Raw genomic sequence first — 72089 nt, 5'->3', positions numbered from 1 at the left:
TTATTCAATTTTTGTTAGTCACATGTCTGTGGAACTTGTTCAGTTTATGTCTGATTTTGAATCTTATGTTAATACAAATATTTTCACATGTTAATGTTTACTGAAAATAAACGCATTTGACAGTGAGAGGACATTTCTTTTTTGTTGTTTATATATAATAAAAACAAATATTTTTGAGTGTATATTTCTGTCCATCGATGTCCTTTAATCAGTATAAATGAGGAAATGTTGCTTACTTGTTGAGCAAAATCAGGGCTGTAATGCATCCTGATGTCTTTGCTTACTGGTTCAGTAGGGGCCCCCAGAGACAACTGCAGTTCTTGACAGGTTGTCTTGCAGTCAGCAACCATCTTCTGGTAGACAGACTGCTCACTCTGAACAAGCAGGAGATGCTGCTCTTGCTTCTTCATCTTGGCTGACTTAACAACTCCTAGTAAATTGGCAGATCTGAAGACCTGATAGTTGTTCCTCTGGCACTGCCAGCACAGATCTGTACTGGGCTTAGTGCTTGAGATGTGGGGCAGCAAATTTCTCCACAGATTCCTGAAGGAAGATAGCCCGACTACACATAACTCTGGAAAATATAGAAAAAATGTGAGATCAATAAAAGTAGTGCCAATCATGTTGGAGGTCAATTAAATAATCAAAATGTGTTTATGCTTTACATAACAAGGGTTGTCATCGATTCCGTGTAGACACTGCGGCTTTTGTCACAAGGGATGGCAGCAGCTTCCACCGAAGTGTTTGTGTCCTGGGTGGTGTCCTGGTAATACCATGGCATTATCCTATGCATAGTTGTTGAAGTTCACCATTCGCTGCAAGTCCTCATGCTTCAGGTGTAACTTGTGCTTGCTTGGACCAGCTCTCTTTTTGATGGGAGGCATTAGACCATTCTCCTTGTATGACTGGTGGAGGAGAGTCGGGCGAGTCAGGAGAGTCAGTTCTACTGATGCTCAAAGACAAATTCCAGATACTAATGTTACACACACTTCATACATGTAAGTTAATGTTAGCTAGCAAGCCAGCCATCTAACTAACCTCCGCTAACGTTAGCAAGCTAACAGCAAGCTTTAACTAGCAATACAAACCGATTTGTCATAGCTAGCTAAAGTTAACCAAACAGGTTCAATGATAGCTAGCAAGCCAACCACTAACCTCCGCTAACGTTAGCTAGCTAACAGAAAGCTTTAACTTGGAGTCTTTTGTTTAAACATGTAACGTTAACGTTAGCTAGATAAAAAATGAACTAAAATCCCAATCCATAGAGTAACGTTAGTAAGCCAGGCCTCCAGCTGGCTAGCTAACGGCAAGCTTTAACTAGCAATACCAACCGATTGTCATAACTAGCTAAAGTTAACCAAACAGGTTCAATGTTCGCTAGCAAGCCAGCCATCTAACATCCGCTAGCTAACAACAAGCTTTAACTTGGGGTCTTTTGTTAAGACATTATCTAGCTAGCTAAAGAGGAACTACAATCCCAATCCATAGAGTAAAATTAGCAAGCCAGTCCTCGAATTCCAGCTGGCTAGCTAACAGCAAGCTTTAACTAGCAATACCGATTGTCATAACTAGCTAAAGTTAACCAAACAGGTTCAATGTTAGATTCTTACCCGTATACATGGATGAGAGCTTCACGGTAGACTGATTCATTTTCAGAGTCAGAGAGATTCAGCATGGCACAGCATCACACCAAACTCATCTGTCGGCATGTCCAGCCCATTCATTATCTCATTATCATCGCATGCGGGAAGGTTGCTCTTTTTCTGTGGCTAAACCAACTAGGCTCGTAATTTAAAAATGTTATTCGTATTTACAGATTGCGTAAAAGTTTGATATTAAGGCACATGCAAGTTCACATGTTCGAGAAGGCATTTCTGCAAAAAAACACATTTTGATCAAAAAAAAGCTTTTACATTCGAACGGCGCTCCTGTGAAGTTGTGACTTGCGACATATGCCTAGTTTCCTGAATCGGGTCACAAATGATAGTCCCACTCAGTGCAAACCAGATGGGATGTCATATCTTGCGGGCTGAATTCTATGGCCCGTTATTTAAGTGTCAGCCATTGTTGCCATTAATGCTAGTTAGTGCTAGTTTGACCACCAGAGGACATCTATGAGAAGCATTTGACAGTCTTTAATATTGGCTGTACTAGAGAATTTAAAACCTTTTTTGGAATAGATTTTAAGAAATGTACCTTAATTAATTTGATTAATATTATGGTGTTTCAATTAGGATAATTGTTAGGATAATATGGCGCTGTACAACGTGACTGGTTGGGAGTAGGCTAAAGTACTAAGAGCAAAATAATCAAAACATTTCCACACCCTAATTGTAGTCTAACCAATACCCAAATGGAGATACAGTGACAATAAAAATCTCATTGATTTAGCAAGGTTTCTTCGAAGAACTTATAGGGGTTCCCCCACAGTTTCAATTTGAAGAACCCTTAAAGGACACTCCAATAACCTTTTTTTTTTTTTAGATTGTATCGTCCTGGGCTTATAGATCGAGTCAATCCTTCATCAGATGAACCGCAACATGTCGGCTAAAGCGATTTAATTCATGAATGCATTTAAAAGTTCTTAATATTGTGATAGTGAAGAGCAAAATTCCTCTCAAGAGAATTAGCATTACAGTTACACCAACTGGTAGGCTAATCACACAATTGTAGAAAATGGTAAGAGAACTGGTGAAGAAAGTTACCCTTCTACATACACATTTCTTTACCAGAATCTCCAAATGAAAATACTGGCAGATCAATAAAATGTCCTTGTACAGTAGTAGAGCTAATTCAATTTAGAGGATTCGGAAAATAATATCTAATGGGCCTTTTTACAATTATAATGCAGCCCGACGTCAGCCCGACGCCGGTACACCTATGACAACATCCAGCTCAAGTGCAGGGCGCGAAAATTCAAAATCTATTTTTTTTAAATATTTAACTTTCACACATTAACAAGTCCAATACAGCATTTGAAAGATAAACATCTTGTCAATCCAGCCAACATGTCCGATTTTTTAAATGTTTTACAGAGAAAACACCACATATATTTATGTTAGCTCACCACCAAATAAAAAAGGAGGACAGACATTTTTCACAGCACAAGTAGGATCCAAGTAGCATGCACAAGCCAACCTAACTAACCTAGAACCAACCTAAATAACCTAGAAAAAACTACCTCAGATGACAGTCCTATAACATGTTACACAATAAATCTATGTTTTGTTCAAAAAATGTGCATATTTTAGCTATAAATCAGTTTTACATTACTGCTACCATCATAGCTACAGTCAGAAATCGCACGGGAGTAGCCAGAGAAAATACAGACACCAACGTCAACTACTAATTACACATCATAAAACATTTCAGAGAAATATATGGTGGATAGCTAATGAAAGAGAAAGAACTTGTGAATAGAGCCAATATTTCTGATTTTTGAAGTGTTTTACAGCGAAAACACAATATATCGTCATATTAGCTTACTACAATAGCTAACATCACAACAGCATTGACTCAAGGCAAACGGTAGCATAGCACAGTTCGACAGATATATGAAAAAGCATCCCAAATTGGGTCCTTATCTTTGTTGATCTTCCATCAGAATGTTCTCCAAGGGGTCCTTTGTTCAGAAATGTCTTTATTTCGATCCAGAACGAACAATTTCCCTCTTGAATTAGCAAGCACACTGGCAGTGCGACGCTAACCTCTCCATCTTGAAAAAATTCTTGCGTCGCATCACGTCTAAAGTCCAGAATACATTTCAATAATATAATTAAACTATATTGAAATAACATACTTTAGGATGATATTGTGACATGTATCAAATAAAATCGAAGCCAGAGATCATATTCACCTTTACAGAGTGTTTTGCAGGAGCCGAGTCCAGGTCCTACTTCGCGCCCAGAAAGAAAAATAAACTGCGCAACACTCACTCCAAGAGGTTGTGTTCAATCCCAGGACGAGATAATCAAGTGATTTCTTCTCTCACTTCCGCCTGACACCCAGAGGAAGGCGTATGACGTGTTTCTACAGTCCTAAGTGACATGCCCTTTTATAGACAAGGGCTTGAAGAGCGACATCGATTTTGGAAATCTCACTTCCGGATAGGAAATGGGCTGTAAAAATAGTTCTGTTCCACTTAGAGAAATAATTAAAACGGTTTTAGAAACTAGAGACTGTTTTCTATCCAATAGTAATAATAATATGCATATTGTAAGAGCAAAAATCGATTAAGAGGCCGTTTGAAAATTTGCACATATTTTCCAGTTTTTCAATACGCCCCCTGCAGCCATAACAAGTTAATAAAAAAAATGTTTTAAAATGTATATGTTTATTAAGTAGTCTTGCTTGTCTCAGAGCAGCGTGAAACGGTGCTGAAATAGTTGACCACACGCGGATAGGCTATTGCTTGTTGGGGGGGATTTTCACACAATAGCCAGGCTATTAAACTAATCATTGAATAACAGATCGGCTCTCGGAACTCATAAACACAAGTTATTGTGTGTGTGTTTCGATATTTTCTCTCTCACACACTTGCCGTCTTGACCTCTGAATGCCTGGCTATGAAAAGCCAACTGACTTTTACTCCTACACTCTAAAAAGAAAAGGTTCCTGGAGTATCCTTAAGTATCCTTTAGGTTTTCTTCAAATTGAAACTGTGGGGGAACCCCCAAAAGTTATTTGAAGAAACCTTGAAAAGGGTAATTCGAAGATCCCCTTATAATGGTTCCAAGAAGAACCTTTTGGGGTACATTCTTTTAACTCCCTGTCCACCCTCCCTCCATTATAAATATATTTTTTTATAATAACAATATTGACAATATCGATTGTAATAAATCATTGTTTTTTTAGATGAATGAATATTTACAAACCAATTTACCAAACAAAACACATTACAAAATTGCAACATTTCTGCAGACATGTCAGACCATAAGAAATAATACATTGACTTTGTATATTGCTTTTCATTACAATTTCCAGCGGGACTATTCAAGCCATCGACTCACTGATGGTTGAAGATGATGGGCGATCGGCAAATGCAGTCTTTAATCTGCTGGCATCACAGCACAACATAAACATCGCTCTAATCACAATCAGAAGACAGTTGAAGAAACTTGAGTGGACTTATGGAAAGGCTCTAAGACATATATATATATAACTTTTTTTTATATATACAGTGGGGAGAACAAGTATTTGATACACTGCCGATTTTGCAGGTTTTCCTACTTACAAAGCATGTAGAGGTCTGTAATTTTTATCATAGGTACACTTCAACTGTGAGAGACGGAATCTAAAACAAAAATCCAGAAAATCACATTGTATGATTTTTAAGTAATTAATTCGCATTTTATTGCATGACATAAGTATTTGATACATCAGAAAAGCAGAACTTAATATTTGGTACAGAAACCTTTGTTTGCAATTACAGAGATCATACGTTTCCTGTAGTTCTTGACCAGGTTTGCACACACTGCAGCAGGGATTTTGGCCCACTCCTCCATACAGACCTTCTCCAGATCCTTCAGGTTTCGGGGCTGTCGCTGGGCAATACGGACTTTCAGCTCCCTCCAAAGATTTTCTATTGGGTTCAGGTCTGGAGACTGGCTAGGCCACTCCAGGACCTTGAGATGCTTCTTACGGAGCCACTCCTTAGTTGCCCTGGCTGTGTGTTTCGGGTCGTTGTCATGCTGGAAGACCCAGCCACGACCTATCTTCAATACTCTTACTGAGGGAAGGAGGTTGTTGGCCAAGATCTCGCGATGCATGGCCCCATCCATCCTCCCCTCAATACGGTGCAGTCATCCTGTCCCCTTTGCAGAAAAGCATCCCCAAAGAATGATGTTTCCACCTCCAAGCTTCACGGTTAGGATGGTGTTCTTGGGGTTGTACTAATCCTTCTTCTTCCTCCAAACACGGCGAGTGGAGTTTAGACCAAAAAGCTCTATTTTTGTCTCATCAGACCACATGACCTTCTCCAATTCCTCCTCTGGATCATCCAGATGGTCATTGGCAAACTTCAGACAGGCCTGGACATGCGCTGGCTTGAGCAGGGGGACCTTGCGTGCGCTGCAGGATTTTAATCCATGACGGCGTAGTGTGTTACTAATGGTTTTCTTTGAGACTGTGGTCCCAGCTCTCTTCAGGTCATTAACCAGGTCCTGCCGTGTAGTTCTGGGCTGATCCCTCACCTTCCTCATGATCATTGATGCCCCACGAGGTGAGATCTTGCATGGAGCCCCAGACCGAGGGTGATTGACCGTCATCTTGAACTTCTTCCATTTTCTAATAATTGCGCCAACAGTTGTTGCCTTCTCACCAAGCTGCTTACCTATTGTCCTGTAGCCCATCCCAGCCTTGTGCAGGTCTACAATTTTATCCCTGATGTCCTTACACAGCTCTCTGGTCTTGGCCATTGTGGAGAGGTTGGAGTCTGTTTGATTGAGTGGGTGGACAGGTGTCTTTTATACAGGTAACGAGTTCAAACAGGTGCAGTTAATACAGGTAATGAGTGGAGAACAGGAGGGCTTCTTAAAGAAAAACTAACAGGTCTGTGAGAGCCGGAATTCTTACTGGTTGGTAGGTGATCAAATACTTATGTCATGCAATAAAATGCGAATTAATTACTTAAAAATCATACAATGTGATTTTCTGGATTTTTGTTTTAAATTCCGTCTCTCACAGTTGAAGTGTACCTATGATAAAAAATTACAGACCTCTACATGCTTTGTAAGTAGGAAAACCTGCAAAATCGGCAGTGTATCAAATACTTGTTCTCCCCACTGTATATATTTTAGGCAAGTCAGTTAAGAACAAATTCTTATTTACAATGACGGCAAAGTAGACCTTTAAGTAGTAAAATAAAGGTTAAATAAACATAAATAAAATACCTACAACACCTACGGTAGGCCTACAGTATATCTACAAATATTTTTTTCATCTCTACATGTAGGTCTCCTGATTTAAACCCATTCGAACTTGTTTGGCATCAACTGAAAACATTCATCCGTAACGATACAATTCTCCCCCTATCCTCTTTCTTGGCAAGAGTCTATTGTCCTGCTAATAGCCCATAATGGGTGAATGATAAATGACTGTAATTAATCCATTCCAGGACTGGAAACGTTTTTTGCAGTGTTCACGATCCCATTGTCAAGTCCTTTGTTTAGAAAATAACGATATTTTAGAGATGATTTAGTTTTCAAATAACCAAAAGTGAGCAGTTGTAATCTGAATAAAGGGGGCCATTTTTGAACATGGGGTGAGACAATAGGCCCTTTTAGTTTTGTCTGGCTTGCCATTCCAAATAAAATTGTATATTTTTTTGCTCATATAATTTAAACAGGTCGATCTACGCCTGACTCTCTGCCAATGCCGCCTGGCAATCAATCAAAAACACTGCATCTACCGTGGTATTCCATTTCCAGCGAGACTATTCAAGCCATTGACTCACTGACAGCTGAATATGAGCGATCGGCAAAGGCAATCTGGAATCTACGTGCTGCAAAACCAGTTCAGATATAAGTATAACTTTTGTATGACTGACACCTTTAGTGAGAGATCTAAATTAAAATGATTTAATAGTTTCTGCCCTCCGAATTCATATTCATTATATAAATAGGCCCATGTGCACCTTCATCAGATGAAGCGGAACATGTCAACTAAAGCGATTTAATGAATGAATGCATAAAATCAACCAATGTCAGCCTTTAAATGCTTTATTATCCCAATGTTTAAAGTGCGTGTGGGCAACGGAGAGAATGCATTTGACTGTTAGAGCTTTCAGGAGGAACGGAAAAGTGCGTGTCAATTCATAAAGCATGTGCCATCTCAAATCTCTTTGCAATCTATATTTACAATCTATATTATATTTGGAGGATTGGAGGATACTAAATGATAATTTTGTGTTAGGGCAAATCTGGAAAATGACATGCACAAGAGACAGTGGTAATATTTTTCCTAATATACATGGCATCCAGGTCAGAATAACCAAAACATTTATTTATTAAAGACTATCATAAAGAATGTTGGTATTTATTTATTTTGATCCAAAGCCATGAATGAGTGAGTAACTCAGATGTATGTAGGTGCCGAGGCTATATGACTGCGCCATCAACTTGATTATTTAGCAGACATCACTTGCTTATATTCAGTCAACACATATATCTTAAGAATATCATTGGAATATAATTGAACATTTTAATTTCTCTTAGAATAAAAACCTTAGTGTAACGACAGTTTTAGTAAGTAATATGCAACTTCTTTTCAGGTGTGCGTGCAGGACAAATGAATATCAACTCTTACACTATTGTTCTAAATTCAATCACATTATTCATACTCATCATTCAATTTTGGTTTATATCGCCCATTCATTGTCAGGTAGAGACACATTAGGCCTTGGGACCCAAAAGCATAGTCAGTAATCTACCTCCCCCTTGTGGTGGTCTGGAGCAATGAAGCAGTGACGCAGGGTAACGTACTAAACCACAAATTACCTCTAAATCCCACGACATAATCTCAAAACGTTTATATGAGGAACCACTGTATGTTGTGAACAAAGTGCCCCATGGTGGCATTGGGGTTATGGTACGGGCTACGGACAATGAACACAATTGCTTTTTAATGAAGGCAATTTGAATGCACAGAGATACCGTGACGAGATCCTTACGCCCACTGTCGTGCCATTTATCCGCCTCCATCACCTCATAATAATGCATGGCCCCATGTCGCAAGGATTTGTTCAAAATTCCTGGAAGCTGAAAATGTCAGAGTTCTTCCATGGCCTGCATACTCACCAGCCATGTCACCCATTGAGCATGTTTGGTATGCTCTGGATTGATGTGTACGACAGCATGTTCCAGTTCCCACCAATATCCAGATATTTCAATTGCCTGATTTCCTTATGAACTGTAACTCAGTAAAACCTTTGAGATTTTTGTATGTTGTATTTATATTTTTGTTTGGTGTATTTTGAAAATGTAAAACCATTTAAGACACAACTTTTCATGTTGAAATGTTAACAAGGTAGCCAAACGTAGTTCAAGATAATGCTCTTATTAGCTAAGCAAACTTATTTTAAGCAGTAGTACAATAGCGCCGGAAAGCATGGCTGACGTTTTACGTGCTCCTAACCAACTGTTATTTATTTTGCATTGTTTAACTTATTATTTTTTACTTATTTTGTACATAATGTTTCTGCTACCATCTCTTATGAACGAAAATAACTTCTGGACATCAAAACAGCAATTACTCACCACGAACTGGTAGAACATTTTCCTTTAACGAGTCCGATGTGAAGGACATACTGCTTTCCAGGCCCCAATCCCCGTCATTTTTCATGAAGAGAGGAGGTCGGGCTGCCTTCTGAGAATTCGTAGGCGAGTGAGTAAACCCCAACTTCCATCTGTTATATTGTCAAACATGCAATCATTGGAAAATAAAATCAATGACCTACGAGCAAGATAAAACTACCAACGGGACATTCAAAATTGTAATATCTTGTGCTTCACCGAGCCGTTGCTGAACGACGACATGAACAACATACAACTGGCGAGTTTCACACTGTATCGGCAGGATTGAACAGCAGCCTCTGGTAAGACAAGGGGTGGCTGTCTAAGTATATTTTAAACATTGTGCACCAGCTGTTATCTAAGTCTTGAGGTTTTGCTCGCCTGAGGTAGAGTATCTCATGATAAACTGTAGACCACACTATCTACTGAGAGACTTTTCATCTGTATTTTGTGTGGCTGTCTACATACCATCACAGACCGATGCTGGCACTAAGACCACACTCAATAAGCTGTATAGCTCCATAAGTAAACAGGAAAGGCTCATCCATAGGTGGCACTCCTAGTGGCCGGGGACTTTAATGCAGGGAAACTTAAATCCATTTTACCAAATTTCCACCAGCATGTTAAATGTGCAACCAGAGGGAAAAAAACTCTGGACCACCTTTAGAGCTGCCGCTTTCAAGGAGGGGGACTCTAACCCAGAAGCTTATAAGAAATCCCGCTATGCCCTCCGATGAACCATCAAACAGGCAAAGCATCAATACAGGACGAAGATTGAATCGTACTACACCGGCTCCGATGCTCGTCGGATGTGGCAGGGCTTGAAAACTATTACAGACTGCAAAAGGAAGCACAGCCGAGAGCTGCCCAGTGACACAAGCCTACCAGACAAGCTAAATTACTTCTATGATCGCTTCGAGGCAAGTAACACTGAAACATGCATGAGAGCATCAGCTGTTCCGGAAGACTGTGTGATCACGCAGCCGATGTGAGTAAGACCTTTAAACAGGTCAACATTCAAGGCTGCAGGGCCTTGACGTGTATTACCAGGACGTGTATTCCGAGCATCCGCTGACCAACTGGCAAGTGTCTTCACTGACATTTTCAACCTATCCCTGACCGAGTCTGTAATACCAACATGTTTCAAGCATACCACCATATTTCCCGTGCACTAAGGTAACCTGCCTAAATGACTACCGACCGATAGCACTTACGTCTGTAGCCATGAAGTGCTTTGAAAGGCTGGTCATGGCTCACATCAATATCACTATCCCAGACACTCTATACCCACTCCAATTTGCATACCGCCCCAACAGATCCACAGATGATGCAATCTCTATTGTACTCCACACTGCCCTATCCCACCTGGACAAAAGGAACAACTACGTGAGAATATTTTTCATTGACAACAGCTCAGCGTTCAACAACATAGTAACCTCAAAGCTCATCAATAAGCTAAGGACCCTGGGACTAAACACCTGTGTGTTCAGTTCCCTCCTGTCCTCCTGTTCTCCATGTTCACTCATGACTGCTTGGCCAGGCACGACTCCAAAACCATCATTAAGTTTGCCGATGACACAACAGTGGTAGGCCTGATCACCGACCACAACGAGTCAGCCTATAGGGAGGAGGTCAGAGACCTGGCCGTGTGGTGCCAGGACAACCTCTCCCTCAACGTGATCAAGACAAAGGAGATAATTGTGGACTACAGGAAAAGGAGGACCACGCATGCCCCCATTCTCATCGACGGGGCTGCAGTGGAGCAAGTTGGGAGCTTCAAGTTCCTCGGTGTCCACATCACCAACAAATGAACATGGTCAAAGCACACCAAGACAATCGTGAAGAGGGCACAACAAAACCTATTCCCTCTCAGGAGACAAAAGATTTGCCATGGGTCCTCAGATCCTCAAACAGTTCTACAGCTGCACCATCGAGAGCATCCTGACTGGTTGCATCACTGCCTGTTATGACAACTGCTCGGCCTCCTACTACAAACCACTACAGAGGGTAGTGTGTACGGCCTAGTACATCACAGGGGCCAAGCTTCCTGCCATCCAGGACCTCTATACCAGGCGGTGTCAGAGGAAGGCCCTAACAATTGTCAAAGACTCCAGCCACCCTAGTCATAGACTGTTCTCTCTGCTATCATATGGCAAGCGGTACCGGAGCGCCAAGTCTAGGTCCAAGAGGCTTCTAAACAGCTTCTACCCCCAAGCCATAAGACTCCTGAACATCTAATCAAATGGCTACCCAGACTATTTGCATTGCCCACCCTCTTTTACACTGCTTCTACTCTCTGTTATTATATATGCATAGTCACTTTAATAACTCCACCTACATGTACATATTACCTCCACTAACCAGTGCCCCCGCACATTGACTCTGTACCTTGTCTCCAGGAGATGAACATACTTTGGTGTAAAAAGTGCAAATCATCCCCAGAACAACATCAAAGGACCTTGTGAAGATCGTTGAGGAAACAGGTACAAAAGTATCCATATCCACAGTAAAACGAGTCCTATATCGACATAACCTGAAAGGCCGCTCAGCAAGGAAGAAGCCACTGCTCCAAAACTGCCATAAAAAAGGCAGACTACGGTTTGCAACTGCACATGGGGACAAAGATCATACTTTTGGAGAAATGTCCTCTGGTCTGATGAAACAAATATAGAACTGTTTGGCCATAATGACCATCGTATGTTTGGAGGAAAAAGGGGGAGGCTTGCAAGCCGAAGAACACCATCCCAACCGTGAAGCACGGGTGTGGCAGCATCATGTTGTGGGGGTGCTTTGCTGCAGGAGGGACTAGTGCACTTCACAAAATAGATTGCGTCATGAGGGAGGAAAATTATGTGGATATATTGAAGCAACATCTCAAGACATCAGTCAGGAAGTTAAAGCTTGGTTGCAAATGGGTCTTCCAAATGGACAATGACCCCAAGCATACTTCCAAAGTTGTGGCAAAATGGCTTAAGGAAAACAAGCCAAGGTATTGGAGTGGCCATCACAAAGCCCTGACCTCAATCCTATAGAAAATTTGTGGGCAGAACTGAAAAAGCGTGTGCGAACAAGGAGGCCTACAAACCCGACTCAGTTACACCAGCTCTGTCAGGAGGAATGGGCCACAATTCACCCAATTTATTGTGGGAAGCTTGTGGATAGCTACTCGAAAAGTTTGACCCAAATTAAACAATTTAAAGGCAATGCTACCAAATACTAATTCAGTGTATGTAAACTTCTGACCCACTGGGAATGTGATGAAAGAAATAAAAGCTGAAATAAATCATTCTCACTGACATTTCACATTCTTAAAATAAAGTGGTGATCCTAACTGACCCAAGACAGGGAATTTGTACTCTGATTAAATTTCAGGAATTGTGAAAAACTGAGTTTAATTTTATTTGGCTAAGGTGTATATAAACTTCCGACTTCAACTGTATAGTTCATCGCAATAGCCCTCTGTGACTTTAAACAATATTTATCTAAAAACTTTGCTTCCTAAAAGATGTCTGAACATTTGGTTTACTCTGTTAGATTTCTCTAAAATCCTAAATTAATCAGGAATGAGCAGGGTCAGCTATACCACAAGGACCCTTTATTCATGTCCTCATTACATGTAGTGCAACAAGACTGAGGAGTGGCTTCCGTCTGGCCACTGTACCATAAAGGCCTGATTGATGGAGTGCTACAGAGATGGTTGTCCTTCTGGAAGCTTCTCCCATCTCCATAAAGGAACTCTGGAGCTATGTTAGAGTAACCATTGGGATCTTGGTCATCTCCCTGACCAAGGCCCTTCTCCACCGATTGCTCAGTTTGGCCGGATGGCCAGCTCTAGTAAGAGTCTTGGTGGATCAAAACTTCTTCCGTTTAAGAATGATGGAGGCAACTGTGTTCTTGGGGATCTTCAATGCTGCTGAACGTTTTTGGTACCCTTCCCGTAGTCTGTGCCTCAACACAATCCTGTCTCGGAGCTCTATGGACAATTCCTTCCACCTCATGGCTTGAATTTTTCTCTGACATGCACCGTCAACTGTGGGACCTTATATAGACAGGTGTGTGCCTTTCCAAATCATGTTCAATCAATTGAATTTACCACAGTTCAACTCCAATCAAGTTGTAGAACATCTCAAGGATGACCGAAGGAAACAGGATGCAGCTGAGCTCAATTTCGAGTCTCATAGCAAAGAGTCTGAATATTTATGTAAATAAGAAATATTATTTTTAATACACTTGCAAAAATGTCTAAACTTTTTTTGTCATTATGGGTTATTGTGTGTAGATTGATGAGGCAAAAAAACGATTTAATCCATTTTAGAATAAGGATGTAATGTAACAAAATGTGGAAAAAGTACTTTCCAAATGCACTGTTTAACAATAAATTCATCTACTTTTTAATTTTCATACATTTTTACAGTATGGACAATTTTGACTTTGCTGCTGCCCTAGCTAATGGGAAATTGCTCAGTTCTGCCTCCAGGACAAGACTCAACAATATAAATGTCAACCTGCCCCAGCTTTAACCAACTCCACATCCGGAGTGTATTTTGAAGCAGGGCTATTGAGAGGGACGTGAATTTCTAACAGTATGCCTACAAACCTGAAGATATTACGTGATAATGACTGTTTTAATATTCTGTGCTATTTAAGTAAATAAATAAGTGTTCACTCAATCCCAGTCTTTGCGCTGTCAGTATCTTACTGTTGGTGGAAGGCATTCATATCATTAATTATTTTCTGTATTCACTGTGAATAATATAAACCAAAACAAGGCACAAGTAGCACAATTCAGATATGCACCATCACCTGCATTATTTCGCAGGGCCCACGCAAAGTCCAAGCAAACATGAACCCTTAAGTCTATTAAGTCTATCACAGCAAATACTTAAATTGTTTAAGCATATGTTGCAGAACAGTAACCTAATTACAATACTTTTTCTGAATATTGACAGAAACATCTCGATTTTAAGAGGGTTAGCCATCAGTGACGGAGTTGACAAGCCACTGCCGGAGTTGACAACAGATACTCAAAACAGACATATTTTTGTTCCCCAATGGAAACATAACCATTCTATCAGCTCTTTCAGCACTCTGATGGAGTTGACGTTAGACAAAAATCTGACAGAGTTGATGTTTTACGTATTTTCTTCCTCCTTAAAATGATATACACTGTAGCAATGTAGATTTTACAGTCGCTTCATGACTCTAAAATCTAATCAAAGTAACATATTTAATCCAAAATTCATATTATTTTTCAATATATCAGGCAGATGGCGTTGACCGTTTATGGTCGTGACCATGGTGATTCTAATAGTATTTGTTTAAATCTATCAAAAGTAGAGAACATTACAGACTATTTAGGGGCTCCCGAGTGGTGCAGTGGTCTAAGGCACTACATCTCAGTGCTAGAGGTGTCACTACAGACCCTGGTTTGATTCCAGGCTGTATTTCAACCGGCTGTGATTGGGAGTCTCATAGGGTGGCGCACAATTGGCCCAGTGTCGTCTAGGTTAGGGTTTGGCCGGGGTAGGCCGTCATTGTAAATAAGAATTTGTTCTTAACTGACTTGCCTAGTTAAATAAAAATAAATAAATAATACATGTCCTCAAGTGGCCCAGCCAGAGCCCAGACATGAACTTGATTGAACATATCTGTAGAGACCTGAAAATAGCTGTGCAGCGACGCTCCCAATCCAACCTGACAGAGCTTGACAGGATACAGGTGTGCCTAGTCTATATTTTAATATGAACAAGTACAAGGTTGCTGCAGTTTGACATGGTTTTCACCCTCCCCCAAGTGCAGGAGTTTTTTTTTTAAACCACGTGACCAGATAAGAAAAACTCTGGTCCCATCATAGCCCATATTCAACCTTTTTACAACAGATTAATCACGTCATACTGTATAAAGTCAGAGTTTTATCTGGTTAGGTTATCAGATCAGGAAAAACTACAAGATTCCTGACGAAAAACGGTAACCTGCAACCCTGGGTAGAAATGTGTCAATGCTGATTAAAAAATTCCCTGCCTTAGGATCTGTGCAGGATAGTGAGAGTCAGTAGTATCAAGGTGAACAGTTATATGACTCAGAGTTGGTTTGTGTTAGGAATGGCGCTTACAGTGGTAGTTTGGATACTAGGGGTCACAATCATTGTGTTCTAGTCATTGCAACCCCTTTATCAGTGAGACCATAACAATTAAAATTCAAGTAACTGCATAAATAACATAGTGTCTTAATAGGGCGTTGGGCCAGCACGAGCCACCAGAACAGTGTCAATGCTCCTTGGCATAAATTATAAAAGTATCTGGAACTCTATATGAGGGATGCGACACCATTCTTCCATGAGAAATTCCATAATTTGGTGTTTTGTTGATGGTGGTGGAAAACGCTGTCTCAGGCCCCACTCCCGAATCTTCCTTAAGTGTTCATTTGAGTTGAGATCTGGTGACTGACACACACACACACACACACACACACACACACACACACACACACACACACACACACACACACACACACACACACACACACACACACACACACACACACACACACACACACACACACACACACACACACACACACACACACACTTTAAACCTCCTATGCTCCTTTGAGACTCCTCTTTCAAAGTCACCAAGCTCTCTTCTTCTAGCCATGGTAGCCAAAATAACAGGCAACAGGGCATTTTTATACATGACTCGAAGTATGATGGGATGTTCATTGCTTAATTAACTCAAGAACCACATCTGCGTGGAAGCAAATGCTTTCAATTTACTTTGTATCCCTCATTCACTTAAGTGTTTCCTTTATTTTGTCAGTTACCTGTAAGTCAGTCATGATTTAACCTTTCCGTCACCTGTTAGATATTAGCCTAAGCTTTGTAGGTGACATTATCAGTGACTTATCAGTGACATTATCAGCCCAAACCCAGGTCTCAGGTCTGTAAAGTTCAATGCCACCTCAAACTTGTTCAGCACATATACAATTACATTAATTTTAGGAGGCATTTCACAACAGAACACTAGGGCAACATTATCTTATTAATCAAAAATTAACATTTTAAATGGCATTTCTTTCAAAATAAGTGTTGGAATTTTTGTCTCCAGGTCCTGATTTGAATACCTGTATAATAAATGTGTTGTTTACATTAGCTCTAAATATATTATTGCCACCATTTCATGGACATCATTAAATGAGGTTTTTAAATAAATCCTGCTCTTTTGTGAGCAATTTTTTCACCTTTCATTGCTGTGTGACAGACTTAAAATGTCACCTTAAGGGACTTGAGAGGACGTTAACGGACCACAATGTTCTTAAGGAGGGTCTTGAACATAAGAAAGCAGTGCAAAGACAGGCTTTCAAACACATTCACATCTGAATCAAACATATATACACGCAAAGAGACATGCTCCAAGGCACGTACAGTTGAAGTCGGAAGTTTACATACACCTTAGCCAAATACATTTAAACTCAGTTTTTCACAATTCCTGACATTTAATCCGAGTATTTTAAGAATGTGAAATGTCAGAATAATATAGTTGAGAGAATGATTTATTTGTCACGTTCGTCGTAGTGAGGAGACCAAAGCGCAGCGTGATGTGAATACATACTTTTAATGTAAGACGATTGAACACGAAGTACACTAAACAAACTAACAAAATAACAAAATGAACGTGAATGCTATAAACAACAAGTGCAGACATGCAACATCACATAGACAATAACCCACAAACCAAACTGGAAAATGGCAACCTAAATAGGATCCCCAATCAGAGACAAGCGGGCCCCGGACTGAAGACCATCGTAGAGGGCGCCACTGGACGGAAGGGTGCCTCTAGACTGAGGAACGACTCTGGCAGCTCCGGACAGGAGGGCGACTCTGGCAGCTCCGGACAGGAGGGCGGCTCTGGCAGTTCCTGACTGACGGGCGGCTCTGGCAGCTCCTGACTGACGGGCGGTTCTGACAGCTCCTGACTGTCGAGGCGCACTGTAGGCCTGGTGCGTGGTGCCGGAACTGGTGGTACCGGGCTGAGGACACGCACTTCAGGGCGAGTGCGAGGAGCAGGAACAGAGCATACTGGACCCTGGAGGCGCACTGTAGGCCTGGTGCGTGGTGCCGGAACTGGTGGTACCGGGCTGAGGACACGCACTTCAGGGCGAGTGCGAGGAGCAGGAACAGATCATACTGGACCCTGGAGGCGCACTGTAGGCCTGGTGCGTGGTGCCGGAACTAGTGGTACCGGCCTGGGGACACGCACCTCGGGGCGAGTGCGGGGAGGAGGAACAGGGCATACTGGACCCTGGAGGCGCACTGGAGGCCTGGTGCGTGGTGCCGGAACTGGTGGTACAGGGCTGAGAACACGCACCTCAGGGCGAGTGCGGAGAGGAGGAACAGGATACACGGGACCGTGGAGACGCATTGGAGATCCAGAACATCGAGCTGGCTCAATCTGTCCTGGCTGGATGCCCATTCTAGCCCGGCAAACGCGATGAGCTGGAATAGAGCACGCCGGGCTAAGAATGCGAACTGAAGACACCGTGCGTATTTCTGCATAACACGGTGCCTGACCAGTTACACGCGCCCCACGGTAAGCACGAGGAGTTGGCTCAGGTCTCCTACCTGACGCAGCCAATCTCCTCGTGTGCCTCACCCCCCCAAAAAAATATTGGGGCTGCCTCTCGGGCTTCCGTGCTAGCCGTGTACCTACATATCTTCGCTGTTCCTCTATTCTCCGGTATTTTTCCTCGTAGTATCGCCGTTCCACTTTCGCTGCTACTAACTCCTCCTTAGGACGGCGATACTCCCCCGGCTGTGTCCAGGGTCCTGCTCCATCCAATATTTTCTCCCATGTCCATGATCCTTTTCCGTCCAGTATTTCGTCCCAGGTCCATTTTTCCACAACGCGCTGTTCCTTCCTATCACGCTGCCTGGTCCTTGGTTGGTGGGTTATTCTGTCACGTTCGTCGTAGTGAGGAGACCAAAGCGCAGCGTGATGTGAATACATACTTATAATGTAAGACGAATGAACACGAAGTACACGAAGTACACTAAACAAACTAACAAAATAACAAAATGAACGTGAAAGCTATAAACAACGAGTGCAGACATACAACATCACATAGACAATAACCCACAAACCAAACTGGAAAATGGCAACCTAAATAGGATCCCCAATCAGAGACAACGATAAACAGCTGCCTCTGATTGGGAACCAATCTAGGCCACCATAGACCTACATATGTCTAGACTAGACACACACACCTAGACATACAAAAAACCCTAGATAAGACAAAAACACACATACCACCCTTGTCACACCCTGACCTAACCAAAATAATAAAGAAAACAAAGAATACTAAGGTCAGGACGTGACATTATTTCAGCTTTTATTTATTTCATCACATTCCCAGTGGGTCAGAAGTTAATATACACTCAATTCAGTATTTGGTAGCATTGCCTTTAAAATGTTTAACCTGGGTCAAATGTTTCGGGTAGCCTTCCACAAGCTTCCCACAATAGGTTGGGTGAATTTTGGCCCATTCCTCCTGACAGAGCTGGTGTAACGGAGTCAGGTTTGTAGGACTACTTGCTCGCACGCGCTTTTTCAGTTCTGCCCACACATTTTCTATAGGATTGAGGTCAGGGCTTTGTGATGGCCACTCCAATACCTTGACTTTGTTGTCCTTAAACCATTTTGCCACAACTTTGGAAGTATGCTTAGGGTCATTGTCCATTAGGAAGACCCATTTGCGACCAAGTTTCAACTTCCTGACTGATGTCTTGAGATGTTGCTTCAATATATCCACATAATTTTCCTCCCTTATGATGCCATCTATTTTGTGAAGTGCACTAGTCCCTCCATCAGCAAAGCACCCCCACAACATAATGCTGCCACCCCCGTGCTTCACGATTCGGATGGTGTTCTTCGGCTTGCAAGCTTCACCCTTTTCCTCCAAGCATAACGATGTTCATTATGGCCAAACAGTTCTATTTTTGTTTCATCAGACCAGAGGACATTTCTCCAAAAAGTATGTTCTTTGTCCCCATGTGCAGTTGCAAACCGTAGTCTGCCTTTTTTATTGCGGTTTTGGAGCAGTGGCTTCTTTCTTGCTGAGCGGCCTTTCAGGTTATGTCGATATAGGACTCGTTTTACTGTGGATATAGATACTTTTGTACCGGTTTCCTCCAGCATCTCCACAAGGTCCTTTGCTGTTGTTCTGGGATTGATTTGCACTTTTCGCACCAAAGTACATTCATCTCTAGGAGACAGAATGTGTCTCCTTCCTGAGCGGTATGACAGCTGCGTGGTCCCATGGTGTTTATACTTGCATACTATTGTTTGTAAAGATGAACGTGGTACCTTCAGGCGTTTGGAAATTGCTCCCAAGGATGAACCAGACTTTTTTTTTCTGAGGTCTTGGCTGATTTCTTTGGATTTTCCCATGATGTCAAGCAAAGAGGCATTGAGTTTGAAGGTAGGCCTTGAAATACATCCACAGGTACACCTTCAATTGACTCAAATTATGTCAATTAGCCTATCAGAAGCTTCTGAAGCCATGACATAATTTTCTGGAATTTTCCAAGCGTTTTAAAGGCACAGTCAATTTAAACTTCTGACCCATTGGAATTATGATACAGGGAATTATAAGTTAAATAATCTGTCTGTAAACAATTGTTGGAAAAATGACTTGTGTCATGGACAAAGTAGATGTCCTAACCGACTTGCCAAAACTACAGTTTGTTAACAAGAAATTTGTGAAGTCGTTTAAAAATTAGTTTTAATGACTGCAACTTAAGTGTATGTAAACTTCCGACTTCAACTGTACATACCCAACCATACATATACAAATGTACAAACAGTAAGTCACCATACTAAGTACTCAGACAGCCCTTTTGTGAGTAAAGTCAAGTCCATGAAAAGACTGAACAATACACACAAAGGCATTGACATCATCGGGTGTGAAAAGGCAAAAGCTGAAGTTCCAGCCCTTGAATACAAAATGCATATTATCACAACGACAAAGAGACATCATAGTAATGTTGGGCACATAGTTCCATCCATTTCTTATACCAACTATCCTAAGAGTGCCAGCTTTGTTCTTTGACATGATCAATCCACATGTTAGTAAAATGGCCAATATATGTATCTTAGAGGAGAAATGTTCGGTTTGGTTTGCAAATTGTGTGCGCTATGCCTCTAGCCCAGTCTAACTGCCAGTCTATTATATCTGACAGCCCGTATAGGCATCTCAATCATTGAACGAACATAGCTTTGGAGAAAATGGGCAGAGAAAATGGTATATAAAACACAGACAATGAGTAGGGGAGACAGCATTTGGAGGTGTTGACTGCAGCTCATTGGAATTTCATGAGATAACCAAGGAATAAAAAAAGAATACTGGTCTTCATTAAGCATTAACATTTGACTTGGGAGTCAAATTGCTTTGAAACTCACATTGTACTTTTAAGAAATAAAGCTGGTGAGAAATTATTAAACTATTATAATTATTTATTTGATTATCCACTTAAGGGCAACGTGGGTATACTTTCCATTCTTTCCTGCATACCTCTATTGAGATGGTTAGTGTCATGCTTGGTGTTGGTCAGTCAGTACAGTATGTAGTCAAACAGTCATTCAGACTATTCAGTAGGTAGCCAGGCCATGACATGTGATCTCACAGTAGAGAGTGGAAAATTAAGAGGAAAATCAACACAATAAAAAAGTCTCAATTCCGACCTTCATTTTACCCTCTCTGTGAAGTGCAAAGATGTTATTTGGAGTGTTACAGGGACTGCTTGTGATGTGACAGAAAGAAACTACCAGGATGTTTCTGTCTTCCTGGAAGGTCAATCACAAGACAATCTATGTTGCCAGTTTAAAATGTCATTTGGCAGGCCACAATAAAAGAACAGAAAAAAACAGCAGGTCATTGTTTTTACAAAATGAACAGTCTGATTGCTTTAATCTCTTGTCTTTTTTAGCTTTCCAGTGTAAATCAGATTAGTCTTTCTCCCTTATCCTCCTTCATCCCTCTGTCCTGACAGCTCCTACTCCTCTTTCTCGCACATTTGCGCCTGCACACGTTTCCGCACGTAGAAGGCAGTGAGCGCGCTGCAGCATGCCGTGAAGATGAAGAGCGCCACTGCATCATGGGCCAGGTTGCCGTGGAGACGCTCGTAGAGGGGCCTCCGCTCAATGTAGTCTATGCGTGTCGCCTCGATCTGCACCAGGGTGCACAGCACCAGGAAGACGTGGAAGATCTGGTGGCCCTGGCCAATGAAGTCACATCGCCCGGGCAGCCAGCGCTCTGGGTGGGGGCAGGCAAAGAAGTAGGCGCTCACCAGGAAAAAGAGTACCTGGTAGCGGTGGTAAGCCACAGCCTGGTTCGAGCAGCCCCCCTCCTGCTGGTGGCAGCTGTAGATGCGGTGCAGCACGGGGCTAATGTCCAGGCAGTAGGCCAGGCCCGAGGGCACCACCTGGAATAGCTTGTGGGCAAACTTGGGCAGCCTCGGGCTGGCATACTTGCCATAGCAGCAGCCGAAGCACGAGAACCAGGCTAGGAACGCTGCGGTGGGCAGGAAGATCCCTCGCACCCGGGCGTGCCAGCCTTCCTCGATTGCATAGTAAAAGTGGGCCAGGGCGCTGCCATACTGGTAGATGGCCACGCCCACATAGTCCAGGAAGTAGAAGGTGTAGTGGGAGAGCTCGGACTTGGCGTTGAGCAGGTGGGCCAGGGCACTGCACGACAGGTAGGTGAAGGCTGAGAGGAGGACGATAAACAGGGGCTGGGCGTGGGGGTCACGGAGGAAATCCACTGTCTCGGACAGCTCCTGGCACTTGACCAGGATGATGAAGGCGGCGAGCAGGTGGGTCCAAACGTTGAGTGCCTCGTTGTGCCTCTGGAAGAGGGTGAGGAAGTAGTAGCGCCAGCTGTGTTCCGGCTGCCTGTAGCCTCCAATGATGTGAGGCTCACGGAACACCCAGGGCACATCGTGGGCCTTCACGGTGCAGGGCAGAGTAGGGAAGGCCGACTCGAGCAGCTGAGGAATCTGACGCAACTGTTGAGCATTGATGAACAGGCGACCAATCTGCTCCATCACCACGGTCGCCATGGCAAACTAAAGACGGGAGATGAGGGCAGAGAATGAGTTCACAGTCAGTCCATAATATCTATCTGGCCATGAGCTGTCATTTCTGATTGCAAGCGAGAGGATTTAGACCCTAATCGTATGTTGCATGATATTACAATGCTTTGATTTTTTGGCTTTGGCTTAGTAATGGGGGTGGGTGGAGGGGGTAGTTTAGCTTGTTAGATCATTTCATTTAACAGATATCTTTATAATGTCTACATTTGAAATAAAGCATTGTATTTTTTAAATGATATGCAAAAGTTTTATATCATGAAATTTCAATCTGAAATATTTTGGACATCAAAGCAATGTTGAGGATATCCTATTTGAGTCAGAAAAGGATACTCATATGATAGGTAAGATATAGCCTACAAAACCTTGCAGAGAGCCAATTCAAATAACACTCTTTGAAAAAATATATAAAATACTGGAACCAAGACCTAAAAAGAACTGTTGGAACATAAATAACAAAATTACAGCTAACAAAAATGTAAGCTTAATCAAGTATAAACTAATGTATAGAATATATTATACAAGAGACAAAATACACAAATTCTACAGCACAGTGGTAGAGTCATGTCTTAAGTGTAAAACAAACAATGACTTAATAATTCATGCTTTCTGGGAGTGTTATAAAGTCCAAAACTTATGGGCGGAGTAAGAAAGTTGGCTATCATAGGTTTTACAATGTAAGTTTGGAGCGGGAGAAGACGAGGATGTCTTCAAGGTAGACAAAGACGAACTGATTCAACATGTCGCGGAGAACATCATTAACCAGAGCCTGGAACACAGTAGGGGCGTTGGTATGGCCGAACGGCATGACCAGATACTCGTAGTGACCGCTGGCCGTGTTGAAGGCAGTCTTCCACTCGTCCCCTTCCCGTATCTGCACCAGGTGCTAGGCGTTCCGTAGGTCCAGCATGGAGAACACGGTGGCCCCCTGGAGTGGGTCGAAGGCCGAGGAGATGAGTGGTAGCGGTTCTTCACCATGATGTCGTTGAGATCCCGGTAGTCGATGCACGGGCGCATGGTTTTGTCCTTCTTCTCCACAAAGAAGAACCCTGCGCCGGCGGGGGACACAGAAGGACGGATGAACCCTGCAGCTAGGGAGTCCTCAATGTAGGTCTCCATAGCCTTGGACTCCGGACCCGACAGAGAGTACAGTCGTCTCCGGGGCAGAGTGGTGCATGGGAGAATCCCGCAGTCATATGGTCAGTGCGGCGGAAGCGAAGTGGCCCGGGCCTTACTGAACACCTCCCGGAGGTCCTGGAATGGGGAATGGCGGAGAGATCCGGGGCAACTTCCGAGTCCCCACGAAGAAGTCCTGGGGCAGGCTGCACTGACTTCAGGAACTGGGGGTAGCAGAACGGGCTAGGAGAATCCCAATTCCACGGGAATCTAAGGAGACTTAATGAGCAGGAACTGTATCGTCTCGCTGTGTTTCCCTGACACAAGTAGGTTGATGGGGGTGGTATTGTGGGTGACCGGGCCTATAGAGCTCCCATCCAGTGCTCCAATGTCCATGGGAATGGAGAGGGGCTGTGGGGATATCCAGCTCGGATGCCAGGGTAGCATCCATAAAGCTCTCATCTGCCCCATAGTCGATTAATACCCGGAGAGATTTCGACTGGTTCCCCCACAGCAACATGGCATGAAAAGGGATGCGAGTAAGGGGAGAGGAAACGTTCTCCATATGGCCCACCAGAGTACTCGCTCCTACCGGTGAGCCTGGTCTTTTAGTGGACAGGTGGGGACGAAATGACCAAAATCTCCTCTCCTTCCTACAGTGGTTCTTCCTGTAAAAGTTACGTCATACTGCAGCACACCTTGCTGGCTGCTGCAGAATTCTATGGCACGTTATTTAATTGTCAGCCATTGTTGCTATTAATTCTAGTTAGTGCTAGTTTCACCACCAGAGGGCATCTTTGAGAAGCATTTAAAAGTCTTCAATATTGGCTGTACTAGAGAATTGCAAACCATTTTTTGTAAGAACATAGTATATGGGTTTCAGAGAATGCCAAGACTGAGAGAATGCCACGAGTGTGCAAAGCTTTCATCAAGGCAAAGGGTGGCTACTTCGAAGAATATACAATATTACAAATATTTTGATTTCTTTAACACTTTTTTTGGTTACTACATGATTCCATATGTGTTATTTCATAGTTTTGATGTCTTCACTATTATTCTACTATGTAGAAAATAGTAAAAATAAAGAAAAACCCTTCAATGAGTAGGTCTGTCCAAACTTTTGATTTGAACTGTATGTCTGAGTTGGTGTTTTTTGTCTTTTTTATTTATGTTGAAGGTTGGGCATTAAGTCAAGGCCAAGGTAATGTCTAGTTTAGTGGATCTATGTCTGTAAAATGTTAAGTTGTCTATTGTCTTTTGTCTATGTCTATTGTCTAAAATCTGAAATAAAATCTTACAAAAAATATCAGAAATAAAGCAGTGTACTTTAGGCTACTTATGTACTGTATATTTTCAGTGTCAGCAGTGCAAATATGTAAATGCTGTAGCCTAGGCCTACACACAGGGTGCATATTAATAGTCTTCAGTAAATTAAACAGCTTCCTCAAACTCCCTCTTGTTACTTCATTTGCATGTATCTAAAAATGCAGAGCAAGCGAAAGAATGCCTATTCTACTGAGAATTGTATTGCCCTTGTATACTCCTTCCATGACCATGTTAGCGTGGAAAAGGTTAAGGAGACAAGAGGAGACCACGTAAATTACTGAGTGCTAAGGAAAAATGGTATCATGGAGCGATTGTTGAATGGGAAGAGAATTATGTAACATATTCCCCATCCTGCCGGTCTCCACCCTCAGGTTTTTACATTGGTTGCATGCCTAGCTGTCTTAAAATATTCATGGCTGAAAAACTGCTCGAGTATAAACGAATCCAGAAGCTTTGAGACTGTAGAATGGTATTCTAATGTAAATTATTTGTTCAAGACATTCAACAGTGAGGCCTATTTTAGCCTACTAGCTAACAATTGATAATTGCATGGAAATTACTGATTAATATGTTATCCTAATTATCAACGTAGCCTAATATGAACACAAATTGGGTATTTCTGTAAAAAGACATTAGAATTAAGCCGACATATGATCAGGGAGGGGTAAACTGCATACAGAATAGGCTTAAATTTCCCCTTCTGACAGCTGTTCTATTACATGTTATACGAGATGTACTAAAACAGAGTCTTCTATACGAATGCACATTATTAAAATGGTCTATCGGCATGCACATTGACATTTTATACGACCATATTCTGATGTGGCCATAGTGCTGAAAACCACAAGAAATAAAGAAATAAGAAATAAACCTACCTGAAGAAGGCAAACGCAGTATCAGTGCAAAACCTTGAATAGTGAATCCTTTGGATTATTCATTAATACATCAAATATAAATAACATTGTTTGATCAATAAAATTACTAAAGTATGATTATTCTTGTGCGGGTGGAGCGCCCATCGGCTTTTTATCAAGACGCAATCCGTAGTCAAAGAGCCAAGAACCTTTGACAAGCAGATGTTCTAACCAATCAGCGGTCAGATATGGTGTATTGTTCCTGTCTTTTCATAAGATTCTCACCAATAGCGTAGGTCTTATTTGACTGATTGCACACGGTCAGGGAATGAAATGCAGTGTGTGCTCTGAAAATGAAGAAACACCCATTCACCATAAATTATGTATTTGTTTTACTGTGTGTGTGTGTGTGTGTGTGTGTGTGTGTGTGTGTGTGTGTGTGTGTGTGTGTGTGTGTGTGTGTGTGTGTGTGTGTGTGTGTGTGTGTGTGTGTGTGTGTGTGTGTGTGTGTGTGTGTGTGTGTGTGTGTGTGTGTGTGTGTGTGTGTGTGTGTGTGTGTGTGTGTGTGCATGTGCAAGTGCATAGGACTATATTTAATGGTACAATTATTTTGCTATTTCCTTTTAGCAAAGCAAGATCACTATCAGCTGTTAACAGCTGTTTGATTCCCCTCCTAAAACAATAATAGGCTTTGGCATTGACACTTTGTTATTGGTATTTATTAGTGTACTTTATGGCAGTGTTATTTCATTCTAATCCATTCATGATGTGACTTTAAATTTGGGTGTCTACCAGAGTGCTAAACCAATAGATATAGGCCCACAGTAGCTTTGCAATGGAAACTTCCAACTCAGAAGTTAGCCCACATGTGAAATGACGAACTCAGCACAGGTTTGGCTCTTGATGAGAGACCTATTGTTCGTTTACCACCAATATGGTTCACAGTAAACTGAAACTAATTTGTATATCAAGTCAAGCACATTTCTGAATCGCTCCTTAGTCCAGTCACTGTATAAAGGCTCACATTCTCCCTCCTCCCACGTTGTGGGTAGCATTGACAATGTGTCTTTGTATGAAACACTGTGGATGCGTCTGTGAAAGGCTTGTATTGTATATACTCAGTCAGACCCAGCCCAGAACTTCAAAACAATTTGCAGAGGTGTCTCAGCTGCCTCCCCTTCTGTGAAGGCTGACAATACCACCTGCTGAGACCTCTTTATGTGGATGGTATTGTACAATACAAAAACGTTATTGTACAATTACATAAAGTGCAAATAGATGTGCACAGCCTACTGTCATACGGTGGATATCTTTCTCAGACTTAACAGGTGTCTCTAAAACAATATAGGCAAGAGCCCGACCAGAAATTTCACACAAGATTAACACACTGTTTGCAATTTCAACATGTTCCATGCTTGGTATGTGACTTGGTAACCTGTTTCCAATACATTTCAAATGTATTTAGGAACAAAAAATGCACTCCAAACTAGCTTTTCAGGTGTTTGTTTAAGCAAAGATAGGGTAGAATGCGTATTTAGTGTGTTAAAAATCAATGTGTTCCAATTGTGTAATTATTGTATTTCCACACATGTACATTTCCCGTCGGAGGGGACCCTTGTTGATGAATGGTACAGTACCTCATCCTCGTTGCTTTTTTTATTACTCTAGAAATGTATGGCTTATTTATAGAACTTGCTCAATGTGCAGGTCGTTCCATACTTGTTGAAGCACAGATGAGATGGGGGAAATATTCAAATGTCTTTTGTTGCTTGGAAGGACTTATACAGTAATATATGTTGTTTATCACATCTGCCGATACCTCCTTAGTATAACATCCACGATTAGCATGACGAATGATTGTGAACATAACTTATATAGAGGTGAGGTAGGTTAACTATAAAGGGACCAGAACATGATGCTCAAGAATTTAGGCTGACCACAGAGACTTCTCTAAATAAAATGTATTCAGCCTCCTAAGGTCAAAGAGGCACTGTTCATCACCATGCTGGCATTGTGGAGGGACCATCTGTGGCCATACAATCAGTAGGCTACATACCAGCACTCTGTAAGCGTAGGCACCAATTCAACCAAATTTTAGGCCTGAACGGCAAACCTCCCAGTTCCAATAGAATATGGCATTTGTACACTTGATCAGTGAAACAATTCAACAAAACACATTGTTAATTTCATAGTTTATAATGATAAAACAATATTACTCATATGCCCAAAAGACACTTGTCTATACACTGCCAAAATGTGTGAAAGAAAAATCTTAATTTCATCTTCCAACTACTGTTGCTCTACATTATAGCTTTGCGCTATTACCACTCGGTGTCAGTAGTCAAAGGAATGACTTGCATTTTTTTACTGTAGCAATTCATTATATTTACTAGTACCACTATCAAGGCCTTATATCACAAAATAGATGGAATGAATAACAAGAACATCTAGATAAAAATGATGATGACGAGTAAACAAACATGGCAATTAACTCTAACCAGTCTTTAGGTAAAAGATGAAGATAACATAATTGAAATACTGAGGGTGATATAATTACACTATTCATCCACTATGCTGCATCTACTATGTTGTGGGATAAATTTGAAAATGACTATCAAATTTGCATGACGAAATGAGAATTACCTAAATGGAATTACTAGTGTAGTCTCTGTGTGTACCAATACAGAAGGTGTGTAAGTAAATGAGTCTGCGACCCAAAAGCCACAAATAAATTAAGACCATTAATAATCCTTAAGGAGTCTATTGACGCACCCATGTGTCAATCTAAGTAACATAATATAAAAATCCCCATCAAAATCCGTCCGTTTAAACTAGAGATCAGTATTTTTTTGCATGGGCTGCATTTAAATCCACCGCATCCGCCTGTAGGCCTTCTGCATCTGCGGTGGAAGGTGGCCGAGCTACAGCGGTATTCATCAGATCATGAGACATCCCAAAAATCGGTCTACTCACGAAAACTTATGTAGCTCCTACAAACTATTATGACCACTCTATGAAAAAGGAAGACTCACATACACAATGGTGTTCTCCATTTTGCTCTACGCCCCCCATGGGACTTGTCTGAAGGTAACCCATACAAACGAATAGAAGTATGGAGGTCGTTTTATGCCAACAAAAATAAGGGATTAAATGTGTTAATATATATATATATATATATTTCCTGAGCTTTCTTATATATCCTAGATATAGAACAGACACTTCAAAACCTTATTCCTTATGATTCATTTTTGAATCATTTTTGAATGCCATTTATCAATGTGTTATTCAATGGGTTTCTATGGGCTATATAGTAGTAAAGGACAAATTAAATATTATTAAATCAAAATCAAATAGCTAAATGATCCATGGTATGACCATCTTTAAAACAATTTCATATGTTAGCTTAGTACCCTACCCCCCCCACAATGGCTAAGACTTTTAGAGGTTTTAAAGAACAATTGCAACTTTATTAAGATCAGATAAACGCAGTTTTACAAGGTACAAGGATTTACTTACATTATGCAAATCACAATGACAAGGACCAATGCGTAACAGTGGCATGCTTCCTTATAGGTAAAAACGCTGCTTATTTCAAAGGTCATAAACTGCAATACACAAATCTACCGGAGGTGGGGGAAGAAATACTTACACATCCACAACAAAAGCAACAATGGACAGCCTAACTAATCCTAACAAGGTGAATAAAACTATAACAATGACAAATATAATACTGTCATTGAACAGAACAAAAAGATATCTTTGCACAAGTTTTTTAAAAAATATTACAAAAGAAAATCAGTTCTCCCCCTCTGGTTTTGTTTCCTTTGCCTTTCGTACCTCCTCAAGCTTCTTATCCTAGAATGAATAAAAACATGAAAATCACATAAGTTATCCTGATTAGTTAAGTATAACTTTGAACAGTGTACATGAAATTTCAACCAACATTCTATTTCCATAACCTGGGCCTTTCAATTTGAAATTCTATCTTAAGTACAGGATTGCAGAAAATGACGTCAAGATGACTGAGAAAAATGGCAGACTGAGCAGTGAGGCCAACCTTCTCCTTGAATTTCTCATTGAGTGCTGCCATTCGTGCCGTGCGATTCTCTTTGTTGGCTTCCATCTTCTGATTGAGCTTCTCCTCTGCCGTCTTGCTGAAGTTGTTGTTCTCTTCCATGGCTTTCTTCAGAACTTCCTTCTCGTGCTCTCTCTTCTCAGCTAAGTGCTTCAGCACCTCTGCCTCATGACTCTGATCAAATTAGAAAATCAAAGTCACGCAGTAAGTTAGTGGTAGGCTAGTGGGACCAAACCTGTGCTAGAAAATAATACAATATAAATTAACTAAACCTGTAAGGTGGATGCGGCTCCATTTCCTGATACTTATTTGTGTATATCTGACTGTAGGTACCTTGCGTCTCTCCTCTGCAGCCTCCAGTTTCTTCTGAATCTCCTCCAGGGACATCTCCTTCTTCTCCTTCGGGGGAGGTAGGGGGATTTCACCCTTGGCATCGGGGGCCAAGATTACCTCAAATGCTTGACCTGAAGCACGCTTGTCCAACTCCTTGATCAGGATCTCTGTGAAAATAGTGAATCCATCAATGTTGATACAAGTATGTATCAAACTGATAATAGCATAGAGTTATAACACCTAAACAATACAATAGTGTAGCTGATTGCATAAAAGTGACTCCAAAATGTACCATTCATTTCTATTGGGCACTAAACAACAAAAAATGTGTAACTGTCCCAATATTGTTGGAGCTTATTGTAATAGTGTAATAAAGGCCTGTCATGTTAACACTTACCTCCAGAGGATGCCATTTCAGCAGAGTACTGAGGGTTGCTATGCCTGGGAGGAAAAATACAGACAAAGCCATAGGTTTAATGACAGAAAGACAATACATCAAAGATGCATCCATGCGCTAATCAGGAATGAACAGAAACACGGATTGATAAAAGCAATGACAACTATTGATTCAGAAGGTGGAGAGCCATGATATGTGCCATGTAAGAATTCAATTGAGGGTATTGCTGTCTATAAAATGACCGTTGGAGATGTATGTTAGACATGTAGCATGAATGTTAGTGATACAGCAAATGATTGAGAATAGATTTCAAAGTAGTCTTACTGCACCTGTTCAAAACAAGAGCTGGCAAATGTTAATTTTTATTTCATTTCAATGGAGACAAAAAGGGCGTGGAAATGAAGTCCTTCCCATCCTTGTTAATCAGGAACAAATACCAGAGCATAAATGAAGCTTACTAAAATAGAATTTCTTCTACCTTGCCATGGCAATATCATGTCAGCAGATAACGTTTTCTTTCCCAACATTGGAGTTGACTATTGCACGAAGACAATAAAGCACCATTGTGAATACAGGTCAAAGAACAATATGAACTTAGCTAGGTGTGGTCTGAATAGACAGTTAGATTGAAGAGCATTCAAATTCAATCATTGCAATTATTGAGTTAAAGCCAATTCCTAGCTAAAAGGTCGAGGCGTGCCTACGCTAAGACCAGCTTCAAAACAAGAAACCAACACTAGCAAAGGCTGAATACAAACGACCAACAGTAATCGCAACCTATTCATGTGGATGACAGCATGACAGATTTCAATTTCATAAAAACTAAAAACAAATACTACACAATTAGGAATCATTACATTATTAAAGATTATACAATACCACACATTAACTTGACATAGCTAGACAAATGTCACCGACACTGATATCCATCTCAACCTACCTGCAAATGCACGAATAGCAAACTGGTGCTGAGGAGACAATGGACTCGGCTACACTGTCAGCTCAGCAGGGGCACAGACACTGGCTAACAACCTGAATAAATAATCTAGCTACTGTAGCTAGCTATCTTAACCGTTGGCGGACTGAAACCCCTCTTCACATGTAAGTTAAAGCACAGCAATGTGTCCTTAGTGGTGTCGAAAGTCAATGTTTAATCGTCGACTGACGACATAGGAATTGGGAAAAAGCGCAGACAGAGGCAGAGTGTGATCACACCCACCTAGTCTCCATCACCAGAGTCATGCGCTGGGTAGCAAAACCCGCCGAAATGTTTACGTTAAAGATAAATACAATAATGTATTGTATAATACAAATATTTTTTGTGTAACGTGGAACTAGAAAAAATCCAAAACCTTGTCACCAAAAATAAAACCGAGCAGTGGGCTAAAGTTAGCTTAGGGCTTGTTAGCTAGCTATAGTAACGTTAACTGGCTTACATTATGGGATTCTCAATTACCATACATTTGTAATGACAACTAAGTTACTTACCCCAAAAATGACAAACATCACTGAAAGCGTAATGACTGCCATCAATATATCTCCAATGATTACCGTTAAAAGCGTTATTTATACCTACCTTCAAATGCTTACAAAGTGGTGTGGTCGCGCCTTCTTCACTGCCTGCCTCAGCACCGTTCGCGCAACAAAAAGGAACGAAGCACTAAAGTCAACTCGTCACATCTCGTTCTCTACTCCCATTGGTCCTAATCGTCCAATCAATAATGTCGATTTAGGGTGAGTTCGTAAATGAATTTTGTCTATCTACTCCGATTTCAAAGCACTCTCGTTTGAGTGTGCCAGAGCGCAGAATAACTCATGAATTTACGAACGCGCAACACCGTTGAATATGACAGGTCTCAATAAATGTTTGCAAAAAAATGGAAATCAAATGTTGCTAGCAGCACAGATAGTCACTAACGCTATTGATAGCATGAAAACAGCCTAACTAGCTCTGATAGGGCAAGTAAAATGGTCAGTGAGGTGTTCTCATTTGTGTCTAGAAGTAGCTAGCAAACTAGTCAACTTTAGCCAGTTAGATTGGGCGCTTGACTGCCGTTGTGAGGTCAGAACGCTCAGATCAATCCAGAGAGCGAAACGCTGTGCATTTACGAACGGACCCTAATGTATCGAGGTTCTCAGCTGGAATGAAAACAAAAGCATGAGACAGGGTTCCCAAGATGTATACAGTAGCCTACCATCATCAACATAAATAGTTACGCTATCGAGCTTTCTAAAGCTATCACTCTTCTAACCCCACTGGCGCAACATCGCGAGGACTTTCGGGAACGCTTGCGAGACAGACCAGTCAGACACAAGGGGCGAGGGTTCCGGTGTTGTGCCGTTAAGCTCCCCCCTGCCAGAATCCCCCCATCGCGTGAACGCGCACGCACTCAATTCTTCATTGCTGCGACTTGCTTGCTAGTTGTGATTTCTGATCACGTTACATGCTGACCAGACCGAACACGTCGCGTGCGCGAGCGTCGCAAAATAAATGTAGAAATCCATGTTATTCAATTATTGCACCCACACTGCTCGCACGCGCCCTAAAATTTAATTCATTTCTATTTCTGACGCAGATCGGCGCTGAAAGTCCTGCCTCTCCCATCTCCTCATTGGTTTATAGAAGCAGGTACCCACGTGCCATCTCCTCATTGGTTATACCCACGTGGGTGATTGAAAGACGAACTTTGTTGCCGGTTGTCGTGGTAATACAATGAAAGTTTAGATGCGATCACCATATAAATTCAAAGATGAAAAAGCCTGGAAGGAGGAGAGATGACTAGAAACGATTCGGTTGGCCGTTTTATGTGTGGATTAATTGTCGGAGTAGAGGTCCTTGTGCATTTCAGGTAAAATAACAACTCAATGTTTATATCCCAGGACAAATTAGCTAGCAACAGCAAGCTAGCTAAATAGGACAAATTAACGTTAGCTAGCAAGTGCAAGCTAACTAGCTAAATTGCCATACATGTTTAATGCTTTTCGACCTGTCCCCAAATTAATGTCATTGGTTCAGAGTTTGTTTTGATATTTTAACCTGCGTGTCGTGATCGCGCTTGTTGTGGGGGGGGGGGCAAAATAAATGTATGCACGATAGCGCACGCGCGAAGCCGGTTTGGGTTCCGTGTTAGGCTGCGTTTCATTTAATTTTTATGTCGGTTTGATCACGGGGGAGGCACTAGCAATGTCTGCAGTTTTCGGTTTGGCTATTTGTTTCAAGTGTATTAGTCTATAAATAAATCTCTTTGCCAAAATTCGTCATCTCTCCCATGTCTTATTCGACTAGTAGTTGTTCTGAAATGTTAATTGCTTGCCTACATTTTACTCCCTCCTCTACGTTTAATATAACACACATACATTAATTATTAATTTCAGTTGCCTATCCTGATGTGAAGTTTGTTCTATAGAAAGTATTTAACTCATATGTGTGCCACAGAAAGTGTTTGACTCTAGCCACAAAAGTAAGGATATTAGAAGGGGGGGATTTCAGCAAGGCTATTTTATTGCCTGCTGAAATTCCCCCGTTCTATCTTGGGACTGCAAGACCTGGCACAGAATAATTTTGTTAGCTCACGTTGACCAGTAGTGTGTGCCACAGAAACTATTTGACTCTAGCCACAAAATTAAGGAAATTAGAAAGGGGGGGGGGGGGGGTTTCGGCAAGGCTATATATACCAAGATATATATACACATACACACACATGCACAGTACAAATACATAAACATATTAACTCAACTTATCTCTTATCTATTTTCCTACATCAGATATGCAGGTGGATGACAGCACATAATCAGCAAGACGGAGATGCTCTTCATCCTCTTTTTTTGTGAAAGAGTGCTGTAACGCCCTGACCTTAGTTATCTATGTTTTCTTTATTATTTTGGTTAGGTCAGGGTGTGACGAGGGTGGGTATGCTTGTTTTGTATTGTCTAGGGTTTTTGTATGTCTAGGGGTGTTTGTAAGTCTAGGCATATGTACAGTGGGGCAAAAAAGTATTTAGTCAGCCACCAATTGTGCAAGTTCTCCCACTTAAAAAGATGAGAGAGGCCTGTAAATTTTCATCATAGGTACACTTCAACTATGACAGACAAAATGAGAAAAAAAAATCCAGAAAATCACATTGTAGAATTTTTAATGAATTTATTTGCAAATTATGGTGGAAAATAAGTATTTGGTCACCTACAAACAAGCAAGATTTCTGGCTCTCACAGACCTGTAACTTCTTCTTTAAGAGGCTCCTCTGTCCTCCACTCGTTACCTGTATTAATGGCACCTGTTTGAACTTGTTATCAGTATAAAAGACACCTGTCCACAACCTCAAAAAGTCACACTCCAAACTCCACTATGGCCAAGACCAAAGAGCTGTCAAAGGACACCAGAAACAAAATTGTAGACCTGCACCAGGCTGGGAAGACTGAATCTGCAATAGGTAAGCAGCTTGGTTTGAAGAAATCAACTGTGGGAGCAATTATTAGGAAATGGAAGACATACAAGACCACTGATAATCTCCATCGATCTGGGGCTCCACGCAAGATCTCACCCCGTGGGGTCAAAATGATCACAAGAACAGTGAGCAAAAATCCCAGAACCACACGGGGGGACCTAGTGAATGACCTGCAGAAAGCTGGGACCAAAGTAACAAAGCCTACCATCAGCAAGGGCATTGAAGATGAAACGTGGCTGGGTCTTTCAGCATGACAATGATCCCAAACACACTGCCCGGGCAACGAAGGAGTGGCTTCGTAAGAAGCATTTCAAGGTCCTGGAGTGGCCTAGCCAGTCTCCAGATCTCAACCCCATAGAAAATCTTTGGAGGGAGTTGAAAGTCCGTGTTGCCCAGCAACAGCCCCAAAACATCACTGCTCTAGAGGAGATCTGCATGGAGGAATGGGCCAAAATACCAGCAACAGTGTGTGAAAACCTTGTGAAGACTTACAGAAAACGTTTGACCTCTGTCATTGCCAACAAAGGGTATATAACAAAGTATTGAGATAAACTTTTGTTATTGACCAAATACTTATTTTCCACCATAATTTGCAAATAAATTCATTAAAAATCCTACAATGTGATTTTCTGGAGAAAAAAATTCTCATTTTGTCTGTCATAGTTGAAGTGTATCTATGATGAAAATTACAGGCCTCTCCCATCTTTTTAAGTGGGAGAACTTGCACAATTGGTGGCTGACTAAATACTTGTTTGCCCCACTGTAGGTCTATGGTGGCCTGAATTGATTCCCAATCAGAGGCAGCTGTTTATCGTAGTCTCTGATTGGGGATCATATTTAGGTTGCCATTTTCCCTTTTGTGTTCGTGGGTTCTGGTTCTATGTTTAGTTGCCTGTCTGTACTATTCACATAGCTTCACGTTTCGTTTTGTTCAGTGTTCATTTTTTAACAAATAGAATCTACGCATACAACGCTGCGCCTTGGTCCGATTCATACGACGAACGTGACAACGGCGGATGTAGAAAGTAAACATCTGCACCTCGATGTTGTCAACTGTGCTTATGTCTGCGTAATGAAAAAGTAGCGAAAAAATAAAAACTTCTGACTATTTCTGGTCTAGCGATTGATGACAAACGAGCTCGCTGCCCAGACTTACATAATTACAAAGAGGAGATTCTCCTGATTAAAATGGTGCCCTGGTAACAGTTTTGCTTCCGTCCCTCTCCTCGCTCCAAACCATGGACCCTCTGCATACATAGACAACAGCCACCCTCGAAGCATCATTACCCATCGCTCCACAAAAGCCACGGCCCTTCCAGAGCAAGGGGAACAACTACTTCAAGGTCTGTGACATCACCGATTGAAACGCTACTAGCGCACACTCCGCTAACTAGCTAGCCATTTTACACCAGTTACACCCAACTTGAAAAAAATATATATACACATTGCCAGATATTTGGCGAAATAGACAAACATGCCTATATTTCCCCCTTAGGAAAGAATGGGAAGACCGCAGAGGTCCAATATTGTTTTTGTTGTTTACATTTTATAAATGTGAGCAGGTCTCACTGCCAACAATAGCAAGGCAGGCATTGTGACGTTGAACAATAAGCTGGGAATAGAACGTTTGGAAGGCGAGCTGGGTCCACGGTGCCCAATAGAACTATTAGAACAGTTAGTGCTAAATACGGCTGCTAGAATCCTGACTAGAACCAAAAAATTGGATCATATTACTCCAGTGCTAGCCTCCCTACACTGGCTTCATGTTAAGGCAAGGGCTGATTTCAAGGTTTTACTGCTAACCTACAAAATATTACATGGGCTTGCTCCTACCTATCTTTCAGATTTGGTCCTGCCGTACATACCTACACGTACGCTACGGTCACAAGACGCAGGCCTCCTAATTGTCCTTAGAATTTCTAAGCAAACAGCTGGAGGCAGGGCTTTCTCCTATAGAGCTCCAATTTTATGGAATGGTCTGCCTACCTATGTGAAAGACGCAAATTCGGTCTCAACCTTTAAGTCTTTACTGAAGACTCATCTCTTCAGTAGGTCATATGATTGAGTGTAGTCTGGCCCAGGAGTGTGAAGGTGAACGGAAAGGCTCTGGAGCAACGAAACGCCCTTGCTGTCTCTGCCTGGCCGGTTCCCCTCTCTCCACTGGGATTCTCTGCCTCTAACCCTATTACAGGGGCTGAGTCACTGGCTTACTGGTGCTCTTCCATGCCGTCCCTAGTAGGGGTGCATCACTTGAGTGGGTTGAGTCACTGACGTGATCTTCCTGTCTTGGGTTGTGCCGTGGCGGAGATCTTTGTGGGCTATACTCGGTCTTGTCTCAGGATGGTAAGTTGGTGGTTGAAGATATCCCTCTAGTCGTGTGGGGGCTGTGCTTTGGCAAAGTGGGTGGGGTTATATCCTGCCTGTTTGGCCCTGTCCGGGGGTATTATCGGATGGGGCCACAGTGTCTCCTGACCCCTCCTGTCTCAGCCTCCAGTATTTATGCTGCAGTAGTTTATGTGTCGGGGGGCTAGGGTCAGTCTGTTATATCTGGAGTACTTCTCCTGTCTTATCCGGTGTCCTGTGTGAATTTAAGTATGCTCTCTCTAATTCTCTCTTTCTCTCTTTCTTTCTTACTTTCTCTCTCTCGGAGGACCTGAGCCCTAGGACCATGCCTCAGGACTACCTGGCATGATGACTCCTCGCTGTCCCCAGTCCACCTGGCCGTGTTTCAACTGTTCTGCCTGCGGCTATGGAACCCTGACCTGTTCACCGGACATGCTACCTGTCCCAGACCTGCTGTTTCAACTCTCTAGAGACAGCAGGAGCGGTAGAGATACTCTTAACGATCGGCTATGAAAAGCCAACTGACATTTACTCCTGAGGTGCTGACTTGTTACACCCTCGACAACTACTGTGATTATTATTATTTGACCATGCTGGTCATTTATGAACATTTGAACATCTTGGCCATGTTCTGTTATAATCTCCACCCGGCACAGCCAGAAGAGGACTGGCCACCCCTCATAGCCTGGTTCCTCTCTAGGTTTCTTCCTAGGTTTTGGCCTTTCTAGGGAGTTTTTCCTAGCCGCCGTGCTTCTACACCTGCATTGCTTGCTGTTTGGGGTTTTAGGCTGGGTTTTTGTACAGCAATTTGAGATATCAGCTGATGTAAGAAGTGCTATATAAATACATTTGATTTGATTTGATGGGCAAAAGAACACAGACACTGGACAGAGGAACTCTGCCTAGAAGGCCAGCATCCCGGAGTCGCCACTTTACTGTTGACGTTGAGACTGGTGTTTTGTGGGTACTATTTAATGACGCTGCCAGTTGAGGACTTGTGAGGCGTCTGTTTCTCAAACTAGACACTCTAGACATTCTAAGAGTACGGCTAAAGGCTATAAGAACTGGTTGTCTAGTGCGTTCGGAACAGAGAGTTAAAGGAGAAGATTTCTAGGCGCGGAAGAATAGATTCAAGGCATAATGTACAGAGAAGGGTATGGTAGGATGTGAGTACAGTGGAGGTAAAACCTAGGCATTGAGTGACGATGAGAGAGGTTTTGTCTCTAGAGGCACCATTTAAGCCAGGTGAGATCACCACATGTGTGGGGGGTGGAACAAAAGGGCTAGCTAAGGCATATTGAGCAGGGCTGGAGGCTCTACAGTGAAATAAGACAAAAATCACTAACAAAAACAGCAATAGACAAGGCATATTGACATTAGGGAGAGGCATGTGTAGCCGAGTGATCATAGGGTCCAGTGAGTAGCTAGACGAGCTGGAGACATGGCGATTCAGATAGCTAGCAGGCCGGGGCTAGCAGGCTAGCAGTTGGGCCTCAGGGGGATGTCGCAACGGAAGAGGTAGGAATCTGGAGATGTGGTAGAGAAAAGCAGTCCGATATGCTCTGGGTTGATGTCGCGCTGTGCAGACTGGCAGGATTTGACCGGGCTGAGGCTGGCTGATGTCCGAATTAACGGTGATGACCGCTAGCAGTGGCTAACTGACTGCTAGCTAGTATCTAGTTAACTGGCTAGCTTCTGATGAGGGTTCCAGTTCTAAAATATAAAAAATATCAGATCCATACCACATTGTGTGAGGCGTGTTGCAGGAGAGTATGTTCAGTCCGTAGATGGAAATTAAGATTAAAAATATTAAAAATATGTACGAAATATATACAAAGAAAACAATATATACACGGGACGGGACAAGACCAACAAAACAGACGCTCGACTGCTATGCCATCTTGGAATAGCAACCGTACGTACATTTCCCAACAAGAAGCCATGGATCACAGGCAACATCTGTGCTGAGCTAATGGGTAGAGCTGCTGCTTCAAGGAGTGGGACTCGAACCCGGATGCTTATAAGAAATCTTGCTATGCCCTCTGACGAACAATCAAATAGCTAAAAAACGTCTATGCTCGCTTTGAGGCAAGCAACACTGAAGAGTGTTGAGAGCATCAGCTGTTCCGGATGACTGTGTGATCACGCTCTCCGTAGCCGATGTGAGTAAGACCTTTAAACAGGTCAACATTCAGAAGGCCGCAGGGCAGGTCGGATTACCAGGACGTGTACTCCGACCATGCACTGACCAACTGGCAAGTGTCTTCACTGACATTTTCAACCTGTCCCTGACCGAGTCTGTAATACCAACATGTTTCAAGCAGACCACCATAGTCCCTGTGCCCAAGAACACCAAGGTAACCTGCCTAAATGACAACCAACCCGTAGCACTCACGTCTGTAGCCATGAAGTGCTTTGAACGGCTGGTCCTGGCTCACATCAACACCATTATCCCAGAAACCCTAGACCCACTCTGATTTGCATACTGCCCCAACAGATCCACAGATGATGCAATCTCGATTGCACTCCACACTGCCCTTTCCAACCTGGACAAAAGGTACAGCTAGGTGAGAATGCTATTCATTGACTAGAGCTCAGCGTTCAACACCATAGTGCCCTCAAAGCTCATCACTATGCTAAGGACCCTGGGATTAAACACCTCCCCCTGCAACTGGATCCTGGACTTCCTGACGGGCCACCCCCCAGGTGGTGAGGGTAGGGAACAACACATCTGCCATGCTGATGCTCAACACAGGGGCCCCTCAGGGGTGCGTGCTCAGTCCCCTCCTGTACTCCCTGTTCACTCATGACAAGTACATGTCCAACACCATCATTAAGTTTGCCGACGACACAGCGGTGGTAGGCCTGATCACCGACAACGATGAGACAGCCTATGGGGAGGAGGTCAGAGACCTGACAGTGTGGTGCCAGGATCACAACCTCTCCCTCAACGTGATCAAGACAAAGGAGATGATTGTGGGCTACAGAAAAAGGAGGACCGAGCAAGCCCCCATTCTCATCGACAGGGCTGTATTGGAGCAGGTTGAGAGCTTCAAGTTCCTTGGTGTCCACATCACCAACAATCTATCATGGTTCAAACACACCAAGACAGTTGTGAACAGGGCACGACAATGCCTAGTCCCCCTCAAGAGACTGAAAAGATTTGGCATGGGTCCTCAGATCTTGAAAAAGTTCTTCAGCTACACCATCGAGAGCATCCTGACTGGTTGCATCACCGCCTGGTATGGCAACTGCTCGGCTTCCGACCGCAAGGCACTACAGAGTGTAGTGCGTACTTCCCAGGACATCACTGGTGCCAAGCTTCCTGCCATCCAGGACCTCTATACCAGGCGGTGTCATAGGAAGGCCCAAAGAATTGCCAAAGTCTCCAGCCACCCTAGTCCAAGACGGTTCTCTCTGCTACCACACGGCAAGCGGTACCTTAGCGCCAAGTCTAGGTCCAAAAGGCTTCCAAACAGCTTCTACCACCAAGTCATAAGACTCCTGAACATTGTCCCCATCCCATCCCCCATTTTTAAGCTGCTGCTACTGGCACCCCCTGTATATTGCCTCGCTACAGTTATTTTATTTTTGCTCCTTAATTATTTGTATATTTTTTTTTACTTCAGTTTATTTTATTAAATACTTTCTTAAACCTTTTTTCTTAAAACTGTTTTGTTGGTTAAGGGCTTGTAAGTAAGGATTTCACTGTAAGGTTGTATTGTTCTATTCGGTGCCTGTGACAAATACAATTAGATTTTATTTGATCTGAGAGGGGTACGAGTAATGGGATATTGGAAATTCTCCATATGGCCTACCAGCGTACTCGTTCCTACTGATGAGCCTGGTGTTTTAATGGCGGGCCATGTAATGACCTGTAGTTCCACATTACAGACAGCTCTTGGTGTTAAATCTGCGTAGATGTTTGGCAGGTGACAATTTAGCTCTGCCAAGTTGCATAGGCCCTGGAGGAGGCAAGTCGGCAGACCTCAGTGATTCCCAGGGGAACTCTGGTAACCTTGGATTCTCTCTGTAATGTAGTCGTCAGTCACCTTCGGGATTCCTCGGAGGCGAGGGGGATCCTTGGATGAGCGATTGTGGCTGGGAACAGACCTTCAAACCCTTCTACGTTCCCGTAGCCACCCATCGATCTGTATGGTCAAGGCGACGAGAGAGTCGAGATCCATGGGCAGCTCCCGGGCAGCGAGCTCGTCTTTAAACATCTCCGATTATCCATGAAGGAACACGTCAAACAGGGATTCCGGGTTCCAGGCACTCTCGGTGGCCAATGTGCGGAAATCGACCTCATAGTCTGCCACACTACGGGAGTCTTGACGTATTAGGAGTAGCTTCCAAGCAGCCTCTCTCCCGGAAAACGGAGAATCAAATACCTTTTCTACCTCTGCCATGAACTCCTCCAGACTGATGCAAACGGTGGATTGTTGCTCCTACACCGTTGCTCCTACACTATAGCCCACAACCCTAGAACCCTCCCAAACATCAGCATTATTAGGTACGCTATACTCGAGTGGTCCAAGGGAAAGAAGAGGGCTGCAGCTCAAAGGTGAAGGAGCACTGGAGAGAAAGCCAAACAGGTTCTTTAATCTCCAGCAAAGCTGGAGAAGCAGGGGTGGGCTGGGGAGACGCGCTGCTGACAGCGGGGTTACTGAGAGGCTGGGAAGTTACTATTGTGACTGATTGCATAATAGACAATCCGCGGAATTGCACCAGCAATATATTGAAAGTGCGGTCATGACGTTCCGACAAGGTCTGGAATCCTTCCATAAGATTTTGAAGTAACTCATCGTGTCTTCCAATGGTGGCTCCTTGGGAGGAGACGGCATTGCAGAGCTGGTCCGAATCTGCTGGGTCAGTCATGGCCAGTTCATTGTAACACGACTCAGGATAAGACCCAGATGCAGACAGTACGAATCTCAGATGTTTATTACAAAACAGGGGGCAGGCCAACAGCAGGTCAAGGGCAGGTAGAGGTCAGTAATCCAAGGCAGTGTCAATCAGGGACAGAACGGCAGGCAGGCTCAGGTTCAGGGCAGGCAGAATGGTCAGAACCGGAAGGACTAGAAAACAGAAACTAGAGATACTGGAAAACATGCTGGTAAGACAAGACAAGATGAACTGGCAACCAACCAAGAGAAAACGCAGGCATAAGTACACAGGATAATGGGGGGAAATGGGAGACACCTGGTGGGGGGTGGAGACAAGCACAAGACAGGTGAAACAGATCAGGGTGTGACAGTTCCATAATAAATACAAATACACTGTGTTAAAATGAGTTTAACTAAATACATATATTTAATTGTTTTATATTAATAACATATTGCAGCTCCACAAAAATAACTCACTAATAAACATGAAGGCTAGGCCCATCCAATCAAGACTGCATGGCATATTGATGGTTGAGCAAAAACAAGCTGGATATGTACATTGTCAGCATCATATTACTGTTATGACCACTTACTCTGAACGTACTGCAGAACAACAAACTCACTCTATTAGCAAATACCGTCGCCAACAGCACTTCCTGCCATACCTATGTGACGGGATGAACAGTAACATTGTAAATTGCTCTGGAAAATGTTTGGGGCTGCAGTAATCATCCACTGTATTCTGCAATACAGGGATCTCTAGTGATGGAATGCAGCCAGTCTCTCCCTACATGTCACTTCATAGGCGCTCACAGAAGCTCCACTAGTCAAATCAAGTCCATCACTGCAGTAACCCCAGTCCAAAATGAGTAACTGTTGCAGTAAGAGTACCAGGAGGTCACTGTGTCAACAAAACTGTAAAGGGCTCCCGAGTGGCGCTGCGGTCTATGCCACTGCATCGCAGTGCATCACTACAGACCCTGGTTCAATCCCAGGCTGTATCAGAACCAGCCGTGTTTGGGAGTCCCATAGGGCAGTGCACAATTGGCCCAGCATCGTCCGGGTTAAGGGTTTACTGGGGTAGACCGTCATTGTAAAATAAGAATTTGTTGTTAACTGACTTGCCAAGTTAAATGAAGGTTAAATATATATATATTTTTTTTTACAAATGTCATATTGAGAAAGGTTTCTGCACAGTGCACTACAATGTGCCATTCTTGGCACCACCTGCATTTTGCTAATCTACAAAAAAGCATTGTGTTTTTGTCCCAGTATTGTCAAAAGTTTTAGTGATCCTAATTCACTTGAGTTGATTAATTTGAGTTGAGCCAGCGTCGACACCAAGGGGGGAGTAGACACTAAGAGGGGAATCTTAACTTACACTTTGCTGTGCTTCCGCTTCCAAAATCTGACGTAAGGGGTGGGAAATGCCAGTGCACCAGTTTCTACATGACGAAATTGAAAACAAACATACGTTTGACGCTTGCTCCTCCTTAGCACCAGCCAGAAATAGAGCCCTGTGTCTTAGCAATAGAAACAGCATGCACTGAGTGACAGAGTGGATAAACAGGGGACTAAAAAGACAATGTGGGGACAAAGGTCTGCAGGATTACAGGTCTTCAATTGGACCTTATTCCCCTGTATGCATTCCATTTGCAAGTAGAAGTGAACTCTCATAGGATATGTTTTCTGGGCCTCTCTGGTCCTCTGGTGGTGCAGTGGTTTAGCAGTGGTCTTAGCTGTGGTCTTTGAAAGCTCCAGGACAAAATTGCCCAGGTCAGTAAAGAAGTCCCCCTGCATAGACAGGGTGCTGGCCCATTGTTTGGGCACCATGCAAGGCATCAAGGTGTCCTGGAGGGCCTTAAGATCTGGAGGCTCGATCTTGATGATTGTCAACCGGGGAAAGAAGAAAAAAAAGTAAATTGTCTGGAAATCATGACTTAAGAAGCAATGAAATCGTACAAAAAAAAGCTAACAATAACCACAATCTGGAGAGATAGTTCAGTTCTGAGTCTTGTTTACAGCGAGTTTGTCGTAATGTTAACTGGAGTGATGTCATAATGCTGTTATGCATTTGTTTATGATGTCACAAATGGCAGCCATTTCCTCATCTCCCAATGATCTAAAAAGGTGAGGAGCTGAATTCCTTATTTTATTTAACCTTTATTTGATATGGGAGTCTTACTGAGACCAAGGTCTCTTTTACAGATGAGTCCAGAATACAAGGAGAAAGAAAAAAACATGGTCATAAAAATAAAAACACATTCATCAGTAAAAAGATCCTCAATCAGCTTTCTGAAATGGCCTAGAGGCACCATAACATCACATTTAAAAACATTTTGAAGATTGTTCCACAGATAAGGTGCAACTTAACTCAATAGAGACAAAATACATTTCCAGAGTTAGCCATCCTGTGTGGTAACTCGAATGTCTTAAGTTTAGTAATGATGTTAGGCACAGTGGGACTTTTTGTAAAAGGGCTTTATAAAAGAAAATATAACAATGTATCAATTTACGTGACATCAAAGACGGCCAACCAACTTTCTGGTAGAGAATGCAGTGATTGTTGCCCGTAATAAAGCGTAGTGATAAACTGCATCTAACAGCTTTAATGAAGTGGCAGCTATGTTCATATACTGTAGATGATGTCGCCATAGTCTAGGACCGTTAGGAATGTCGACTGAATAATTTGCTTTATACTATTTAGTGAGAGGCAGAACCTATTTCAATAAAAGAAGACCATTTATATTCTCAGTTTCTTAACTAACTCATCAATATGCTTTTTAAAAAGGCCTCTTTTCATTTATCCAGATGCCCGGATATTTGTAAGCAGGGACACAATCAATATGGACGCCATCCAGTATTAATTAACAAAAATATAAACGCAACATGTAGAGTGCTGGTCCCATGTTTCATCAGCTGAAATAAAATATCCCAGAAATGTATCAAAAGCTTATTTCTCTCAAATTGGTTTACATCCCTGTTAGTGAGTATTTTTCCTTTACCAAGATAATCTACCTGACAGGTGTAGCATATCAAGAAACTGATTAAACTGCATGATTATTACACAGGTGCCCCTTGTGCTGGGGACAATAAATGGCCACTCTAAAATGTGCAGTTTTGTCACACAACACAATGCCACAGATGTCTTAAGTTTTCAGGGAGCGTGCAGTTGACATGCTGACTGCAAGAATGTCCACCAGAACTGTTGCCAGAGAATTGAATGTTAATTTCTCGCCCGTAAGCCACCTCCAACGTCATCTTAGAGAATTTGGCAGTACGTCCAACCAGCCTCACAACCGCAGACCACGTGAAACCACACCAGCACAGGACCACCACATCCAGCTTCTTTATCTGCAGGATCGACTGAGACCAGCCACCCGGAGAGCTGATGAAACTGAGGAGAAATTCTGTCTGTAATAAAGGCCTTTTTTGGGGGGGAAACTCATCCTAATTAGCTGGACCTGGCTCCCTAGTCGGTGGGCCTATGCCCTCCCAAGCTCACCCATGGCGGTGCCCCTGCCCAGTCATGTGAAATCCATAGATCAGGGCCTAACAAATTTATTTCAATTAACTGACTTCCTTATATGAACTGTAACTCAATAAAATCGTTGAAATCATTGCATGTTGCGTTTATATTTTTGTTCAGTATACATATGCTTAAAGGAGCATTATGTATAATTTTTGCATTATAATGTCATAAAATGTCCATAATATATCTGCAGTAATAGTGGAATGATAGTGTTTCACAAAAAATGAAATAAAAAAATATATGCTTTGGGTCGTTACAAAATTGCATTCAGAATTTCAGTTTTCCTATTGGTCAACAAAAGACAATGCTTCTCTTGTTTTCGATTTGGAGAGCTGCACCCTCCCTTTTTGAGCAGGGTCATTCGGAGGCGTGGTCATCTTCTTCCGAGCGCAATCAACAATGGCGGATTTCTTAGGCAAGCGTCCAGCCCCACTGGTTGCGGATACAGGTGCCAAAAAAAGAAGAAGTGTAGCCAAGAGACTAAATGATAAGGCTCGGAGAAAAAACAGAGTAAATATAGCTAACAAGTTATGGCCCTAAAAGGGCTGAAGTCGGCCTGTCTTCTGCTTGACAGATAACGTTACCAAGATGTTGCACCAGCTAGTAGCTAGCTAGCTAATGTTAGTTGTGATGTTTTCGAATGGAGAATCTGGGTTATGCTTTATGCTATCTAAATTATATGACTGTCTTGATAAATAACTAAGGTGTACATGGTATTAACCAGTCAGGATATTGACATAAGCATGTGTCTTTTTGAGAGTCATGATCATTTAGAAGCTACTTACATTTTTCATTGGTGAAAACAATATTTTCCCTCTAGAGAGACATGACAGTACCAGAGAGATACACCCACACATAGACTACACAAAGAGAGAGACACAAAAACCAACCATACATCAGTGGTGTAAAGTACTCAAGTAAAAATAGTAAAAAATATTGTTTTCACCAATGAAAAATGTTCTCTGTGTCACGGAGGCGCTCCGCACTGCTAAAGCTAACTCTCTCTCCTCTGCTCTCATCCTTCTAGACCTATCGGCTGCCTTTGATACTGTGAACCATCAGATCCTCCTCTCCACCCTCTCCGAGCTGGGCATCTCCGGCGCGGCCCACGCTTGGATTGCGTCCTACCTGACAGGTCGCTCCTACCTGTCAGGTAGCGTGGCGTGGCGAGAATCTGTCTCCGCACCACGTGCTCTCACCACTGGTGTCCCCCAGGGCTCTGTTCTAGGCCCTCTCCTATTCTCGCTATACACCAAGTCACTTGGCTCTGTCATATCCTCACATGGTCTCTCCTATCATTGCTATGCAGACGACACACAATTAATGTTCTCCTTTCCCCCCTCTGATAACCAGGTGGTGAATCGCATCTCTGCATGTCTGGCAGACATATCAGTGTGGATGACGGATCACCACCTCAAGCTGAACCTCGGCAAGACGGAGCTGCTCTTCCTCCCGGGGAAGGACTGCCCGTTCCATGATCTCGCCATCACGGTTGACAACTCCATTGTGTCCTCCTCCCAGAGTGCTAAGAACCTTGGCGTGATCCTGGACAACACCCTGTCGTTCTCAACTAACATCAAGGCGGTGACCCGTTCCTGTAGGTTCATGCTCTACAACATTCGCAGAGTACGACCCTGCCTCACGCAGGAAGCGGCGCAGGTCCTAATCCAGGCACTTGTCATCTCCCGTCTGGATTACTGCAACTCGCTGTTGGCTGGGCTCCCTGCCTGTGCCATTAAACCCCTACAACTCATCCAGAACGCCGCAGCCCGTCTGGTGTTCAACTTTCCCAAGTTCTCTCACGTCACCCCGCTCCTCCGCTCTCTCCACTGGCTTCCAGTTGAAGCTCGCATCCGCTACAAGACCATGGTGCTTGCCTACGGAGCTGTGAGGGGAACTGGCACCTCCGTACCTTCAGGCTCTGATCAGGCCCTACACCCAAACAAGGGCACTGCGTTCATCCACCTCTGGCCTGCTCGCCTCCCTACCTCTGAGGAAGTACAGTTCCCGCTCAGCCCAGTCAAAACTGTTCGCTGCTCTGGCACCCCAATGGTGGAACAAACTCCCTCACGACGCCAGGTCAGCGGAGTCAATCACCACCTTCCGGAGACACCTGAAACCCCACCTCTTTAAGGAATACCTAGGATAGGATAAAGTAATCCTTCTAACCCCCCCCCCCTTAAAAGAGTTAGATGCACTATTGTAAAGTGGTTGTTCCACTGGATATCATAAGGTGAATGCACCAATTTGTAAGTCGCTCTGGATAAGAGCGTCTGCTAAATGACTTAAATGTAATGTAATGTAAATGAGCTATAGTGCTTACTTTTGTTGTTTGTATTCACAATTTACCATTATATTACTATTCTGTCTTATTTGTGATAGCATCGATTGGGATGATGAAATTGGTGCTGACGAGAGTGGTGCTGATTAGACCTGGAGTCCCTCAAAGGAATCACAGGTGAATGAAGATTCTGATGAAGAGGAGTCTGACAAGTTTGAAGATTCTGGAGACAGCAGCTCGGACGAAGAATACATTCCTTCACTTTTGTGGTATGTTTATCATTCTATGCCTTTAGTAATGTATACATTTTTAAATGTGCATCTTATGCCACATCTGTACCGTTTTTTGTAAATTGTTTATCCACAATATATTCTCTCCATCCACAGCTGCGCATTGATAGACTACCGGTCATCAGTGTAGAAGAGACAGTGCATGACTCTGTCCTTTTAGAAGACTCTTCTGCCACAGATGCACCTCCATCCACAGACACCCCTGACCCACATCAAGTGATTTGCGAGTATGACATCATTGGCAAGCATGCATCCATCACTTAAGAAGCCAGATTAATACATCTGACAAACTTTATTGTGCTGGATCAGTGCCCGTTCCACAACCGGGGAACAGGTGGAGATTGCCATGCCCTTCCACCCTTTGCTTACTTACGAGCCCCTAACCAACATTGCAGTTTTAAAAGTAACAAGTATTTAAAGAGCAGCAGTAAAATAACAATAGCGAGACTATATACAAGGGGGTACCGGTACAGAGTCAGTATGGGGGGGCACTGGATAGTTGAGGTAATATGTAAATGTAGGAAGAGTTATTAGTGACTATGCATAAATGATAACGACAGAGTAGCAGCGGTGTAAAAGAGGGGGGCAATGCAAATAGTCTGGGTAGCCATTTGATTAGCTGTTCAGGAGTCTTATGGCTTGGGGGCAGAAGATGTTTAGAAGCCTCTTGGACCTAGACTTGGCGCTCCGGTACCGTTTGCCGTGCGATAGCAGAGAGAACAGTCGAGGACTAGGGTGGCTGGAGTCTTTGACAATTTTTAGGGCCTTCCTCTAACACCGCCTGGTTTAGAGATCCTGGATGGCAGGAAGCTTGGCCCCAGTAATGTACTGGGCCGTTCACACTGCCCTCTGTAGTGCCTTGCGGTCGGAGGCCGAGCAGCTGCCATTCCAGGCAGTGATGCAACCAGTCAGGATGCTCTCGATGGTGCAGCTGTAGAACCTTTTGAAGATCTGAGGACCCATGCCAAATCTTTTTAGTCTCCTAAGGGGGATAGTTTTTGTCGTGCCCTCTTCACGACTGTCTTGGTGTGCTTGGAACATGTTAGTTTGAAGCTCTCAACCTGCTCCACTGCAGCCAATGAGAATGGGGGTGTGCTCTGTTGTCTTTTTCCTGTAATTCACAATCATCTATTTGGTCTTCATCACGTTGAGGGAGAGGTTCCTGGCACCACACGGCCAGGTCTCTGACCTCCTCCCTATAGGCTGTCTCGTCGTTGTCGGTGATCATACACTGTTGTGTCATCTGCAAATTGAAGGATGGTGTTGGAGTTGTGCCTGGCTGTGCAGTAATGAGCGAACAGGGAGTACAGGAGGAAACTGAGCACACACCCCTGAGGGGCCCCTGTGTTGAGGATCAGTGTGGCGGATATGTTCTTACCTACCCTTACCACCTGGGGCGGCCCGTCAGGAAGTCCAGGATCCAGTTGCAGAGGGAGGTGTTTAGTCCCAGGGTCCTTAGCTTATTAATGAGCTTTGAGGGCACTATGACTTTGAACGCTGAGCTGTAGTCAATGAATAGCATTCTCACATCGGTGTTCCTTTTGTCCAGGTGGGAAAGGGCAGTGTGGAGTGCAATAGAGATTGCATCATCTGTGGATATGTTGGGGCGGTATGCAAATTGGAGTGGGTCTCAGTTTTCTGGGATGATGGTGTTGATGTGAGACATGACCAGCAGTTCAAAGCACTTCATAGCTACAGACGTGAGTGCTACGGGTCGGTAGTCATGTAGGCAGGTTACCTTAGTGTTCTTGGGAACAGGACTATGGTGGTCTGCTTAAAACATGTTGGTATTACAGACTCTGACAGGGAGAGGTTGAAAATGTCAGTGAAGACACTTGCCAGTTGGTCAGTGCATGCTCGCAGTACACGTCCTGGTAATCCGTCTGGCCCTGCAGCCTTGTGAATGTTGACCTGTTTAAAGGTCTTACTCACATCGGCTGCGGAGAGCGAGATCACACAGTCTTCCGGATCAGCTGGTGCTCTCATAAATGTTTCAGTGTTATTTGCCTTGAAGCGAGCATTGAAGTAGTTCAGCTCGTCTGGTAAGCTTGTGTCACTGGGCAGCTCTCGGCTGTGCTTCCCTTTGTAGTCTGTAATGGTTTGCAAGCCCTGCCATATCCGACGAGCGTCAGAGCCAGTGTAGTACGATTCGATTTTAGTTCTGTATTGACGCATTGCCTGTTTGATGGTTCATCGGAGGGCATAGCAGGATTTCTTATAAGCTTCCGGGTTAGATTCCCGCTCATTGAAAGCGGCAGCTCTAGCCTTTAGCTCAGTGAGGTTGCTGCCTGTAATCCACGGTTTCTGGTTGGGGTATGTACGTACAGTCACTGTGGGGATTACGTCATCGATGCACTTATTGATGAAGCCAATGACTGATGTGGTGAACTCCTCAATGCCATCGGAGGAATCCCGGAACATATTCCAGTCTGTGCTAGCTAAACTGTAGCTTAGCGTCTGCTTCCTCTGACCACTTTTATATTGATTAAGTCACTGGTGCGTCCTGCTTTATTTTTTGCTTGTAAGCAGGAATCAGGAGGATAGAAGTATGGTCAGATTTGCCAAATGGGGGTCGAGGGAGAGCTTTGTATGCATCTCTGTGTGTGGAGTAAAGGTGGTCCAGAGTTTTTTTCCTCTGGTTGCACATTTAACATGCTGATGATAATTTGGTAAAACTAATTTAAGTTTCCCTGCATTAAAGTCCCCGGCTACTAGGAGCGCCGCCTCTGGGTGGGCGTTTTTTGTTTGCTTATGGCGGAATACAGCTCATTCAATGCTGTCTTAGTGCCAGCCTCTGAACGTGGTGGTATGTAAACAGCTACAAAGAATAAATATGAAAACTCTCTCGGTAGGCAATGTGATCTACAGCTTATCATTAGATACTTTACCTCAGGCGAGCAATAGATCAAGACTTCCTTAGATATCTTGCACCAGCTGTTGTTTACAAAAACACATAGAAGGCTGCCCCTTGTCTTACCAGATTCCGCTTTTCTATCCTGCATGTACATCGTATAACCAGCCAGCTATTTGTTGATATTGTTGTTCTTCAGCCAAGGCTCCATGAAGCATAAGATGTTACAGTTTTTAATGTCCCGTTGGTCGTTTAATCTTCCACGTAACTCGTCAATTTTATTCTCCAAAGATTGCGGGTTTGCTAGCAGAATGGAGGGAAGTGGAGGTTTATTAGATAGCCTACGAATTTTCAGAAGGCAGCCCGACCTTCGGCCCCTCTTTCTCCGCCTCATCTCCACGCAGATAACAGGGATTGTGGCCTGTTCCCGTGGAAGCAGTATACCCTTTGCTTCGGGCTCGTCAGTCGTGAAAGTAAAAAAAGGATTATGCTAGTCCGTGGTGAGTAATCGCAGTCCTGATGTCTAGAAGTTATTTTCGGTCATAAGAGAACTGATATTTGAAAATAAAAGAAACCTTAACCTGACAACAGATATTGGCAAAACAAACCTCTGCCTTTAACCCCCAACATAGTCTGTGAAAAAGAAGTACCACACAAACTATACATGGATATTGGTCCAAGACCTTGTCCTTATTTTATTTTTGTCCCCCAACAACTAGGACTAAGCCTTTGAGTTTTTTACATTATGACAAAATAAGTAAAAAAGTAATTTGCAAATAAACTAACAAAAAAACATAATCGACTGGGGGGCACGTAGAAGGCCAGCATCCCGGAGTCACCTCTTCACTGTTGATGTTGAGACTGGTGTTTGCGGGTACTATTTAATGAAGCTGCCAGTTGAGGACTTGTGAGGCTTCTGTTTCTCAAACTAGACACTCTCTAATGTACTTGTCCTCTTGATCAGTTATGCACCGGGGCCTCCCATTCCTCTTTCTATTCTGGTTCGAGACAGTTTGCACTGTTCTGTGAAGGGAGTACTACACAGCGTTGTACGAGATCTTCAGTTTCTTGGCAATTTTTCACATGGAATAGCCTTCATTTCTCAGAACAAGAATAGACTGACGAGTTTCAGAAGAAAGTTCTTTGTTTCTGGCCATTTTGAGCCTGTAATCGAACCCACAAATGCTGATGCTCCAGATTCTCAACTAGTCTAAAGATGGCCATTTTTATTGCTTCCTTAATCAACACAACAGTTTTCAGCTGTGCTAACATAATTGCAAAAGGCTTTTCTAATGATCAATTAGCCTTTTAAAATGATAAACTTGGATTAGCTAACACAACGTGCCATTGGAACACGGGAGTGAAAAATCTGCCGTTTCCAGCTACAATAGTCATTTACAACAAAAACAATGTCTACAATGTATTTCTGATCAATTTGATGTTATTTTAATGGACAAAAAATGTGCTTTTCTTTCAAAAACAAGGACATTGCTAAGTAACCCCAAACTTTTGAGCGGTAGTGCAAGTGAATTTGTCCATGGTCTGCACTTTAACCTAATAGCGATTGTATCATTTTATATCATATGTGCTGGAGTACAAAGTGGACACTGTCCAAATACTTTTGGACCTCACTGTATTCCTGTTTTTTTCCCCCCATTAAACCATAAGGGCAGTTTGTTGACTTAATTACTCTGTGTCATAATATGTGTTCGTCATTATGACTTCCTTCTTCAATCCTGCTATATTATCCCATGTATAATATTGTCTTGTTGCTTAGATTACACCAAGACATTAACATACAATCTGTACATCAAACAAGTGACTAACAATTTTGTACAGATGTATTCATTCTGGCTACTTTTCTATGTGCTCTCCTTTCTCGCTTCTTTCTCCACTGGGCCTCCTGTCTGTGTGGCTCCGCTCCGTGTCTGCTATGTAGCTGCTGTCCCTCCTCCAGAAACTCCATCGTCACCCGGCTGGTGTTCTCTTTCTAATTCTAGGGACCCTGGTGTCTGTCATCATGATCCTCCCTGGCATGGAGGCACATCTCCAAAAAGTAAGACACTCCTGTCTGTGTGTTAGTGGTGTTGTTTGTTCAGCTGTTTGTTCACCCGCACCTGCCCGCAATTACACATTGACATTTTATTTATATTTTTTATGTATCCTTTATTTAACTAGGCAAGTCAGTTAAGAACAAATTATTATTTACAATGACGGCCTACCCAAGTCGAACCCGCCCTATGGGACTCCCAATCACGGCCGGATGTGATTCAGCCTAGATTCGAACCAGGGACTGTAGTGATAACACATCCGCAATTGCTAATAAGCCATCCACAACTGCCCGACTATATGTGATAAAGTGAAAGTCTGAGGCCCGTACCCGACCCTAATCTGCAAATATCGAAAATGCGCTTAGGCTACAGTCCGAGTTGGTGTAACGATTTTTTGACAAGGGGTGCAGGATTTTTTCCCCCTAATTTAGATATGTTTCTGCTTATAATTTCTGACATTTTGGTAGGCTATTTGTTTGTAAACTTGTCTAATTAGACCAGAATAAAGTAAATTATAGAATGGACACTTCCATCTAGTTCACATCAGTAAAGTGTTCTCTGTCATCCCTATATGGAACGCCGTTTGGGTCTTAAAGCGCATGGTCAAAACGCAATAATATTAATGCTGCGTGTGTAAAGCAAGCAGGTGCAGGCGCTAAATTAACTTGTGCAGGCCCTAAATTAACGCGTGCATGTGTTAAATTAACATCTTCCCGTGCTAAATTAACACCTACAAGAGTCAAATAAGTGGTGGAAATGTGCTAAATAAACAGCTGCAAGCGGTCCTGCACACGTCAAATTAACACCTACAGCTGCTAAATATACACCTACACATGCTAGCTTAACGCGTTCTTTAATATGCAAATTTTACCAGCCAATTTCCCTAGCTCCTCCTTTCATTAAATCGGTGTACAGTCAGTTTGATACAACAACACCGAAGATGGAGAGAAGGAACTTCCATATCCGCTGCAAACAGACCCTAAATGGCTGCACTCTAATAATCCTGGACTTGATGCCCTTCAGTCCACGTTAACAAGGTTGATTCTTTTTAAATACTATTATTACTTAATCATAAAGTTGATCTGCTAGCTAACACAGAGGACGGGTCTGTGTATGGCTGTGCAGCTATGTTGAGGCTCAGACACTGAGACAGCAGTGCAAGTAACTTAGGCCTATGTGTGGCTAATATTGTAAGTCTCATTAGGGCAAGGGAGTATTTTATATTTAGCTAGTATATGTAGAATATATATATTTTGTTGTAATGAATGCTGGTATTTAAATGGCTGGATTGCTAAATTAGTTACTAGTTCGCTTGATAACCTTCCTTAGCCGCACACACCGGCCATAGCCACAGTGAACGGAGCTGTCTTGTAATATTTTTTTTTACAGCCCTGCTAGTTACATAAAGGTGACTTATTATCGAGGAGTACTGACGTCAAACATGTTTTTGTATTTTTAGGCTAAACAACAACTGAAGGTCTAAAACTTCAGGCAGGCTGGCTGGCTAGCTAGCTATAATTTCAATGCTACCTAGCCTTAGCCGCGCTAGCTCGCGATTAACATGAAAACATTTACAAAGCTCACAAAGCTCATTTGACCTAGGACAACCCTGTCAAAACTTTGCTAATATCTACAACATATCAGCTTTCCAACAGCACATATATTACTTTTGAATAACCTTTGAAATATGAATATTTCATCTAAGCCTATGATGTAGAAATTAACAAATTCAGACATAAACCAGGAACGTTAATGTTAGTACTATTGCACTGTTTGAACAGGAATCGCAGTCCCAACCATGGTCTCTATTTTCACAAAACTGTCGTCTTGCAGAATGGAAGCCATGCAGAGGAGCCTTGAGTGGGCTAGGGGGAGGCTGATAAATGTTGGGTGTGGTTGGGTTTACTGTATTATAAATACATTACTTGGCCACAATTTGTGACAGTTACTATAAATTCAAAGTGTTTTTGGAATGAGGGTGGTGGGCTGTGTCACAATACATTAAGTAGCCTAAACACAGTGTATTATTGTTACAGCCAGTTCCAGTTACCGGGCTCCTCGTACTTGGAGAGGAGCTAGAGGTGCACCTTGTTATGCCATCACTCAAGAGCAACTGAGGTTTCTGATGTCCTGTGCTTTCGGTGTGTCTCAGATGGCAGATACTCTACATGTGTCCCGATCGACAGTCAAACGTTGTCTAAGGTCAGTTGTGCTTGGGAGTAATGCTATAAACTACAGACATTAGATGCATGGTTTCCAGTTTCTTACCAATCAAACAATTTAGAATGACTACAATCAAGACAGGACTTTAAAATGACTAAGATGATATGCATTACCTCATCCCTGTAGATTGTTACTTTTCTCCCAGACACTTCAATCTGTCATGTGCACCGTTATATTCTGACATGTTAGACTTGGCTCTGGATGAAAAGATTAAGGACTTGGTGGCTGGGAACGACAAACGTGGACCGGAGGCTGTTCGATCACAATTAAGGGCTCTGGGTGCAGAGACGCAGAGTGAGGGACAGCATGCTTCGTGTTAACCCGAGGGCAGCTGCCCTCAGAGCCATGTCGCAGAGGCTGCATAGAAGGTCATACCGTGTTGCTGGACCAAACTTGTTATGGCACCTTGATGGAAACCACAATGATAAGATGTCTTTGTGATAGACACAATTATCTATATCACTGGTGAGAAGTTGTACATTGTAACATCTCAAATTGTTCATCAACAACTAACAGTTCAGTAAGCAATGGCCCTTGATACCATATGTCACTCATGTGGATAATAATTGTTTTATTGTGTTTCTGCTACTTCTGTGATTGATAGAATATCTGCATTATGAAATGAACAAACATGCTTATATTGAGGACATACGGAGGCAAAAACAGTTGGAGCAAGGTATTTGTGCCTAAGTGTGAACAACAGGAGGGTCTATCCTCTTGACTCATCAAGATAAACGTGGTTATCTTTCCAATTGAAGTAGATATTGTAATCACACATCTTCCGCTGCAGGAAACAGTCTAGAACAAACCCTTGTAGTCTTATAACCCCTCCCCTTCTATTAACACAACATAAGCATAATCAATTATTCTAATATATCAAAGATTTTGGTACAGTACTTATGACCCCTAGGTGAACCCGACAGTACACTGAACAGAAATATTACATGCAACAATTTCAAATACTTTACTGAGTTACAGTTCATATAAGGAAATCAGTCAACATCATCAGTACTGATTTACCATTTGTGTGTAGTAAATAAGTAGTGAAACACGTATTATTGAGTAGAACTTGTAAGGTAGTGATGAATTCTAACTTAGTTAATTTTTTTCATGAGGTTGTGGTGATATACTGCAACTATTACAAATTGATGGTCCTTGAAAATACATATTTTTTAATCTACCTGCTGCGGTGGCTGGTGGACCAAAAAGTACATTTTATGCCCTGACTGCCACCCACCTGCCCTTCATCTACACATTTCATGACCCTAAACCCACCCGCCCCGCGTATATAACCGTGGGAACTGCGGGTTATGAGTCAACCCGTGCATCACTAATGTGTGTGGTGTAAGTATTTGACAATGTCAACATGTGTGACGTAAGAGCTTAACACTTGAATGCATTTCCTGTGAGTAAAACAAAAAATAGTTCTAGCACTTTTTTGTGACGATGTCTTTTTAGAAACGCTACCCAAAATGACATTAAAATGCCCTTTTTATCCTTTCCCCCTCTAGATCCTAGGCTTCTGTCAGGGTGGGAGCACCATACCAGGAATGGAGAACCAGTTTAACTGTGTCGTCATTGTGGGCTACACATCTGTGTACCGCATGTGCTTCGCCATGACCTGCTTCTTCTTCCTCTTCTCAGCCATCATGGTCTGTGTCCAGGGCAGCAAAGACCCGCGTGCAGCCATTCAGAATGGGTGAACTCAAATTAAGATTAAGATCACTTTATTCATCAATTGTACACAAGGTCCAACCAAAATTTGACTCCCGCTTTTTCCCAGCCCCTCTGAAAGACACACATACATATACAGGTTGGAGCAGGGGGCTGCAACACTGGGCGCCCGCGGAGCAGGTGTTGGGGAGGCTTAAGCGCCTTGCTTAAGGGCACAACGGCAGGCACTTTGAGGATTTGATACCAGCAACCCTCCAGCTTTCTTCCCTCCAGATTCTTCCCGTCAGACCCGGGATTCGAACTGGCACCCCTCCGGTTGTTGGTTCACCTTTAACCGCTAGTCTACCTGCTGCCCCACCACCATGCCCTTCACTGCTTTCATTCCCAGCAGGGAAAATGGTTTGAAGTGACATCATTACAATCAGAAACCGGTCGATATGTAAGTCCAACCAATTTTGGGTTAGTACTGTAATAAGTTGTTTACAAATCATGAATAAAACCTTTTTGTAACTTTCAGGCTCAAGTTCACTGGCTTCTCTTAGAGAAGACTCATGCAAATACTTAGTTTCTGATTCTTTAAGTTTCTGATCCTGGTCGGCATCACTGTGGGAGTCTTCTTCATCCCGGATGGAACCTTCCATACTGGTACTGTGATGATCACAGTTAACTTTAAATGTCTGTCAAGTGACTTCTGACAGTACTGGTGTAATCATTGGCTAATGATTAAGCCTTTGTGAAAAACATGCATTGGTGCATTGGTTTTTCCCTCTGAAAGATCCTCAACCTATAGCGATTGCGTTATTATAAGTAAAGTATGCTGTTTATGCTCTTGTGAACCAACACAATCAGACAAACCAAGAAAATGTATCAAGTAATCAAAGAATGTAGAAGCCAATTTATTTCTGTTGAACTAGCACATTGTTTACTGCAAGATATATATGGTCTGCACTGTGTTTATATAAACTAAAATAGGACATCCCTCACTTATTTATCCTATTTATTACCAAGCTGAAAATTATAATGCATTCGAATATAACCACACGATATTTGATAAAGGAAGTAGGAGAGGGAAAGTAATTTTACTCTGAATATGCCAGAAGTGAACCTACAGGCAAAGCACAATAGCGACACTGTTATACACTATATATACAAAAGTATGTGGACACCCCTTCAAGTTAGTGGATTTGGCTATTTCAGCCACACCCATTGTTGAAAGGTGTAGAAAATTGAGCACACAGCCATGCAATCTCCATAGTCAAAGATTGGCAGTAGAATGGCCTTACTGAAGGGCTCAGTGATTTTCAACATGGCACCGTTATAGGATGCCACCTTTCCAACAAGTCAGTTCGTCAAATTTCTGCACTGCTTAGAGCTGCCCTGGTCAACTGTAAGTGTTGTTATTGTGAAGTGGAAACATCTAGGTGCAACAACGGCTCAGCCATGAAGTGGTAGGCCACACGCTCACAGAACGGGACCACCGAGTGCTGAAGCGATTTTAAAAATGGTCTGACCGCAGTGGCAACACTCACTAGCGAGTTCCAAATGGAAGCAATGTCAGCACAAGAACTGATCGTCGGAAACTTCATGAAATGGGTTTCCATGGCCTAATATCACCATGCGCAATGCATGGGCTGGAGTGGTGCATGGGCTGGAACTCCATGGGCTGGAGTGGTGTAAAGCTTGCCACCATTGGACTCTGGAGCAGTGGAAACGCGTTCTCTGTGGAGCGATGAATCACGCTTCACCATCTAGCACTCCGGACTAACAAATCTGGGTTTGGAGGATGACGGGAGAACACTACCTTCCCCAATGCATAGTGCCAACTGTAAAGTTTGGTGGAGGAGAAATAATGATCTGGTACTGTTTTTCATGGTTCGGCTGGGACCCTTAGTTCCAGTGAAGGAAAATCTTAACGCTACAGCATATAATGACATTCTAGGCAATGCTGTGCCTCCAACTTTGTGGCAACAGTTTGGGGAAGTCCCTTTCCTGTTTTAACATGGCAATGCCCCCGTGCACAAAGCAAGTTCCATACAGAAATGGTTTGGAAGAACTTGACTGGCCAGCACAGAGCCCTGACCTCAACCCCATCATTGAACACCTTTGGGATGAATTGGAACACTGACTGCGAGCCAGTCCTAATCGCCTAACATCAGTGCACGACCACCAGAGCTCGTGGCTGAATGGAAGCAAGTCCCCGCAACAATGTTCCAACATCTAGTTGAAAGCCTTCACTCACAATAAGTTGTATGCTTGGGGTCATTGTCCATTTGGAAGACCCATTTGCGACCAAGCTTTAACTTCCTGACTGATGTCTTGAGATGTTGCTTCAACATATCCACATAATTTTCCAGCCTCATGATGCCATCTATTTTGTGAAGTGCACCAGTCCCACCTGCAGCAAAGCACCCCCACAACATAATGCTGCCACCTCGGTGCTTCACGGTTGGGATGGTGTTCTTCAGCTTGCAAGCATCCCCCTTTTTCCTCCAAACGTCACGATGGTCATTATGGCCAAACAGCTCTATCTTTGTTTCATCAGACCAGAGGACATTTCTCCAAAAAGTACAATCTTTGTCCCCATGTGCAGTTGCAAACCGTAGTCTGACTTTTTTATGGCGGTTTTGGAGCAGTGTCTTCTTCCTTGCTGAGCAGCCTTTCAGGTTATGTCGATATAGGAATCGTTTTACTGTGGATATATACTTTTTGTAACCAGATACTTTTTGTAACTGTTTCCTCCAGCATCTTCACAAGGTCCTTTGCTGTTGTTCTGGGATTGATTTGCACTTTTTGCACCAAAGTACGTTCATCTCTAGGAGACAGAACACGTCTCCTTCCTGAGCGGGATGACGGCTGCGTGGTCCCATGGTGTTTATACTTGCGTACTATTGTTTGTACAGATGAGCGTGGTACCTTCAGGCATTTGGAAATTGCTCCCAAGGATGAACCAGACATGTGGAGGTCTACAATGTGTTTTCTGAGGTCTTGGCTGATTTCTTTTGATTTTCCCATGATGTCAAACGAAGAGGCACTGAGTTTGAAGGTAGGCCTTGAAATATATCCACAGATACACCTCCAATTGACTCAAATGATGTCAATTAGCCTATCAGAAGCTTCTAAAGCCATGACATCATTTTCTGGAATTTTCCAAGCTGTTTAAAGGCACAGTCAACTTAGTGTAAGTAAACTTCTGACCCACTGGAATTGTGATACAATGAAGTATAAGTGAAATAATCTGTCTAAACAATTGTTGGAAAAGTTACTTGTGTCATGCACAAAGTAGATGTCCTAACCGACTTGCCAAATCTATAGTTAGTTAACAAGAAATTTGTGGAGTGGTTGAAAAACAAGTTTTAATGACTCCAACATAAGTGTATGTAAACTTCCGACTTCAACTGTGGTACCTTAATTCTGCTGAAAAAGTTTTACTACCATGACTGTTTATTCTAGCAGGGTTCTTCAAGCCTGCTCCTGGAGACCCATAGGGTGTGCATACATTTGTTCCAGCCATATACTAATATCTGATTTAACTAGCCAATCAACCAATCATCAACCCTTGATACGTTGAATGTGGTGTTAGTAGTAATGGACAGGAACAAAAGCCTGCACACCTTGTGGCTCTCCAGGACCAGGATTGAAGAACACTGTTCTAAAGAAAACATAGAACGAGAATATGCATCTGAAGAGTATGGATGGGGGTGTTCGTCATACGTGACTGTTTTTGCCGACCCTCTCCATGTTGCCCTTCTCTCCCTCAGGCCTGTTGTCGTTCACCTTCCTCCACTACGCACTGGCCTTCACCTCAGTGGTGCTGTTCTACATCTACTACACCCAGCCTAAAGACTGCACTGAGCACAAGGTCTTCATCAGCCTCAACCTCATCTTCAGCGTCATCTTCTTCATCGTCTCCATCCTGCCCAAAGTACAGGTATTGTGGCGGTTTCATTGCCCACCTCAAATTAAGGAACAGTTTCAGCAATTATATCAGTAATTATTGATACAATGTTTGGTAAGGGAATGCTTTTATTAGTCAGTTTTTGTTGATAACAGTGTTGACAATTGTGTGCATTGCATGATGATGAATTTGTTCCACTGCATACATGTGTTTACCAGTGCCTATGTTTTTGTGTTTCACAGGAAGCCCAGGCCCAGTCTGGTCTGCTCCAGGCCTCTCATCTCCCTCTACACCATGTATGTCACCTGGTCCGCCTTGACCAACAACCCAAGTGAGTCTCAGCCTTTTCCCCATTTCAGTTTCTACAGAGTTTCTGCCGTTGTTGTCATTGTATATAGTTGTTTTTACTTTCTCCCTCCAGTTTATGTTTATATTTGCTTTCCAAACCACTGCAGCACTGAGTATTGCCTACTGGTGAGTTTGGCAGACTTTGGTAGTTCACTCACCTTCCCCAACTCGTTGCATTTACTTGTACTTGTGCTTGTAGTGGGTCAGTGGAAAAGCTCAGACATGTGTTGGAGTGTGTCTACAACAGTCTGCACTCAGTTGTTGTAATTAATAGACACTTGGCATATCTGTTGTGATAATAGGTTTAGAGTCTTGGCTGTTGCCTTCCTCAAGACTGCAGGTCTCTTTACGTGTTTTTTTTCTTCCCCATAACTATCCTACATTCTATGGCTGATTTGCTGTGTCTGTCTCTCTCAGACCGTAAGTGTAACCCCAGCCTGCTGAGTCTGGTGTCAAATGTCAGCTCCAGCGAGCCCACACCCACCAGTGCCTCAGGACAGGTGCAGTGGTGGGATGCCCAGAGCATTGTGGGTTTGGTCATCTTCCTCTTCTGCACTCTCTATGCCAGGTAGCTAGCTACTCCAATTTGGATCCATATCATGGCTGCTTATTTAAGTGTCTGTTATGCTATGATCTTGATAGATCTCCCATGCTGACCCCTGGTCTCTCTCTTTTTGTATCTCTTTTTCTCTCTCCACCTCTCTCTCCCATGCTCTCTTTCTCTCTTCTTTCTCCCTTTCTTTATGTCTGTCTTGTTCACATTTTCCATTCTCTTTCCTGCCCTCCCACACCTTTTTAGCTTTGCTTTACTTATTGTTATTGTTTTGTTTTTTATCCTCATGTTTGTTGTGTAGTAAATATTTAAGCTATTATTTCCTTATTTTTTTCCTGTGAAGCACATTGTGTTGCATTCCATGTCTGAAATGTGCTGTATAAATAAAGCTTGATTTGATTTGACTCCCTCCCCCCTGGGTGAACGTATGTCCAGCAACACTCAGGTGAACAAGCAGATGCAGACCGAGGAGGGCGGGGGTTATGGAGGAGAGGGCGAGGTAGGGGAGGACGGTGTGCAATGGGCCGTGGATAATGAGGAGGAGGGAGTCACCTACAGCTACTCCTTATTCCACTTCCACTTCTGCCTGGCCTCCCTCTACATCATGATGACACTCACCAACTGGTACCAGTAAGTACAGCAACAGCTGACCATCAGAGCCACAGCTATATAGAAATGTTAGAACATTTTACAATATTTCTAGGTGTCCTATTGGGTATGTTGTGTATGTATTCAGGGTCAGTTTGAAAGCCATGGGATCAGGAGGGATATTTCTTTGGGTGAATCTCAACAGCCTTTGTGTGAAAGCTATGCGAAAGCAAATCCCTGATAGGCAGCATTAATCCACCATATTGCTCTGACCTTTTCTGTGTTTTCAGATCAGCCTAAATTAAGGGGATGAGACAAGGATAGAAAGCCACTATAAAGATACACTCTTTAAACTGACACCTTCTCCCTTCATTCCTCAGGCCTGACACCACCAGCCAGGCCATGCAGAGCAGTATGCCAGCTGTGTGGGTGAAGATCAGCTCCAGTTGGCTGGGCCTGAGCCTCTACCTCTGGACCCTGCTCGCCCCTCTCATGTTTCCCGAGCAAGACTTCAGCCAAACAGCCCCCCATGGGGTCACCATTGGCTTGTAAGATGTTGTGTTGAAGTTTATTATTATTATAATAGTTTTTTTATATATACGAGTCAGAATTTTTGCATTGTTCTCTGTTGGTGTGTTTAATCTTGTTTTGTTGGGATTTGTTGTGATTTATTTGATTTAACATGTTAGGGTCTTTTATCTACCATGGCTGCATGGGTTATGGTTATCATCAGTTTGTCCCAGAATGCACATTAGTGAACTATAGCAAAGACGTAATAATCAGGTGCTTATTACCTCACTTTTAAAATAATATATCAGTTGGAATTCTGAGTCTGAGCCCTCTTACTGAAACAATGTACTATGTACACATCCTGATTAAAGCTCACTGGACTGTGAAGTATTAACCTAGCCCTTGCTCTAACTACATATTTCTGAACCCTGGAGGTCAGTTGTAATTCCCCCTACCTACCCCACCCTAAGGCTTAGCTCTCTACCCCAACTATGCCTGATTCACGTAGGGCCGACCTGAACCGTACTGGCTCAGATATTTTCTTTTCTCATGATCCTTTCCAGCAAGGTTCCAGAAACTATGGTGGATGCATATTCAGGTCAGTACAGCTCAGGCTTGGCTTGGCTCAGTTTGGCTCAGGAGTGTGAAAATGGTACTACAGTGCTCTCAAACCCCAACCTTAGCCCATTTAACTCTGGTGCTACACCATGCCCTGTCCCTAAAGACATCTGTGTTTCTGCTCCATCACTAGCCCTGTTTCTGGGTCTTCTATATCCATAGTCATGGGTCAGTCATAAGTCAGATACATGCTTGTATCTGCAGTGAGGAGACGTATTCTGATCTGATACAATCAATCTCTTGGGAGCAGTTTCTCGGACACAGATTAAGTATAGTCCTGGACTAAGAAGCTGTTTCAATTGAGATTTTCCATTGACCATGGTTTTTAGTCCCGGACTAGGCTTAATCTGTGGCTGGAAAACCGTCCCTTGAAGTCTACAGGGGTTTAGGTGAGGAAGTGGGATTCTGAACCTCGCACTTCTGCTCTGAGAAATGCCCATGTGTTGCCACGATGTTACTGAGTCTGATTAATAAACTGTCATTAGTGTACAGCTCTACAACAATGCATTTCAAGAACGATATGTTGGTGTTTGATAATATGTATAATGGTTATAATTCAATGGATATTGCTCTCAAATTTGATAATTATGAGTTGTTTGGCAATACTTGCACATTTCATAATTTCATGTCAGATTATTTACCTCTTAATGGATATGAAGTTTCCCAATTTGACTGAAATAAGATCAATGTGTTTAACTCGTGGTGAAAAGATTGGTGTGCTTAAGAGATGTGAAATGTTGCTTATGAGGTGAAATGTTGAAATTGGTGGTCTGTTGAAGAATCTATAGTAAAACAGTGCGAACATTTGAGTATTGTGAATTAAATTATTTAAAAGTTAAATTGAAGACAATAAGTCAATTCTGATATACATTAAAGTGTACAAAACATTAGGAACACATTCCTAATATTGAGTTGCAACCCCTTTTTACCCTCAGAACAGCCTCAATTCGTCAGGGCATGGACTCTACAAGATGTTGAAAGCATTCCACAGGGATGCTGGCCCATGTTGACTCCAATGCTTCCCACAGTTGTGTCAAGTTGGCTGGATGTCATTTGGGTGGTGGATCATTCTTGATACACATGGGAAACTGTTGAGCATGAAAAACCCAGCAGTGTTGCAGTTCTTGACACTCAAACAGGTGCGCCTGGCACCTACTACCAAACCCCGTTCAAAGGCACTTCAATCGTTTGTCTTGCCCATTCACCTTCTGAATGGCACACACACACAATCCATGTCTCAATTGTCTCAAGGCTTAGAAATCCTTCTTTAACCTGTCTCCTCCCCTTAATCTACACTGATTGAAGTTGATTTAACAGGTGTCATCAATAAGGGATCATAGCTTTCAGCTAGATTCACCTAGTCAGTCTGCCATGGAAACTCAGTGTATTGTACAGTATATGTTGCATGTGAGCGTAATGTATTATGGTTCATTGCCCATACAGATGAATTAACACAAGCATGATTTCAAGTGATGATCCTTCAGTATTGCATGAAGAATTATCAATGGTGTTTTTGAGAACAACAACATTGAGTGCCTTTTTATATTAATGCATTTCAAAAAGAACTATTAGATACAAATTCAAACCTGCACTAAAGTGGCTTCCACATTTTGTGTTAAATGATGGTGAGACAGTAGCATGTCAGCTAATTTCATAGTTTGAATATAAAGGTACTGTATCTGCAAATTCTCTTTTTCAAAAAAATCCTCAACATAATAAAAGAAAAAATCTATTGTTTACTATCTATAATACTGTCTTCACAATTGCAGTAAGATTAGTTCTCAATGTTGACCACTAGGTGGAACTGAAGCTCCTTCAATCATATTGTTTTCTTTACTGTTATCAGATACCATACTACACAGTACACTACAGAAATGGCATAAGGATATTTTCTAATCAACATACTGAGGTTGCTCAGAGCTTTACCCTGTGCTCTGAGAAACTTGAGGACTGTGAAGGGCGAACGTGATGTGACCAATAGGCCTGTCCTCTGTGGATGTTGTTGATTGTACAGTATGCCGTTGATCCTTATTGACACCAAAGGTCTCTTTTATCTTGGTAAGTTCACCAGAGGGAGAAAGCCTGATTATCTATTTGCTGGGTCTATGATAACATTTCCATCAGATTGCTACTGTAAGGGGACCCCACGGCACAATCAGAGATTAGACTGAGGAGGCACTGGGGATGGATGGGGACAGAAGAGGGCCAAATGGGAGCACTGCATCTTTTTTACCAGCAATTGTTTGATTTTCATTGCTCATGTTATTTAAAACAGAACCTGAAGTACTGAAGGTTTCTGAGGAACATAGGACTAAGTTACACTGCCATAGATATAATATTTAGTTTTTAGGTACCAGTTGTGTAAAAGTAGCCCCAATTGTTGATCGCTTTCCTTTGATTTTATTATTTTATTTATGTAACTAGGCAAGTCAGTTATGAACAAATTCTTATTTACAATGACGGCCTACCTAACGGCAAAAGGCCTCCTGCGGGGACGGGGGCCTAGGATTAAAATAAATAAATACAATATAAATATAGGACAAAACACACATCACGACAAGAGAGACAACACAACACTTCATAAAGAGAGACCTAAGACAATAACATAGCAAGGCAGCAACACATGACAACACAGCATGGTAGCAACACAACATGGTAGCAGCACATAACATGGTACAAACATTATTGGGCACAGTCAACAGAGAGATTAAAGTAGATGTCACGCGTCAAAATCAAGATTTATGACCCTATGTCCTGCTAAAGTGTGCATGCCCATATTTGGGTTTCCTGTCCGGACCCCCTGTTGGTTTGGGGGGGGCGTGGTTTAAAGTGACCCTATGTTTGGTCCTCCTGTTTCTCACGGCTTAGAGTGTGTAAAAGAGTTTTATGATGTTTTTGAATTTGTCATGCTGTGTGATGTCTAGTGTCCTGTTTGGGGTTGTGTGTGTAATGAACATTTCAAAGAGTAAGGCCTATTTTATTGCTTATAGCCCTCCGGGGTTGTTTTCTATGAAACACGAATGTCCGGGGGTATTGGGCTTTGCAGCCGCCTTATAAAGCCCCTGAACAATCCATGTTTAAGACTGTACAAGATCTTAAAAATAACCATGGATTTTGGGATCAGTGACAAAGCAGTGATGACTGTAACAACTGAACCAGGCCCTAGGGTTGCCCATAGAGCAAGGACCAAGTATTAAGCCGCAATATATGATGCGCCAAAAAAACGTTTTTTAAATGTGTATAGAACCCAAATACCGCCAGCAAATGCGCTGAAAGATCAAGTGTTGATGTCTAATGGACAGCTGTGGGGGTATCGGTTTGATTACCTGGCCTGTAGAGTGACCCTCTATACGGTAGCTGAAGGAGAAGAATATACAGACCAGACTGTAGGCTTGGAATATGGTGTTGAAGACTGGTCGGTTTTTCGCAAGGTTGTGTGTCCTGAACTGGGCCTTATCACCAAGGAGTATAGTGTGTTCACGGGCCACGAGACCCGTTGGGAAGGTACCCCTGACTCCTCAGGAAGAATATTTCACAGGGTGAAAATACAAAGACAGAATGGACGTCCGTGCGGCTGCGTGGAGTTCTATATCGGCACCGAGGAAATCCGAAACCAAAACATTAGGGATGGTGGCCTGACTGGTGATTCCAGACTGCGTATGCTTATTCCTTTTAAAAGTTAGGATGTAATGGAATTGAACATGTTGCAGGTGTTGGATGCTCTCTTTATACAGAGCCAACAGCGGCAGAGCCTTGTTCATTTAAAGAAGTGTATAATATATACGAATCGTAAAGATTACGATTCAAAAGAGGCTCAAGAAGATACAGCTTCCGAAGAAAACTAAGTACGCGGCCGAGGTTAACCACGCCCAGATACCCAAAGGCCTGGTTCTACAATAAAAAGAAAAAAGCAGCCAGTTCTTCATTTCATCATACACCATGGATCTCCATACCATCTACGACGACTCCGCTACGTCATGGGGGCCCGACACTAAGGACTCTATGCCACGAAGCCCGACACTCTACTCCCCCCTGGCAAGACCCGAGACACCCCCTACATTTACACAGCCTGAGGATGTGTTTGATGGGGTGGCCAGTACTATTTTGTGGATACCATCAAGGCCTCTGTAGCTACACTTTTAGACGTGGTGATTGGCGAATATATACGAGAAAAATGCATCAGCTGTGAGATCAATCATCCCAGCCAGCGTCGTCATCCTTGCCTATACGACCCTCCTAGATACTACTTTTTCAATCATTTTGAGGAGCTGGTGAAAAGACTGTGGTCCTGCAGGTTTATACCAGCGCTGGTCATCGCACTGGAGTCTATGGGTCTTGTGCCGTCTATCCCTAGAGTTTACAGGGTAACCGAAGCCTTCCTACATGAACTGAAGGAGGCCATCTTCATCCACGAGAAACTCAAAGAAATCCGACACACCCTGGTGGACGACAACAAATACAGGGAAGCTGTGGTGGCTGATGTGATGCTTTTCTGGCTCAATAAATCCCAAGAGACCGAGTGACATTTTGTTATTTAGACGTAAAGCTATGGGTAACTATGTGTCTACGATGTTTGAGCGAATAAATACCTTTTTTCTTTTGAGAGACCTTACAAATGTTATGCATCAAATTATTGAAAATAATGTGAACAATGTAACGTTCTACACGACCAACAATACCGGTGTTATTGTAGAGCGTGTGTTAAAAATGGAGCAAATCATGAATAATGTACGACATACGGGCGAGAGTTTACAATGGACCCAAATGGTATCAAGGCTTGTTGATGATTCTGAAGAACTAGAAATAACTTTGTCTAAGATTTTACATTATTTGTTTGAACCACCATTTAATGTGAACGTGTATCATATTTGTTGTTTATATACTTATATATCAGACGTGTGTGTTTTAAAAATTCAGCAACACAAACCTGTAAATCTAAACCCAATATATAGGGTGTTACATGCTGTGATTGTTGAGAAAACTGGGACTTGTATCTTGCAACGAATCCTGAATTGTCTGTATACGTAATACTTGTTGCATTCTTAAAAAAATAAAAATTCACAAACTAAAATGTTGTCGTTATTTGAAAGTGGCTCATTAACGTTATTGTACCTCAGAGAGGCAAGAAGGATGGCTGAGCAGCTGTTGAAAAACATTTATTATAATCCCGCTAACCCCGGGTCTTATGGGGGTAAAGAGCGTTTACAGAGAGCTATAGCTGAAGAAACAGGTAGCCTGTTAAGCGATGCTAAAGTGAATGAGTGGTTATCAGAGCAGGATGCCTATACTCTACATAAACCTGTAAGAAAACAATTTCCAAGAAATAGAGTTTTTTCTACGCATCCCTTATCCCAATTTCAGGCGGATCTATGTGACATGCAGGCCCTTGCTGATAAAAATGATGGAAATCGCTACATGCTAACGGTTATAGATATTTTCTCTAAATTAGCATATGTAAGGGTGTTAAAAAATAAGAGCGGGGCAGAGGTGACCCGGGCCTTTGACTCGATCTTGAAGGCAGGAGGCGCACCTAAGAAAGTGCAGACTGATGGCGGAAAATAATTTTTTAATAATACATTTCAGAAGCTCATGAAGAAGTATAATATAGTACATTTTGCTACAGGCTCTGATTTGAAAGCTTCAGTTGTTGAACGCTTTAACAGAACGTTGAAGGAGCGGATGTGGAGATATTTTACAGCTCACAACACACATAGATATACAGATATAGTTCAGGATTTAGTAAACGGTTACAACAACAGCTACCATAAGAGTATACGGATGAAGCCCTCTGAGGTCTCTTCGGAAAACTATTTTCAAGTCTTTAAAAATCTGTATGGTTTGTTCCCACTTCGCCGTAAGAAAAAAATTACTTTTAAATTCCTAGTGGGTGACTTGGTGCGTATATCGAAGTTGAGGGGTGTTTTCGACAAAAAATACGAACAAGGTTACAGCGCGGAGTTGTTTACCGTTACAGAATGTCTGCCACGCATACCCCCGGTCTACAAGTTAAAATATTATGACGGGGATCTTATAGAGGGATCTTTTTATGAGAAGGAATTACAGAAGGTCCAGTTGGGTAAAGACAAAGTCTTTCACGTGGAGGAGATTCTAGATCAGATGAGAGAAAAGGGTAAAAAATGGTTGCTGGTCCGCTGGAAAAACTGGCCCTAAAAGTTCAACAGTTGGGTATTGGAGCACGATGTGGTGGATGCAACGGGGGTTAACTTAAACCCTCAGTCATGATAACTAGCGCATCATTCGCGTGTACACAGTAGTGCATCATGGAACACAGCGGCTTCTACCTGACTCTCCCCAGTAATGCGTCTGCACATATATATCGTAATAATCAGAGTTCTAATTATACAACCAATTTTCCAAAGCCTATAGAGTTATCAGAGGCTTGGGAAGTAGGTCTCAGCGAGATTACATACCCCCATAGTTGGTATAATATCAAAGATAAGGACCGTGATTTTTATTGCAAAAAGTTATCGGAACCTGCGAAACTTATTAAGCTTAAAAAAGGTTTCTATAGAACCGTCGACAGGATCGTCTCAGAGTTGAATGAACACCTAACCCTGAACAAGATGGAAATATTCCTATTCTACAATCCAATCCATAAAAGGATACAAATCTCAGGGCCTGCTAACGGTGGTATAAAGACCAGCGGTAATTTAGCCTACATGTTGGGGATGGGTCCCAATAAATGGACGTATGTGAACGATAAATTATTCCCATTCCCTGCGGATATACATGCAGGATTTTACAACATATTTGTGTATACCGACATCATAACCTATCAAAGGGTCGTAGACACGTGTGCCACTCCTGCGAACAGTTCATATAGACGGAAAGGATGGGGACATCGTCACTGTCAATTATGACAAGCCGCACTACGTACATGTCAGCAAGAAATATATTGAAAACATTCTGGTTGAGCTTAAAACGGATCAGAACGAAAACATTGAATTTACTTATGGTAAAACGATTGTAAAACTCCACTTTAGACCCACCAAAACCTCTCTACATATATAATATTTGTATTATATTTATAAACATAATACAAATAAAAGGGTTATGGAGCACCATCATCTCGACCCTAACCGTTATGTTTCATACTATGTGGATCAAGTTGGTAATGGACTACCAGGATATCATGGAGCACCGACAATGTACGGTGCGGGGATAGGGGGTATATTTCGTAACCTCTTTAGGATGGTTTTACCGTTTATGAAGAGAGGCATCAGCATAGCCAAACCACATTTAAAATCAGCGGCTATAAATATAGTGAGGTTGTAGCCAATGCTATGACCCGAAGGGCGTCACCAGATGCGGAGCATCAAGAAGGCTCGGGGCTTATGATATTGTCTCGAAGACCAAAAAAGAGACCCCCAGGTTTAAGGCGCAGGCCGGCACCTAAAAAGCGGAGGTTGACGGTTAAAAGAACCTCAGTAAGTCAAAGACGGGGTAAAGGGAGGAGGTCTGGACCAAAAACGACAAAAAGAATACTAGGAAGTATTTTCTAAAAGAATAAGCAACATGGCTCTTTTACACCGAATGTCCTCTGAAGCTATAAAGACAGAACTCGATCTTTTCACGGCCCCGTTAACGCAGCATTCAATAGATAGGTCCAGTTATGTGGAGATAGCCCCTCTCTCGGCTATTACCAATAACGGGCCTATCGAATTTTTCATACCAGGCCACGGTGACAACTATCTGGACCTCAACAACACCTTGGTACATTTACGTCTAAAAGTGACCAAAAGAGATGGGTCGAATATTGCAGGCGATGCCAAAGTGAGTCTCATTAATTACCCCTTGGCCACCATTTTCTCCCAAGTGGATGTGACTTTGGGTGAACGCCTAATCAGTCAAAGCAGCGCCACATACCCTTATAGAGCCATCATGGAGTGTTTACTAAACTACTCCGAAGACACTCTCAAAACACAATTTAGCGCCGGGCTGTTTAGCAAGGATACTGCTGGAGCCTCTATGGAATCGACAGACCCTTCCACCGGTGCAAACAAAGGACTAGCGGCACGCGCTCGCTACTGCGCCGAATCTCGAGAGTTTCATTTGCTAGGCCCTATACACTCTGACATTTTCTTTCAAGAACGGTTACTCTTAAATTCGGTTGATTTAAGATTAAAATTAACCAGGGCCAAGGATGAGTTTTGCCTGATGTCTCCCCAAGACGGGGATTTTAGTTTGAAAGTGTTGGGGGCCACCCTTTTTATTAAAAAAGTGTCTGTATCTCCGGCAGTACGTCTGGGTCACTCACATGCTTTGATGAAAGGAAATGCCCTTTACCCTCTCCAAAGAATTACCATGAAAACCTTTAGCATACCTGTGGGCAGTAGAATCTGCAGTCAAGAAAACCTATTTCTAGGCCCTTTACCTAGATATGTGGTTATAGGTCTGGTTGATCACGCCTCTAATACGGGCAGTTTAGATTAAAAAAACTTTAATTTT

At 42.7% G+C, this 72089-nt stretch overlaps 2 protein-coding genes and 1 pseudogene across 5 annotated transcripts; 1 reads left to right on the top strand and 2 right to left on the bottom strand.

Moving 5' to 3' along the window:
• Nucleotides 1-16881: 16881 nt before the first annotated feature.
• Nucleotides 16882-25962, bottom strand: LOC139574018 (membrane progestin receptor alpha-B-like). Its single transcript, XM_071398122.1, has 2 exons — nt 25749-25962; nt 16882-22407 (listed from the first exon to the last, which is right to left on the bottom strand). The coding sequence occupies exon 2, from the start codon at nt 22399-22401 to the stop codon at nt 21337-21339; it is 1065 nt and encodes a 354-aa protein (XP_071254223.1). The 5' UTR covers nt 22402-22407; nt 25749-25962; the 3' UTR covers nt 16882-21336.
• A 3542-nt stretch (nt 25963-29504) lies between these two features.
• LOC139574017 (stathmin-like) lies at nt 29505-32869 on the bottom strand. Of its 4 annotated transcripts, none has more exons than XM_071398117.1 (5): nt 32109-32869; nt 30533-30576; nt 30136-30302; nt 29785-29976; nt 29505-29582 (listed from the first exon to the last, which is right to left on the bottom strand). In XM_071398117.1, the coding sequence occupies exons 2-5, from the start codon at nt 30546-30548 to the stop codon at nt 29523-29525; spliced, it is 435 nt and encodes a 144-aa protein (XP_071254218.1). In that variant the 5' UTR covers nt 30549-30576; nt 32109-32869; the 3' UTR covers nt 29505-29522. The 4 variants fall into 4 exon arrangements, with proteins under 4 accessions (XP_071254218.1, XP_071254221.1, XP_071254219.1 ...); XM_071398120.1 differs by having other exon boundaries at nt 32123-32164; XM_071398118.1 differs by having other exon boundaries at nt 32021-32132.
• A 7187-nt stretch (nt 32870-40056) lies between these two features.
• Nucleotides 40057-64460, top strand: LOC139572617 (serine incorporator 2-like; annotated as a pseudogene).
• Nucleotides 64461-72089: the final 7629 nt, after the last annotated feature.

The sequence above is a fragment of the Salvelinus alpinus genome, chromosome 4 (assembly GCF_045679555.1).
Source record: "Salvelinus alpinus chromosome 4, SLU_Salpinus.1, whole genome shotgun sequence".
NCBI classification, from domain to species: Eukaryota; Metazoa; Chordata; class Actinopteri; order Salmoniformes; family Salmonidae; genus Salvelinus; species Salvelinus alpinus.
The sequence above is the reverse complement of the archived record's forward strand: the minus strand, read 5'-3'. Positions and strand labels throughout refer to the sequence as shown.

Excerpts from the sequence above, each read along its gene's own strand:
- LOC139574017 (XM_071398117.1), bottom strand. Across the intron at positions 29,977-30,135 it reads CTGCAGAGGAGAGACGCAAG|AGTCATGAGGCAGAGGTGCT; the intron begins GTACCTACAGTC and ends TAATTTGATCAG. Across the intron at positions 29,583-29,784 it reads ATGAGAAATTCAAGGAGAAG|GATAAGAAGCTTGAGGAGGT; the intron begins GTTGGCCTCACT and ends TATTCATTCTAG.
- LOC139574018 (XM_071398122.1), bottom strand. The coding sequence starts at position 22,401 with ATGGCGACCGTGGTGATGGAGCAGATTGGTCGCCTGTTCATCAATGCT.